The 70,471-nt window shown below is 51.0% G+C and overlaps 2 protein-coding genes across 2 annotated transcripts in view; one reads left to right on the top strand and one right to left on the bottom strand.

Annotated features, from left to right (window-relative positions):
- COPS7A (COP9 signalosome subunit 7A) overlaps window positions 1-5,815 on the bottom strand; it is an 11,690-nt gene extending 5,875 nt beyond the window's left edge. Inside the window, exons 1-3 of the mRNA XM_055002735.1 lie at window positions 5,736-5,815; window positions 4,114-4,309; window positions 916-991 (exon numbers count right to left, since the gene is read on the bottom strand). Coding sequence (XP_054858710.1) covers window positions 916-991; window positions 4,114-4,275 — 238 coding nt within the window. The 5' untranslated portion in view covers window positions 4,276-4,309; window positions 5,736-5,815. The remainder of the gene's footprint in view (window positions 1-915; window positions 992-4,113; window positions 4,310-5,735) is intronic.
- Window positions 5,816-54,196: 48,381 nt separating this feature from the next.
- Window positions 54,197-63,417, top strand: PIANP (PILR alpha associated neural protein). The gene is made up of 5 exons (XM_055003010.1): window positions 54,197-54,213; window positions 56,487-57,058; window positions 57,593-57,674; window positions 59,446-59,676; window positions 63,396-63,417. Exons 1-5 carry the CDS (start codon window positions 54,197-54,199, stop codon window positions 63,415-63,417), a joined length of 924 nt encoding a protein of 307 aa, XP_054858985.1.
- Window positions 63,418-70,471: the final 7,054 nt, after the last annotated feature.

Here is a 70,471-nt window from a genome sequence, read left to right as displayed (position 1 = left end):
AGCCACCCTTACAGCCAGTTCAGAGTCCCCTGAGCCTTCGCTACTAGCTGTGGCCAGTGCCTGTCATCTTTCTCATTCCCCCGCAATAGCTTTAAAAGGGAGTTAGCCAGATTCATGGAGGAGGTCCATGGCTATTAGCCATGGTGACTGAAGGGAGCCTCCACGTTCAGAGGCAGTAAACACCAGAGCAACACCTTGGCCTTTGTGCGCTGCTTGCTGGCCCTCCAGGGCAACCTGTTGGCCACTGTGTAAAATTAGACCGGCCACTGGTCTGATTCCAGCAGATTTCTTCTCTTGTGTTCCATTCCCTACCATTCTTCCAAATGTTTCCCACCTCACTCTTTTCTTTGGGTCTGCCTTAAAGCCCTCTCAATTGCCAAAGGTGTGGCTTCTCTCAAATGCACACAGCCAGCTGGTAACCCCACCCAACCTTTCCTTGGATTCGGGGAGTTCCAGATCCAGCAGCTGCATAGGCCACTCTCTGACAAGCCATAAACACACTGTGATTCTGCTCTGGGGACCCGAAGCAGCTATCATTCGGCATCCGATGCCTACCGCTTCTGAGCCCAGCCAAGAACAGGGAAGCACTCGGCTGTGAGTGACAAGACCTACCAGAGTCCAGAATCAGCAGAAAAGGAGCATCCATGAGATGGTCATGGGGTGAAAGAGATCTTGGGAGATTCCTGAGACAATCTTCAGTAACCAGACCTAAATCCCAGCCTAAGCCTCTCCCACAGCCTGACTCAAGGTGCTTTTCCCTCCAATTCACCACCTTCAGGCAGAAAAGCTTCCACACTGGATGTGTTCAGCCTCAAAAGGTGTCTGTGGATCCATCCCTACCACTCCGCTGGCCCTACTTCAGGTTTTCCCCACACCTGCATGGCTCCCATTTCCCCAGAACAAAAAGAAACATACCCAAATAGTCTGAATATGTCCCATATGCAAAGACAGTGAGCAGGCGGAAGACGGGGGAGAATTCACTATTGGCTAGCTGTGGAGAAAAGAAAAAACACCAGCATTCAGTGTGTGGAGGAGGCCAGAATTCTGATGATACTTACACCCGATTCTCGACAGCTCTGAAGGACAACAGAGACCTGATCCCACAAGCGTAGGTTTTTGTTCTCCATGAGGCAGTCGTTCTGTGCCTGGATTTTTTATTGATGTTATTTATAGTCCGCCTTTCTTGCTGAGACTCAGGGAGGATTTCACAGCGTAGGTGAATACAATCAGCAACTGGGTCATTATACCCCTTCGGACGGCAGGTGGGGATTGACCAGGCACAGGCTGTTCTTTTACACTGCTGGTGAAAATGTTCCCAAAGCCTTACAATTTTGGAACAAAACTGCATCACAAATATAGAAAAGGTCACCAGGCATAAAATCCCATTAGACCCAGCCACAATTCTGTTGGGAAAGTTTGATACTCAATCGATCCCTAAAGTTGGAATAGAATTAATGCCTTCGCTTTCACTTGCAGCTATATTTCAAATAGTTTCACATGGCAAGAAACAAATCCATTCCACCTACCATTTAAAAAAAATGGTCTAAAGAGGTCTGGGAGCTTCTGAAAACTGGATAAAAGTATCAGCACAACCGAGAACTGCTGATAGCACAACGCATTTAACATATTTTCTGTACAGATGAGCAACATTTGTACAATTTACAGAAAATTTTACATTGCAGTTTCATCAACATCCTTGGAAATTTTGCTCCATTCTGGCTTACTAATTACCATTTCTCTGAAGTTAGATACTTTTGTTTGATTTCTGTCTTGAGCCATTTAAGCAGCGCATTATGATGTCCCTCTTGTCTGTCTCTTTTGTTGGCACAGCGTTTTATGTTTTTTTTAATAAACTTTTTGTGTTTTATGTTTCATGTTTTAAGTCTTGCAATTTTAAATTTTACATCTTCAGTTTAAATGCAACTCTGTATTTTTTATATTGCTAGTTAACAGGCTTGATGATGTGGTTCTCTTTTTAATTTATTTCTTGTTAACTGTACTGAAACAGGAAACCCATTAGTACAAAAAAATTAAAAGATCTCTATGTATAGCAGACTGGCTTTCAGGCAGAAGAATTCCACCTCTGCTTGATCCCTGACATGTAAGGAATGCTTTACTACAGAGGAGAAAAGGTACTGAATCCCTTTGGCCCTGCTGGACCTTTCTGCAGCCTTGAGACTCTTGATCATCAAATTATTTAGAGACTAAAGTCTAGAACAGGGCTCCCAGGGACAGGAATCCAGTCTTTGTTGGCTGGGGACTTAAAAACAGTCATTGCTGATGAAGAATCAAGAATTTGGGATCCATTCTGCTGTGTTCCACAGAGCATCCATAGCCTTCTGGGTTGGGTGTCAGCAATACATCAATAACACCCATCTCTATATTTCGTGAAAGCCTCACAAAGACATCCTGAAAGCATCCTGCTTGGTTACTGTTGTAAGGCGGTAACCGAGGGAAGAAGATAAAACCAGATTCAGGCAAGACTGAGGTGATGGTTCAGAGGTAGATGGGAGCAGATTTAGCACTTATTGACTATAAAAAGTTTAGGGGCAATCCTCTATCCAGAGCTGCTGTAAAAGAAACAGACTAGTTAGGACTGCCATAAGGAGCGTTTCAGGCAAACCTTGGGTGGAAGTTATCTTTCCTTCCAGACTCATCCAAATTGGCCATACCAATTTGTGCTAATGTAGCCTTGAATTTAGATTCCTAAAATTGTCCTTAAAGACAACTTGGAAATGTCAGTGGGTACAAAATGCAGCAGCCCATGTATTGACTGGACCGAGGATGCAATCTTGTAATACTAACCCTAGAACAGCTCCTGTGGATCACGTATTTTTTGCTGGTACAACTTAAGGTGAATTGAGTTCCTCCTGGTATAAACCTACGTGCCAGATCCATCTATCCGCCCTGTACTGGGAGTCTTTTCCTAAAGGCACAAGTATCTTAAAGCTCAACTGCTTCCTGATCGCAGGTATTTTTCAGCTGTTGCTCCAATTTTGTGAAATGAGACATCAGAGAAGACTAGGGGATCCTCCTTTCCCCAGATTTCAGAAAGTGCTGGACAGCAACAGGATTTGAAAGCACTTCTGACTAAACCATGTGGTACCTATGGTGAAACAGTGGGCAGATATTAAAGTTATCAAATAAGGACAGTGTGTTACAGCCATCCCAAAATATTTGCAAGAACACTGTGTGTTGGCTCGGGACCATGGTTTTCAAACTTTCTGACTTCAGGAAACACTTCTGACATTTGGAATGCCCACTGGCATTCCTTTGCAGAGCTGCCCATTCTGGAAAGATTACTTGTTTTTTTGATGAGGAATTCTGGTAACTTTTCAAGAAATTCCAGGACTTCCCCAAGCACAGCTGAAAAAGCGCTGCCTTGCAGCCCGCTTTCTGCGATTCAGAGGGAAAACCCCGAGTTCACCTGCTCATCAGTTGTACAAGTCGGGTGATAACAGGAAGAGAGGAAGAAACCGCTCAAGTCACTAGTTTAAACAAAAAGTAGAAAGGTGGTTCTCTGAGTTGCATCGTTGCTATAATTTGTGTGTGGGGGGGGGGGATGTGAGGTGTTTAACAGCCACCACACCAGCTCTGAGATGTTGCCGTGCAGAGCTGGTTCTCCACTAAACAGAGCACAGTCTTACAGAGTTTTTTAGGGCAAAACCAGCAAACCAGACTAGTTCAGCACGGTGGCTCCCTTGTTCTGTCCCAAAAGAGCAGGTATGTAACCAAGCTGGAACTGCCACCAAAAAGGATTTCTCTCACGTATGCAGCAGGTGAGCATCTTTAGTTGATGGGACCATCACAAGGGCTTCCCTCTGTGATCTCAATTCCCAGGCAGGAACATATAGGAGAAGACAGACCGCACCCCAGTCCTAAGCCACATAGGATTTTAAAGGCCAAAGCCCTGTTCTTCCCTTACTCCCATGCAAAATCTATATACAAGACCTGCTGTGTGTCTGGTCACAGACAGCCCTCACCCCAATCTGCCTTTGTTTGTCAGCATTGGAACCTCTTCATGGGTAGGTTTTGCATTTTTGTCAGCGCTTGGCCCCCAAAAGTGGCCCTCCTCTGCTTTAGGGTTTTGTCCCCCTGAGTCTCTAGACTCACCTCTCGAACGTTGGGCATATCCAGGAGCTCACCAAAGACATAGATGCCGGGGGCCTCCAGCACTTGATGGATGAGGCTGGCCAGAGCAGCTCCGCGGGCTGATTTGGCCAGGAGCAAGAACTGCTCTTGGTTCTGCCCAGTCACCTTCACTTCGGCTGCCATGGCGCCTCCAGGGCCAGGATGAAATCCCCGGAACCTAAAGAAAGAAGCAAGCAAGCAAACTGGAACGACGGCTTGCTCGAGGCCAAGCCAGATATGACAGCATCCTCCAGTCTGCCATGAGGAGACCACCGCCATTTTAAAGTGATTTTAAATGGCAGCAGCGTGCCCCTGGCAGACACGAGGATACTGGCACATCTCGCTCGGCCCACATTTTCCCTCAAAGCAAGGAACATGATTTGAAGGTATTTCAGAGGTGAAGATACACTCAAGCATCCAAGCTCTGGCACCTCCAATTAAGACAAAGCATAGCAAAAGATTCATTACAAGAGCCAACCAAACACAAGTCATTTAACCCCCTCAGGTAGTAAGTCACCCCTGCACTATTTTTCAGGTCCTATCCTATCCCACCCCCCGGGCAAATCATGATTATTCTAAATAAAAAGACAACTACAGTTGTAAGCAGATTTACTTATTAGGAAGTGGGACCCCTCAATCCAGGTTTTGCAGCTATGTCTACATATGCATTAGAATGAAGTGGCAAAATGGTCTGCAGATCTTTTGGTTGCAGGTACCATTTTGTTAATGCTTTCCAATATGAATAACTCCCTGCAAATAAAGACCTAGCACATCAAGGAGAAAGGTACTGGCCCAGTCCGCCCTGGGCATGCTAAATTTCAATCTGCAGGGAGTTTATACACTGATCACATTGACCTGCCTTGCGGTCAGTCCTGTATATTTTGATCCTTAAGCACAACATAAAAACACAGAGGAAGTGCCACTGAGCAGATGCAGAGTATTTCCTGCTCACCCACTGAAGTTAGTAGCACCTCTAAGACTAAGAAAATTTGCGGTAGGGCATGAGCTTTCCTGTGTGACAGCTCACTTCTTCAGGCACAGCTAGACTGTATCTGGAGCTGGCTTTGGCGGAAGAAGTGAGCTGTGACTCGGGAAAGCTCATGAGTGTGTGTGGGTGGGTGGGTGGGGGTGTGTGGTGCCCTCAGGTCCCCGCTGACTTAGGGCCACCCCCGGCGGGCTTTTCACGGCGAGAGGCGATCAGAGGCGGGTCGCCCGGGCCCTTCTTCACTGGGGGTCTTCACTGGGGGCTCCTGGGCTCTGGCTCTCTTCCGCAGCTCCAGCAGACCGACGCGGCCGCCCACCGCGACCTCTCCCCACTGAGGCCAGCCAAAGAGCGGCGCCCGTGAATGCGCTTCGGACACGTCGCGCTCCGGGCCGGGCCGGGCGGGCTGTTGGGGCAGCGGCGCCCCGGGTCTCAGCGGCGCGCCTGCGCGTGCCCCTTCACGCCCCCCCCCCCCGCCCGGGGCACCAACCGCGCATTCTCCAGACGCGCGGCCTGGACTGAGGCGAGGCGGAAAGGGCCGCCGGGCCGCCGCTTCCCCTCCCAGCGCCCCGGGGCAGGTGCCGGCCGGGGCATGAGGGCGGGCGGGCGGGCGGGCGCCTACCTGAGGCCTCGTCCCTTCCCTGAGGAGAGCCGCGGCGGCGCCCGCCGTCCCGCCAGGAGAGGGAGCGCTTCCGGGTGGGCGACGTCACAAGCCGCCCCAGGCCCCGCCCTCAGGGGCTCCTCGCCGTCTCATTGGCCGGCTCCGGGCGGGGCGGGGCGGGGCGGGGCGGCCAGATGGTGGCAGCTGCGCCGCCCGCTTCTGCCTGCCTTTGGCGAACCGCCGCGGCCGCTTTCGGGTGTGGCTGGGAGGCTCTCCGTGGGCAAAGACACTGAGCCAGCCAGCCAGCCAGCCAGCCAGCCAGCCAGCCAGATAGACAGATAGACAGATAGACAGATAGACAGAGAGATAGATAGATAGATAGATAGATAGATAGATAGATAGATAGATAGATAGATAGATAGATAGATAGATAGATAGATAGATAGATAGATAGATAGATAGATAGATGCGTCGCCCCCGTCGGAGTGGCTTCCCCAGCCACGAAAACTGCCGCTGGCTTTCGATTTTCGATTTCACCTTCGAGGGGCCGCAAGAGCCCTGTCTGGTTTTGCTGCCGTTCGCCCAACATTTGACGCCGAGAAGCGTCGTCCAGTCGCCGCCGAGTCACAGCGGCCCGTCCAAAGGGGGGTTCAAGGCAAGAGGCGCCCGGAGGCGGTTTGCCGTCGCCTGCTTCTGCTTAACGACCCCGGTGATCGCCTGGCCAAGCCCTGACCGGGGCTGGTTCTGTTCCGTTTCCGAGAGCCAACCAGATCGGACTAGCCTGGACCATCCTGGTCGGGGTCCATGGATATTTATGCAGGAATGAATCCCTTCGTCTGTTTTTAAGTAAATTTTATTTCAACAGGTTATTGAACCATTATGCCAAATCCATCACAAGTTAAGAAAGTCAACTGACATAACTTCTAAAAGCAGTGATGTGGATATGAAAAAATTACATACAGGGGCCACAGGACTTCAGTTCATGCTGGAATAAAAACTGGAATATCCAGCAGTAAAATGCAGTAGAAAAGAGCAAGAGTCCAGTGGCACCTATAAGACTAAAAAAAAATTGTGGTAGGTTATGAGCTTTCGTGAGTCACAGCTCACTTCTTCAGAAGTATCTGAAGAAATGAGCTGCGGTATCTGAAAACGTGAGCTGTGGCTCACAAAAGCTCCTAACCTACCACAAGTTTTGTTAATCTTATAGGAGTTACTGGACTCTTGCTCCTTTCTACTGATACAGACTAACACAGCTACCCATCTTGACCTATCACCAGTAAAATGCAGTCAGTCTTCAAGGTGCCTTTGGGCTATTATCCTAAATTTCCTGAGGAGGGAATTCCCCCATGGTGGTCCTTACTACTCATGTACAAGCGTGGATTTTATCTTTCAGGTCAGTGGAGCAGAACATTTCAATGTGATCTCAAACCACAGAACATACAAAGTTCAGTTAAACTCCATAGAATTTACTTTTAAGGAAGCATGCTAAGAATCCTTCTGCATATTTTCCAAAATCCTGGCACTGTAAGCAAGAGTGCAAGGACATGGACAAAGTAGCTTTTCCCTGAGGAGAATAAAGGTATCGTAAAGGATCGATGAATGAAGAAGTCCCAAGCATATACAAAATACCTTTCACACAAATTGTGTTTACATTGTCCCTTAAAATTGTTGCTTAAAACCCCCAAGAGAGGTTTTTAAAAAATCAACTTAAGGACAGAGTGCTTATGAGCATGGACAGAGTGCTCTCCAGTAACATAGCTTTTCCAACGTGTCTGTCTTTTCACACAGGAAGGTTCTTTTTAAAAGTCGTGAGACAGCCTCTGGAGAAAGATGACACCTGTGTGTGTGTGTGTGTGTGTGTATGGGGGGGGAGTTACTTTCACCCCTGCTAATAGTACTGAAGGGATTGGAGCACATAAATGGTCCAGGAAGAAAGGACTCAACTCCTCTCCCTTCCCCTTGTAATCCCCCTCCCCAAACGAGCCTCTGGAGGCTGATCTGTGATTCAAAAAAGACATTGGGAGGTTTACTGTGCAGTCCTAAAGAGCTACACCTTTCTAAGCTTATTGACTTTGGGGGACTTAGAATGGCCTAACTCTGCTTAGGACAGCACTCCTGGTCATGGATCTTTTGCCATACACATCCTCACTACTCACAGTAAGGGAATTAATTTGCTCCAAAAAATTACTTATGTGCTCAAGGACTTCTTTGAGTACTTGAATTTTAGTTTGAAATTTGGCAAACAGAAGTTGACATCCCGTTGCATTTGGAAGCTCGCCGGGTGACCTTGGGCCAGTCACACACACGCTCAACTTAACTTACCTCACAAGGTTGTTGTGAGGATAAAATGAAGGGGGGAGAGTATTGTCTGCCACTTCTGGTCCCCATTGGGTAGAAAGGTGAGGTAGAAATGAAGTTAAATAAATAAACAAACAATATTTCATAGCAATAATTATTCTAAATTGCCACAACATTTAGCATTCACTAGTATTGCGTGTTCAGCAGTGGTCCACTTATAATAACAGTATTCCATATTTGGTGCCTGCTAAATCAATCAAGAGGTGCAAACAGTTCTAAAGTGCACACATTTGAAACACTGTGGTCAAGCGTCCCATTCATAATGCACAGTTTGAATTCTAACTTTGAAGAGGAACTTAAATATTCACAAATAATCATTTTGGCTCTAAGAAGGAAAATGTCTTTGTTTTTCTGCTTCATGTTTTATTGTTTATCATTAAAATATTTGAATTATGCCTTCCCTAATCTCAAGATAGTTAAGATAAAAATGCAATATAAACATTAAACACAAAACCTCCAAACTCTCCTACTTCATAACAAACTCTGAAATGTAGCAGCTGAGAAATAATCCAGGCGAGGCCCTCATCAGATCAGCCTCCAAAAGCAGCTTAAAACTGGTGCGTCTGTCAGCTTAACAAGCGGTGCCTTCATCGGTTTGTCATATATATGGCACACAAGAGCAATTTGTTTACATTCTTCTAGGTGTTAAATCAAAGTTGCTAGCTAAAATGGTGCTACTGTAGCTCTAGCATGAGCTCACACGGCCTCAGGTGATGGAATCCTCAGGAAGAGCTGAGCAACGAAGAGACAGGCCGCACTTCACCGGGAAGTTCTTTCACACAAGCCACGCTGAGCTTCGCAAGGGTGCAGCATCCTGAGGCAAGGAACTTGGCAAGAATGTGGCACCCTGGACCATGGAGCTCCACCAGACTACAGTGCTGTAGGTTAATGTGTGCGCGTGTGCTGGCCCGAGGTGCCAGACCGAAGAAACTTATCACATGTGGATGAGCTGTGCAAAAGCACTCCGTTCTCAAGGGTCTTTGTGAAGACCCTAATGAATTCCTAATGAATGGTAAATGATTGGTTAGGTAGGTCAGCCTTCTTCACGGCATTCAGAATTTGCTTCCTGAGGCCGTTGTCTTACATGCTGCATGAGAAAGCACCCTTGGAACTGGAGATGGCTGCAGGAATGTGTGTCTGTACACTCAGTGTACATGTACCAAGGGTACGTAATCGACTGTATCGAATGCTGCTGACAGATCCAATAATATCAGCAGTGCCGAGCCACCTCGAGCCAGACGTCTACGAAGATCATCTGTGAGTGCGACCAGCAACGTCACCGTCCCATGTCCCAGACAGAACCCGGACTGGAAGGGGTCTAGGGCTGAGACATCCTTCAGGAAGCCCCGCAGCTGTTCCACCACCACCTGCTCAATCCCTTTTCCCAGAAACGGGAACTTCAAAACCGGGTGGTAATTGACCAGGTCCGTGGGGTCCAGTGATGGTTTCTTCAAGAGAGGCCTCACCACAGCTCCCTTTAATGGCCCAGGAAAACCCCCGGAGCCTACGGATAGGTTAACAATGGCCTCCAGTGAGGACCGCAGCCCCTCAGCACTGGCCTTTACCAGCCACGATGGGCATGGGTCCAAGGGACATGTGGTGGGCCTAACTGATCGCAGGGTCCTGTCAATCTCCTCCCCAAAGACTGGGCTGAAATGATCAAATATTGGCCCCGAAGGCAGCCAAGGGGTCTCCAGCTCATTCATTGGATCAACTGTGGCTGGCAAGTCACAGCAGAGAGACAAGATTTTATCTGCAAAAAAGCTCCCGAAAGCCTCACAGCTAATATCCGAATTCAAAATTTGATGGCCTCCCCCCAGCAAGGAGACCAATGACCGAACCACATTAAACAATTTTGCCGGGCGTGAGTTAGTGTGATCAGCACCGCCTTGCAGATGTCAGGATAAGAGGGACTGCCTTGCAGTGGCTTGTCTCTTTTCTCCACGGTCGGGGACAGAGGGTGGTGCTTGGGGAGAAATTGTCATCCCGCCACCCTTTGGTGTGTGGGGTCTCACAGGGAGCAATACTCTCCCCATTATTGTTTAACATCTATATGCGCCCCCTTGCCCAGTTGGTGCGAAGTTTCGGACTTGGGTGTCATCAATATGCAGATGACACCCAGTTGTATCTGATGATGGACGGCTGGCCCGACTCAGCCCCAGATGTCCTGGAACATGCTTTTGCAGCCGTGACTGGTTGGTTGAAGCAGAGTCGGCTGAAACTGAACCCCACGAAGACAGAGGTCCTGTACTTGAGCCATGAGGGAATAGTTTCGGGACTCCGGCTCCAGGCTGTCAATAGGGCACCGTTAGTGCCAGTTCTGAGGGTTAAGAGCCTGGGGGTGATCTTGGATGCCTCCCTGCAAATGGAGGCACAGGTCACAGTGGTAGTCAGGTCCTCCTTTTTTCCATCTGCGGCAGACCAGGCAACTTGTCCCTTACCTGTCAACCTGTGACTTAACTCCAGTGATCCAAGCAATGGTCATCTCTAGGCTAGATTACTGTAACTCGCTCTACGCGGGGCTGCCCTTGAGCCTGACCTGGAGATTACAGCTGGTACAAAATGCAGCAGCGCATGTTATTACGAGAGTGCCAAATAAGGCGCATATAACACCGTTCTTATGTGAGCTGCTTTGGTTGCCAGTGGAATACCGGATCAGATTCAAGGTTCTGGTATTGACCTATAAGGCTCTGTGCGGACTGGGACCAGCATATCTATGGGACCGTCTCTCCCAATATATTCCCCGGAGGACACTCCGATCAGGGGACAAACAGCTGTTGGTGGTCCCTGGCCCCAAGGAGGCCCGCCTAGCCTCAACTAGAGCCAAGGCCTTTTTGGTCCTGGCTCCCACCTGGTGGAATGCTCTGTCTGCTGAAATCAGGGCCTGGCAGGACCTACTATCCTTCCGCTGGGCCTGCAAGACAGAATTGTTCCGCCAGGTATATGGCTGAGGCTGGGCCTCCACTGGCCTGGAAAAAAGGGTGTATACAATCTTAGCCCTCCCTGTGAAAGCTGTCCACCATCCTGTTTTAAATGTGTATTAATACACTGTTTAATGTTTTAATGTAGATGAATTTTTTATTGTATTTAAATATGTTGTTATCCACCCTGAGCCCGCTCGCAGGGAGGGCAGAATAGAAATTTGAAATAAATAAATAAATAAATGAAATAAATCCACATACAATTGCACTGTGACAATTAACCCTTCACCTCTGAATTTTCCTGTGTGGGATGAGTCTGTCTAGAAAACGAATGATCAGACTAGTGAAATATCTAGTGATCTCTGGATTTGATCCAAGTCAATTCAGGTTGTTGTCTAACAACCTTCTTGGCCAAATCCAGTGCTCATAGAAGATCATCTGTCCAGTGAATTCTCTCCCTTTCTCCCAGAGTGGTAGAGGTCCTGCTGTGTCGCAGAAAAATATGACTGGTCTTTGTGACTAACAAGTAGATCGGGATGTAAGCTTTTGTGGGCCGTTTTGTCAATGAGGCCAAAAGCAATGCAAAGAGACAATGGCATACACATCACATTGCCACTTTAATGAGTACAATAGCCAATCACATGAATACAAGGTCCAATCAGAGAGGGTAGGACCCCACTTCCAAATTGCATCCGCCGAGGATGAATCAGCATGGCAAAAAGAACAGAGTGAAAGAACATTTAAAGATGGACTTTCTGAAGTGGCCCAGGTATTCTCGGTCTCTACTCTGCCCCAGATCCTCAGGATCGAGGTGCTAGTGAATTCCTATTGTGGGCAGGTCCAGTAGCATGGTCAGAGTCTGTTCTAAAGTCCAAATAGCCAGGTCAAGCAGTGCCCAGATCAGTTGTCAGCAAGGTTGGAGGGCTAAGCAAAGGCAGAATCGAGGCACAGTCCAGAGGTTACACAGTGGGGCAGGGTTCAATGGCATGGCTGCCACTGGAGCAGGACGCCAACACGTTGCTTCCACACCTCCTGGTCTTCTGTGGCTGGGTTTTATAGACAAGCTGGGCTTGCAGCCAGCTGCTTGGGAGCTATCCTGTGCTCACTTTCTGTGGTTCTCCCCAAGCAGCTGGCGCCTAGCCCGGAGGTGTGCACTCTGCTGCCTCTCCTGTAGCTCCACCCTTTTGTCTGCAGTGCTCTTTGGGTAAAGCTGGAGGTCGGTGTGTCCTTGGCCGTGCCTCACCCGTGGTGCTGGAGCTGGAGGGCTTTGGTGCTTCTGGCTCAGTTGCTGGCTTTGGGCAATTAGTGGCTGGGCATCACCTGTGGTGTTGGGGCTGGAGGGTGTCGGGGCTGCTGGCTCAGCTGCTGGCCGTAGGTTTTGATCTGCCAGCAGCTGTTCCTCCTGATTACCGGCTTCAGCTGCTTCAGGGCTGGCTTGGCTGGTTACACGAGGCTCCTCTTCCTCCGAGGAGCCCTCATGCTCACTGAGCCCCATGACAATTCCATTTCAGCAGCTTCACACTAAAATCACCCTTTGGACCTTTTGGACAATGTGAACTAAGAGCTAAACTACATGAGACGAACTACAGGAGGATGCTCAAGTGAAAGGAGACACAATGTTAGCTGGGAAGTGTAGTTTGAATTCACCTCTCTCTACAGAGCCTGCCAAGATCGCTCCTCAGAGGGTTTGTTAATAATTGACAGAGCCTTGGGGGAAGAAAAGAGGAAATTAACAAACCCTCTGAGGAGCGATCTTGGCAGGCTCTGTAGAGAGAGGTGAATTCAAACTACGCTTCCCAACTAACATTGAGCATCCTCATGTAATTCGTCTCGTATAGTTTAGCTCTAAGATCTGCAACAGAATGCCCCGTCAGGGATCAATGTTCCTGAGGGGGTGGGGAGCAGAAGAAGTCGGGATGTTCAAACGGCCCTGCAACAGGCTAAGGCAATCGGCCTAGAGGATGCTGGGAGCACCGTAGGTTCCAGTCAGCTTGGACCCGGGCTGCCGTGGCGATGAGAAGGGCTCCGAAGTCCCCACGGCCTGGGCCCAACTCAAGATGGCCCTGCAGCTCCAGCAGCATGTAAGGAGCCACTCAGCTCAGTTTACGGCTAGTTATAGCAGTGGCCCTGCAGGGCTGTCAGGGACGGTCCCAGCAAGTTAAAAGGCCTGAAGATCCTCTGCGTTGGCTTCTGATTTGAACAACCTCTTGGTTATCCTCTCCACGGAAGGGTACTGGATGGCACATAACTTAGGAAATCTCCTCAGGCAAGTCCCCGGACACCAATCGTTTTGAAAAGAAAAGTCATACCTCACCAACTCAGCCGGGGACGCTGGCCCTTTCCAAAAGGCTGCACTCGGCTACTTTTTAATTAAACGTCTCGAGGAAGACGTGCGCCTGGCTTGGCCGCTTGAATAGCAGCAGGGAAGTGGGTTTGAGCAGAGTGTGGTGGTGAGCTGGAACCGGGGGGGTTGCTGTGTGTTGCCCCCCCCCCGCCCCAGTGTGTTCTTAAGGCATTTTTATACTGGGGACATTCACCAGCCAGTATCTCACAGGAAGATACCGAGTGCATGAATTACTCAGTTTGCAGCTCCTGAGCTGTGAGAGTTCCAGGTGACCTTTGGCAAATCCCCGTTCCTTCGCTTACTTGAATTCACTCAGAGGCACTGTGCCGAGGAAATGGGATGCTTTGATGGGATTTATTTATTTATCCCCTGCCTTTCATTGCAAAGAAGGGCGCTTTGATTCTCAAAAACCTACACCCTAGAAATCTGTTGCTCTCTCAGGCCACTGGACTCAAATCCTGCTGTTCTGCTGCAGACCAACCTGGCCACCTACCCGAAACGACCCATGAGGTGGGTTAGACTGAGCGAGAGAGTGTGGCTGCCCCAAGGGTGCCTGGCAGAGGTGGGGGGGGGGGGTTCAAACCTCGTCTCCCAGAATCCTCGTCTGGCACTCTCACCCCATCTAGCACACAACCCCATCTCAGACGGCATGGAGGATACACATGTGGTTGTGCCCGTGTGTAAAGACAGGTGGGGACCTTTGGGTGTCTGAGGCAGGTGTTCTCAATAGTACCCTGCCCTGCACGTCCTCTGGTGCCCCGAGCAACAAGTTCCGGCCACCTCCTGCATGGTCCCCACAGCAATGAATGGGGAGCAGGCTCGAACACAGAGCTCTTGGCTCTTGTGGCCGTCGGTCTTCCACATTTAATTGTGCTCAGAAATGTGCTGCCAGGGGGCAACCCCTAACTGCGCGCTGAGAGAGGGCAATGCTCCTTCAGAGGCCCCTGCTGCAACAGCATTGGGGCCCCTTCCTTTAGATCTCTTTGGAATGACTCCCGTGCAGGCCCACTTTCCACCCTTTTCCCCACGGATGTGCAAAGTCACCGTTTTAATCCAGTGACTCTGACATCCCATTTGCATCTGCAGGCCCTTGGATGGGGGAGAGCACTCGAGGCGAAAGCCCCTCGTCTCTCCCCCCAGCCCCCTGCTGGAGCCTCGCTTGCTGCTTTCCTCTCAGGTTTTATCTCTCCATTGATCCGCGGCTCTCACATTCTCCGACACGCTTGCTGCTTTTCATTAGTCAGATAAAGCCAGGCAGCCTTCACCTCCCTTTCCAGTGGCTGCTGCCTTTCTCCCCAGCTGCCTGCCTGGCTCCTGGCTGCCTGCTCCTCACCTGTAGCCCCTTGACTGGCCCTTCTGAGTCCCCCTCCTTTGGAGAGCTTGCCTCCCCCTGCCATAACTGCTAAGGAGGAGGATTGTTTATTCCAGATGAATGAATACTGCGCCCCCCCCATCACGGCCAAGAGAAATCACCAGTCCATTCTTTAAAGAGGTTTGGATGAAGTGAGGTGGGGTGGAGTGAGGGTGGAACAGCGCCCATTTTAAGTGTGCCATTTTGCAGTGGGCAGGCCAGTCTTCAAATCCCGATATCGGAGGTGTGTGTGTCAATGAACCAACAGTGGCATAATGCAGTCATGAGTGAGCTTCGCAGCGGCAAAGTAGGAAGAAAACCATCTTTGTAAAATGCAAATGTAGCAAGTGCAACAGGCACATCCCACAGCACCCCTGGCAACACCGACACCACCCATCAGTCAGGAGGATGCTTGCTGCCCGTAGCCCCTTTGCACCCAAGCAGGGAAAACACCCATCAACATGTGCAGAGATACTGTTGTGGCAGCCCTCCCATGCACCATGCCCCCCAAGCACAGCCAGGAATAGACACATGGGTCCTGCCTTGCATGAGGGCCTCCTCGTGTCTAGAATCTAGAGGTCTCTGGGACCCCAAGTTCTGCTGGGCAGCTGCTGATCTCAGACCTATGGCATGCATAGCACCAAATGCAGTGGGTTTGTTTTAGTGTCTGTGGGAAGGGAACAAGCATTTTGCAAGGGAGATGAAGCAATAGGGCAAGTTCAAACGGGGCACTGCTGGCAGTGGGGTGAATGGAGAGCAAGATCCGGGTCCAACAGCACCTTAGAGACCAACTAGGTTTCCAAGGGATGAGATTTCAAGAGTCAAAGCGGAAGAGAGAGACACCTCTGAAAGCAGGGGGGGGAGGGTGCAGACGCGTGGCTTCCCTGAGGAAAAGCCCATCTTGTGGGTTTCTTGAAGGGGGAGATACAGGAGCAGACTGGGGAGGGGAAACGGCCCTGCAGCAAGCCGAGCTGAGAGGCCATTTTCTCCAGGAGAATCGGGAGATCAGGCACGACCTGGAGGCTGGCAACCGTAGGTCTGAGCCAAGTGCCTCCTCTCTCTCCCCTTCCCCCCCCCCCGCCCCAAGATGCTGACAAAGTTCCTGGGGCTTGGCTCTGCTTTGTCCTGGCCACCAGCAGCCCACTCGTGTGATGGCCCACTGGAAATTTCCCTGTAAGTTAAACGGCTGATGTGTCCCTGGGGAGGCAGCAAGCATTGGCCTCCCTCTCAAAAAAGCAGCTCTGTAACCCCCAGACGGCCGGCCATGGAAGTCACCTAGCAGAACCACAGAATTGGGACCTGCAACGAGGGAGACCCCAGCCAGGAGGACAGACGAGGTACTGATGAAGGAAGGAGACTGGGAAAGCTGCCCTCCCAAGAACCACGTCTTTGACTTGCAGCGAGGTAAGCCTGCTGTGGAGAAAGGGTCGGGGAGATGCAGGACTGTCACCTCTCTCTCGGCGACAGTCCTTCCCTCACTTCTTTCTTACCTCCCTCTAGTCTGCCAGTCGACAGACTGTGGCATCCATCCCTGAGAAATGAGTTTCTGCTGGAAGAAACACAGGGGCAGAGAGGGCACATGTGCTGGTCAGGAAGATAGGTTTGTCAGGGCTTGCTGTGGCTGCCACTGGGCGTGGCACTGGGCAGTCTGCTCCTGACGTCACAGGGGGGCCAGGGACTCTGCAGGACCCTGCTCTGTGGAAGGAGGGGCGGTATACCTCACCCAGACTCCCTCTCAGTCCACTCGCTGGCCTGCTCAACCTGGCCTGCTTACCCTCTGCATCCTCCTTCATCTCCTCCTTCCAGAACTCTCCTCCAAGCCACCACCCTTGCATCCTACTGCTCTCACTCCACATCATCACTCCTCACTCACACCCACCACCTCAGAGCTCTTCCTAGCCACCTTATATAGGGCTTCCTTTCCCCGCCCTGCCCTCCTTCTAGGCTTGTTCCCTCTCCTGACTTGGCCCAGCTGTGCCTTCCCTCAGGTGTTTCCCTCCTACCACTAATCCCTTCTTGGCTTCCTTGCCTTGCTGGCAGGGTGGGGTTGAATGCGAGCCATCCCCAGCTGAGGTCTCCTTGGCCTTGCTCACGAGGAGCTGCCCCAGCCGGCTTCTGTGCTGCTGAGCCTGCCTGGCCTTGCTCGCGAGGAGCTGCCCTGGCCAGCTTTTGTGCTGCTGAGCCTGTCTGGCCTTGCTCGCGAGGAGCTGCCCTGGCCAGCTTCTGTGCTGCCTGTTCATTGATGCTGGGAGGGGCTACCCATCTCCTCCCCCAGAATGCCTGTGGCAGCTCCACCTGGAGGGGCTTGGCTCCTAGCACCTCCTGAGCCAGGCTGCTGTCCTCTAGCCAGGGTGTGGCTCTGGGCTGTGGTGGCTGCTTCTCCTCCTTGGAAGGTAAGGGCTCTGTCTGGGCTGTTGCTGTGTCCCTGTTCCCCTTGCCTTGGCCCTTTTCCTCTAGCCTGCTTAGCCCCCTTTCTCCCCCATGGTGGGTGGGACTAGCTGGCTTCTCCCTGCTCCCTCCAGCCTTCTGAGGATTTGGCCTTTTGCCCCTTCCCCCTGGAGTAGGCAGGGTCTGGCTCTGTTTGCCAGACAGAGCAGCTGAACTGCTGTCTCCCGGCTGCCCCCTGCCGCGGTCTGCCAGCAAGTCCGGGGGCTGGGCTGCTGACCCCGGACAAGGTTCACAACTGTGGCAGATCGGATTTGTATGTCTAGGACCCGATGTGTGAAGATGGGCATTGCGTTTTAAGGGTAGCCGTGGCTTCACCAGCAGTTTGAAACATCTAATAAGTGACGTAATAGGACTAGGAAGTGGAGATATTTGAAATAGAGTTCTTGTCTGAACAAAGTGTAAGTATTAAATATGACAGGTTAAACAGTGCAGAACATGGCATAACAGTAGAAACACAGTCCATTTTCCTGGACAAATCTGCTGTGCTGTAGTAGCCCTATGTCCGCTATAAGAATGCCCTCCTGAACAATTCGGTTTTACGTAGGCTTGCTGGGTGACCTCGGGTCTCTCTCTCTCTCTCTCACACACACACACACGCACACACCCTAACCTACGTCACAGTTAGGCTTGCCAACCTCCAGGAGGAGATCTCCCAGAATTACAAGCGATCTCCAGGCTACAGAGATCAGTTCCTCTGGATAAAATCAGAGGAGTTAGCCATGTTAGTCTGTAGTAGCAAAATCAAAAAGAGTCCAGTAGCACCTTTAAGACTAACCAATTTTATTGTAGCATAAGCTTTCGAGAATCACAGTTCTCTTCAAAAGAAACTCTCCTCCTCTATATCTGACCAGTTTCTTTTGGCCCTCCATGCATCTGACGAAGAGAACTGTGATTCTCGAAAGCTTATGCTACAATAAAATTGGTTAGTCTTAAAGGTGCTACTGGACTCTTTTTGATCTGGATAAAATGTGTGAGCTCCCTGCTGAGCTCCATTGTCTCCCCAATCTCCACCCTCCCCCAAAATCTCCAGGAATTTCCTAACCCGGAGCTGGCAACCCTGATCACAGGATAGTTGTGAGGAGAAAATGGAGGAGAAAGGAATAATGTGAACCACTTTAGGTCTCCTTTCAAGAGAAAGGCAGGGTATAAATGAAGGGTATAAACATATTAAAACAGCATTTTAAAAAAATCACTTTCAAATACCTGTGTACCCCCTGAGTGGCTCAGACTCAAACTGCTTCAAATATATATCTCTGCCAACAGAATATAACACTTCATTCATCTGACGAAGCTTATGCTTCAATTTACCTGTTCACTTTCAAGGTGCCACAAGATTCTTTGGGGTTCTGGCTGCCGTGGATCTGTGCAGCCACCTCCCTAGAACCACAAGGTCCGGCTGACCCCGTGCCTCCATCTCACCCCTTTCTCACCTCTGCCCCATTTCCTTATCATCCTACTGCTGCTCTCAGAGGAAACCTTTAACAACTTGACATCATTTTACCCACTCCACAAACCACTAAGTGTAGAACTCTGCTGCACAAGAGATTCAACTTCTTGAGAACTTTGCTTTCACATTTGAAAAGCGACGCACGTTTTCCTCACATTCTGTCTGTCTGTCACGCTCTGTCTGTCACATTAGCAAGTTACAGTTTTAGATGTCTTCTTAAATAATCAGGTGTACACATAAAAATATGATGCATGAAGAGACCTCTGGACTCCAAGCACTGTTTTTCTCCTGCCTATATTCTTCACCCTCATCCCAGCCAGTATACGGTAGAGTTTTCCTCTAGTGTTGCCAATCTACAGGTGTGGCCTGGAGACCTCCAAGAATTACAACTGATCTCCAGACAACAGACATAAATTCCTCTGGAGAAACTGGCAGCTTGGCAGGGTGGGCTACATGGAATTAGATCCTGCTGAACATCCCTCCCCTCCCCAAACCCTGCCCCAGTCTCCCCCCCCCCCAAATCTCCAGGAATTTCCCAACCCAGAATTGGCAACCCTATCCCCCCTCTCTTCCCTGCTCAATTTTCAGATCTTCCTTTTCCAACTCTTTCTTCTCAGAGGCGTTCTCGGTTTTCGTGTCGTTCAGATGGCTGCTCTTTTAGTGACCCTTTTTCCGGCTGACTGCCCTCCTTGGTTCTCTGTTTCCCCAAATTATAATAAATACATTCTGGATTTGAAAAGGTCGCAAACAGCCCTGCTGGAGCTTCTCGGGAAAAGGCGTGGCTCGCTGGTGGAGGCTTCCTTTACCTTGACGGGCGAGGGCTAAAGCACCGTCTTGTGGCAGCGGTGGTGGCCCCAAGCCCCTCCTCTGGACAGAGTGGGCAGGGGCCTCTTCCCCCCTTCTAAGCTGGCTGCAGGAAGAGGCGACGCTATACGGATTAGCCACGTGTGATTTGTAAAGACGGTTTGTACATGTCCCAAGAGAGAGAGAGAGATGAAAAGCCTGAAGAAAGGGAGAGAAACCTCGATAATCCACAACATCAAATCGTATCTGTGCGTGAAGTTGAAAGACCCATCTACTCAGCCTGCATGCGAATGAGAGCCGGCTGGCTGGGAACGCTGACAGAAATATCACACACGTCTCCATGACCTGGTCTTCAGGCGGGAAGAACGCCTCTTCTTTGGGGCCATCTGTGGTTCTGCCATAGAGAAGGAGAATGTGGCATAGGATGCAGAATCCAAAATCTTGAGAATGTCGGGATCTATTTTAAAAACCAGGTTTAGATGTTATAGCTGCAGAGGAAGATTTGAATGGGTAAAAAAAGAGCAGTGGAACTGTGGAATGCGGGGGGGTGGGGGGAGTTGTGGCTCAGTGTTCACATCGCAGGTATTTGGCATGGCTGTGCAAGGAACCGAGGAGAAGCAGTAATTTCCTTTTCTTTTGCACAACCACATATCATACTTCCAGCATGCCCTGGCTTATCATCAGATGCAATACAACTGGGGAAAACATCTGGGCAACAATTGCAAGCTGATTTCATGGAGAGAGAAGATGGTGGAATGATTCCTAGAGATTTATGCCACTGATTTAATTCCTTCTGTTTATTTATTACAATTATATTATGACATCTGCCCCAGTTCGCTAAGGAGTGCCAAGCTCCAGGGACTGGCATAGACTTGGGTGGGTTTCCTTTGGAGGAAAAGGAGTTCTGGAGTCTTAGGGTGCCTCTGTAATATTTATTTACAACTATAGAGGGCGCAAAGTCACCCCTGCGAGGCAGGTCTGCCGCCGCACATCATACCCCCAAGAAAGAGGGATCCAGACTCCCCAAGTTCATTGGCGGACTCTCCCAGCGAACGGACTTCCCAGCCATATTTGTTTTTCCTTTCAGGCAGCCACAGAAACGTCCTGTTTGCCGCAGCAGCAGCAGCCTAGATGACTTTGGGCAGCATAAAACATGCCCCGAAGACAGCTTTACCTGCCCCCCCCACAAGCACCTGGGATTTAGAGGCATTCTGTATCGGAAGTTGGAGACTCCATTGAGTTGTTCTGGCTAATAGCAGTGGGTAGGTGGAGCCTCCAGAGATTTGTCTAATTTTGTTCTGAAGTTCATTTAACCTGAAGTTTTGGGTGCCTGGCAAAGGGCCATCACTGCTCCCCCCCACCCTCTCCAGTGCAGTCTGCACTGATGCACTCCATAAACCCGGCTACCAGTGACACAAGAGGTGATCCGCATCCCCTTCTGGGCCCTTTCTGATGGTGGACATGTCCAAGCCAAGCCCCTTCAACAACATGCCGGCCCTGGCGAAGTAGAGGGTACCTAGAACAACCACCTACCCTGAACTGTCCTGGTTCTCATGGAGAGAAGGAAAGAAGAAGTGCATGGAAGACCAGAAGTAGGATCCAGCTTGGTGTAGTGGTTAGAGTGTTGGACTAGGATCTGGAAGACCCAGGTTCAAATCCCCACGCTGCCATGGAAATTGCTGGGCGACCTTGGGCCAGTCACACACTTTCAGCCTAATCTACCTCGCAGGGTTGTTGTGAGAATAAAATGAATACTGTGAGTTGCTTTGGGTCCCCAATATGGAGAAAGGCAGGGTACAAATGACGTGAATAAATAAATGGGTGGTCCAATGGTGTGGCTACAGCCTGATCTCAGATCAGATCTCAGAAGCTAAACAGGGTCAGTTCTGGAGTGGGAAACCACCAAGGAAAACTCTGCGGAGGGAGGTGAGAGCAAAGGATCTCCGATTCTCTCTTGCCAGGAAATCCTCTTGCTGGGGTTGCCATAAGTAGGTTGTGACTTGACCGTGCATAGAAAGCAAATAAATGAATAAGCAAAGAGGAGAGGGGTTCTGTGACCCTGTGTAAATTATACAAATTAACCACATATTGGCATAACTTCTTCTGCTTCCGCTAGTCACGTGGAAGGACAAAGAGCACTATGAAGAGCACTGAAATATCGCCCCTGAGTACAGGAATTTATTTATGTCATTTATAGTCCACCTTTCTCACTGAGACTCAAGGCGGATTACATAGTGGGAGATTAGTACAATCAGTAGCAAGGACATTTCCATAAACAATGTCAGAGGGTAAATAAATACAAGTTTACAAAGACACAGCATTAGCAAGGATCCAATACGAGGTTGAAGAATTGCTGAAACAGAACGTAATCAGTTCTAGGACTGACATTAAACAACATGAAGCACAGGTAGTATATAGGAGAATATATTCAAAACAACAGATAATATCCAAGGCAACGTAGTGGTGAAGTCTATGGTCCCTAACTCATTAGCAAAACATCTGAGACCCCCTCCCTACAATACAACAGCTTTTTTGAATAATTCAGTTTTGCATCAACTGCGGAAAGCTAGGAGAGTGGGGGCTCCCCCGAACTCATCAGGCAGGCCGTTCTACAGGGTAGGGGCCACCACAGAGAAAGCCTGAGTATGGGCTGCTGTTGATTTCGCCCATCCGCAGGCTGCAAGAGACCCTGTTCAGATGAGCAAAGCCGCCTTGGAGGAACATAGGGAGGGAGGGGGTCCCGTAGGTATGCCAGGCCAAGGCCATGAAGAGCTTTGTATATAATAACCAATACATTGCACTGAGCACGGTAGCTGATAGGTAGCCAATGGAGTGACTGCAGGATGGGGGTGATGTTCAAGCTCCTGCTCGCCCCTGATAACAGTCAGGCCACAGCATTTTGCACCAATTGGAGCCTCCTAGTTAACTTGGATGGGAGACCTGTGCATATCTTGTTCAGTAACACTTCTACCTTCTGGCATCTGCCAGCCAGGCATACTGCACTAGCATAACCTGTTTTTGCACTCATAGGGGCTAGAAACTTGTGTTTTTGAAGCGAAAATCCTCAGGAAGCCAAATGCTGTGCTGCTTATCAGCTTCATTTTACATTCTTTCTGGCACTTGCATGAAATCACAGAATACCCTGAGCCCTAGTTCTATGCTGCCAATGTCACACAATATTTCTTTTTTTATCAAAGATAGGCAATTAATTTCTACTCACTAGCAGCAAGGTGCAGCTGGTACATGACAGGATTTGTTACACTTTATATCGATGCAGAAGCTGAACGGCTGCCAATTTGTGCCACTTGGGGGCCCCCTTTTCTGTCCCTCTTGCATTGTGTGTAAAAATGTGATAAATAATTGAGAAAGAACAAGGTTGGGGCAAAGGAGTCACTCTGAGAGCTGAGGCTGTTGCTTCTTGAAGTCGCCGACACCCATGGAATTACACGGTTGTATTGTGAGCATCCCAGGCCATGGTGTAGCGAACGACTCTCCCACTGTTGCTTGCATTATTCATAATGTGTAAATTAGTGCCACGGCTTCTGAATAATGTTGCTTTAAAGTCATAAAGGCTGGCAGGCTGCATCAGAAGGTTAACGAGACATGCACTGAAGTTGGTTCATGCCAGAAGGAATGCGGTCAAGCCCATGGCCGCCCTCCGCTGTGATTTGTTTCTCTGACCAAAATCTCCCTGCTGCTTCAAGTACTACTTTTTTTGGAGGCACAACCAAAGGTGGTTTGAGTGGACACTTAAAAAAAAGCAATGTGTGAATGTGAAAGAACATGTTTGGATGTGGGGTATGAAAGAAATACTAGAGTGACATGCATCAAGAAATACTAGAGTAACATGCAGACAATTGGGGTGGGGAAATCCGTTAACCTCTGCTTGATCTGCCCACTGGAAGGGTCCAGCCATGCCCCTAGCAGCATTACAATGTGGCACAAAATGATGGGAGGGACCAACTGGGCTTAGCGGCGCATGGGTGCGCACTTTAACTAACACTGTGGAGTTAGATCCCGAGAGAGAAGAGGGTTCAGGTTTCACCCACCTTCTCCCCTTTCTGTCAAAAAGATAGATCCCCCCCCCAAATTCTGCTCTGGAGTGGGACACCCACATCTTTGATGGCTGCAAATGGAGGGGCCTTTGAGTTGAACTCAGCTTGGCTACCACCTCACTAGGCGGCCTGTGAAGTATTTTCTTGCCCCAAGCAAGCCACACTCGCCCCTTCTGTAGGCTGCACGGCTGCCAGCCGGATGCAAGTCAACCTCCTGTGACAGCACTGCAGAGGCTCGGCTTGGGCTGGGACACTTTTGCTGGGATGCCAGCCCTTTCCCCTGCCCCTGCTGGCTGAAGAAGCTGAGCTCCTGAGGGCATCAGCGCCCTCCTCCTTCTACCACCCTGCAGCTTTCTCAGAGAACCAGCCCTGACTGGAGCAAGCCCCTCGCTTCACTTAGCCTCAGCCCCCTGAAATATGGGGATGGGAACGCTGACCCACCTTATAGGACCATTGCTAGAATGGCCACACAACGACCCAGGTTTAGTGCTTTGAGGACTCCCTCTCAAGCAGTGCTCACAACACACCTGAGCCAGGAAGCTGCCTCCCCTGGAAGCAGGCCCTTGGTCTGCCATGATCCAGATGGTCTACTCGGACTGGCAGCTGCATTCCAGGGTCTCAGGCGGAAGGCTTGCACATCACCTCCTACTTGACCCTTTAAACTGGCAATGCTGGGGATTTGGACTGGCCCCGAGGATTTTGGCACCCTAGGCAAAATTCTTTTTGGCACCCCCCTCCTATATTCAGTAGAAAGCAAAGTTATGTCATGAGGAAACACATTTAAGGAGAGAAGAGAACACAGGAGAAGCTGCTGTAGCCCAGCGGTTAAGTAGTTTGGCTGCAAATCAGCACTCTGCTGGTTCGAATCCCACTCCTGCCATGAGCTCAGTAGGTGGCCAGTAGGTGGTCAGCCACTCCTCTCAGCCCAGCTCCCCAGCTGTATTGTGGGGATAATAATAACACTAACTTGTTCACTGCTCTGTGGGGGGAGGGGGAATAATCTGTCTAAAAGAGCAGTATATAAGCGCAGTTGTTGCTGTTGTTGTTACTCACCTACCTCTAATTTCAAGGGTCGTACTCTAGGCAACTGCCAACTTTGTCTACACGGCTGAGCCAACCTTAGTTGGGAATTGAACCAGGGACTTTCAGCTCACAAAACAGATACTCTGCTGTTGAGCCACTGCCCCTCCCTGTCATTCACATGCAGGATATTATTGTCATCCCTGGGACATTCACAAGACCAATGGCTTCAGCATCCTGGGATGAGCTCCTTCCTGTTCTTTTACTTCTCTGCGGTGGGGGGAACACCAGAGACCAGCTTCCGAGGGGAGGCTTAAGAACATCAGAGGAGCCCTGCTGGGTCAGGCCAGCCGCCCGTTTGGCCCACCAGCCTCTCCCCCGCAGTGGCCCTGGGAGGGCTGTAGGCTGGGCAGAGAAGCCAAAGCCTCTTGGGATTGTCGCTCCTCCCCATGCCCTGGGTTTCTGCCTCTGAACGGGGACGTTCCTTTGTCCACACCACGAACTTGTTTCATCACCTCTGAGAGCCATCCGCACCTGCAGCCATTCCACTGCCATGGGCTTCCTTTGATCTTCTCTGAATCTGTTGCATGTCAGGAAGGAGTTGTTGCCTGTAGCAAAATGCTGGAGAAATTGGGGCAACTTCCTCTCCCGTCCGTCTGTGATCAGAAATGGGGGGAAGCAGCAGGGAGAGAGCGAGAATTCTCCTTGGCAAGGCAGTACCGATGACCAGCTTGCCAACAGTCACATGTCATAAAACGGTCATCAATTATCCTCTGCATTGCCCCCCCCCCCACCTCAAGAGTCGGAGGAGGCTCCTTTTCAGACTGAAGCGATGATCCATTTATCACCACAGCACTACCTCAGCGGCCAAACATTCCGCATCCTTGTGGCTGCTTTGAGAAGGAAAAAAAGACGTTTCTGAAAATATGAGGGGAGCAGATGGGGGGTGTTCGCGTGTGCAATCAGCACCATGTGTTCTCGCTGCCTCACATCATGTGTACCCATTAAAAAAAAATTTTTTTTGGTAAGTGCTGATTTACATATGACAGATCACACAGTTTAGGCCAGGGGTCCCCACCCTGCGTCACACAGGCTCACACGAGTTGTGGGTTCCCCTCAATCCCCGCCTGTGTGGTGGCCAAGTTCGATCAGGTCCATTGTGCACATGAGGAAAATTCTTCAGCCCTTGGCGATTTTTCTCACATCAAACAGTGGGTATGGGGGAGCCATTTTGCCTGTTGGGAAACCGCATGTGGTTCCAGCCACCCACCCAAATCTGCCTCATGGTGCACATACAAGCTCTGCGGTAGGGTTGCCAGGACCCCTTGCCTTCTGGTGGGAGGGGGGATGGCCAGCATTTACCAGTAGTTTCTTCTTGTGCACATGTGCAAAGCACACACATGCTCCCAGCGTGGCGCAATAACATCACTTCTGGGAGTGATTTCATCGCACAAGCCCTGGAAGTGAGAAGCCCCGTGGCACTCCACTGGACACCTCCCTCCAGTCAGACATGATGCCATTGACAACCACTCTTTGGGTGCAGTTATCCAGCCAGTTCCCTATCCAGCTAACCATCCTAGTCCACAGTCCACCAGTTTATCCATCAGAACATCATGAGGAACCTTGTCAAAAACTTTACTGAAATCCAGATAAACTACTTTGGCAGCATTCCTGCCATCCAGTAAGCTTGGCACGTGAGGGGATGGGGTTGGTCTGGCAGGACCTGTTGGGGGCAAATCCATGCTGGCTGTCACGTCCGAGCCCCTTCCAGGCCAATGCTGGCATGGCACGGAACCTCCCGGTTGCAGGACTTCCCCGTATCAACATGTTGTCTGTCAGATGTTTGCAGACGGATGCCTTTGAAGTCTGTTCCAGAATCTTTCCTGGAACAGAGGTCAGGCTGACTGGCCTACAGTTCACTGGACTGTCCTTTTCCCTTTCTTGAAGATCGGGGATGACCTTTGTCCTCCTCCAGTTTTCCAGCACGTCACCTGTTTGCCCTACTAAAATCCAACCTGCGAGTTTGGCTACAAACTCCCTTGATACCCTGCAGAAGAGGGAATTCTAGGAGGACGTGATCACTTCTCCCTAAGGTTCCCACCACTTCTACCCCGGCAACCAACTCTTTCTTGTTGGTTAATATCAAGCCCAGTATGGCTGAGCCCCTCGTCACTTCCTTCACTATTTGTGGAAGGAAGTTGTCGGCCAGGCAGGTCAGGAAGTTGCGTGACCCTGGACACGTAGCAGAGTTGGTCTCCGAGCACACATCAGGGAAGTTGTAGTCTCCCGTAACTACAAGATCATGTTTCTTGGCTACTCTATTAAGCTGCTCACGGAGGGCAGAATCCACCTCATCTCCTTGGTCGGGTGGTCTGTAACAGACCCCAACCACAATACTGCTCGTCCTTCTTCCCTCCCTCATCTTCACCCAGACACTTTCCACTGGGCTGTCCCCCTCCTCCTCCAGTGTTTCCTGACCATCAAGCCCTTTCCTCGCATCCAGAGCCACCCCACCTCCTCTACGACACTTCCTGTTCTTCTTGAATACCTCCTACCCATCCACTACTATATTCCAGTCGTGGGAATCATCCCACCAGGTCTCTGAAATGCTTTTCCATCTGCATTAGTAGATCTAGTTCCTCCATCCTGTTGCCCAAGCTTTGGGCATCAGTATATCGGCACCAGCAGCCCTGCAACATTCCCCCCCTTTGACCTGGCCTTCCCAGGTGGGCCTCTGCTGTTTGCTCTCCTTCTTCCCAAATGTCTCCATTCTGCTGCGATGTCAGTTTAAAGCCCTCCCACGGAATGGCCCCAGATCTCTTCCAAAGAGCTTCTCCCTTTCTTTGACAGGTGGAGTCCCTCGCGGGCAAGCAGGCCGTCTTCGAGACATTTTGAGGGTTTGTCACTTAGAGGAGGGAAGGGACCTGTTCCGGCTGGCAACAGGAGACAGAACTTGCAATCACGGGTTTAAACTACAGGAGGGAAGGAACTGGTTGGACGGTAGGGGAAACTTCTTCATGTTTTGAGCAACTCAGCAGTGGAATCCGCTGCCTGGGGATGTGGTGGGTTCGCCCTCATTGGCAGCCCTGGAGGAATACTTGTCTGGGATACTTTAGGCTGTTCCTGTGCCCCCCCCTCCCCAACTCTATGGTCCCAGTTTGCACAACTTGTGTTTGTCCTAGTCATGTTGTGCACATTTTAAACAAGATGGGGGCAGCTGGTAGAGGGAGAGTCTCTCCCCAGCCCCGCATCAGCTTGAGAATGTTCGGACGTGCAAGCCCCCCTCTACGGGCAACTCCTGCAACCCCCCCCCCGGAATCCTCCCGGGCAGAGGCACGCGGGGGCGCGCCTGACACATCCCCACTGCTGGCCGCGCTCCCGCTCGGAGGCCCCCTCCCCTCTGCCGCGCTGCTCTGCTTCAGGAGAGATGGGGGGGGGGGAGGCTCCGCCGCTAGACGGAGAGCGCGAGGGGCTTGCTCCGGAGGGGGCGCCGACAGGAGGGTGGGGAAGGGGAGCCGGCCTTCTTCCAGGGGGCAGGGCGCGGGGAGGCGGGCGGGGGGAGCGGGGGGAAGAGATGGCCGCGCTGCGCGGAGGAGCGTCGCGGCGGGCCGAACTGCAGAGGGACGGGAGCAGCCGCAGCCGCAGCCGCGGGGGAGGCCGGGGCTGGCCAGGGCGACCCGCGGCTCTGCCGCCGCCGGCCCCCTCCGCGCCCGTGACGGGCGCGCCCCCCTCTGCCTCTGCCTCTGCCGCTGCCGCTGCCTCTCCCTGCGGGCAAGCGCGGCTGGAGACGGAGCCCGGCGGCGCAGCTCGAGCCACAGGTGCTGCCTGGCCGGTCCCTTGGAAACGCCGCGCTCCATAGCAACGCGGGAGGGGGAGGCTGTGCGGGGGGGGGGAGAGGTGTGCGGGGGAGGGGCAAGGCGGGCCCCCCTCCGGGGGCAGCTTCTGGGGTTCGCCCCCGAGGAGGAGGAGGCGCCTGCACTGCAGAGCGGGGGGGGGCACTCTGCACACGCTCAGGGCACCGTCGGAAGAGCCGTCTCAAGCGGCGCTGGCGGAGGCGGAGGCGGAGGGGCGTTGAAAGGACACGCCCGGGAGGGGGACGGGGGGAGCCCCTCTGCCCTTCCCCCGCAAAGGGGGGCTGGGAGACCCGGCCCCGCCCCCAGCGAGGCCCCTCCCCGCTCATCTCTGGGCGGCCCCGCCCGCGCCCCCGGAGGGCATCCCGCCCCCCCCCGCCCCAGCCAGCCTGCCGCGCAGCCCCCCGCTCGAAGGGGCGGCCTCTCCGGCGCGGCGCGGCGGCGGGCGGAGGGTTAAGGGCGGCCGGCGAGCCGGGCGGACGCGAGCGAGCGAGCGCGGAGAGAGAGGCTGGAGCAGCCCGCAGCGGCCACCCCTTCGCCGCGCCAGCCCGGCCGACCATGGAAGGCGACGCCGGCTGCGAGACCGCCGCGAGCGCCGCCGCCGCCGCCTCCTCCCGCCGCGGGGCCCTGCCGAGCCCTCGGGAAGGTGAGTCTGCTCGGGCTCCGCAGGCGGCCGCCCGTCCTGCCGCCCCCGCCTGCTCCGGGTCCGGACGGCGAGCCTGGCGCGCTCCCCCTCGCCCGGCCCTTCGCCGCTCGGCTGCCTCGCTGCGGGCGAAGGCGAAGGCGAAGGCGAAGGCGGGACGGGACGGGGCGTGTCGGCGGCGGGGGGTCCGACGGCGGCGGGCTCGGGCGGCCTGGGCGGGGGGGGGCAGGCCGGCGGCTCGGGGCGGGACTGCAGGGCGGCGGCGAGAGAGCGGCGGGGCGTCCGCCCTTCGGGGCTCTGCTGCGCCGCGGAGCGCCGGGTGCGGGTGCGACTGTCGGGAATTACTCGCTCTTTGCTGGAGAAGCACGGGCGTGCGGCGGCGAGGGACACCGAGGCTCCCTCCGCCCGCCCCGCCCCGGCCCGGGGGCGCCTTCGAGGGTCAGGCTCCCTCCAGCCTCGGGAGAGGACCTGTTGTGCCCCGGGAGCCGCGCGGCGCGGGCAGGGCAGCGGGGCTTCCTGCCGGGCGAGCGGCAGGGCTGGGGCCACTGCCAGGTAGGAGGCCGCGCCAAAGCACCGGGAGCCGCCCGGGAAGGTGCCACATGTCGGCCTGGGGAAGGACGCCGGGGTGTGTGTGTGGGGGGGGGGCGCTGGGGGTGCAGCCGCCTCGGCGCCGGACCTGCCCGAGCAAACTGCGCTGGGCTGCCGCGATCCGCGCCCGGAGCCTCTGCCTGCTTGCCCGAAAGCGCCCCCCCCCCGGGCTCAGTGGGGTGCTCTGCAAAGCGGGATGAGAGGGGGCCCCTGGAGCGCTTCGAGGCCCCCGAGACCCGGTCCCAGCCTTTCCCCTGGACTTGGGGTCTGGGGAGGGGCCCCAGGCATGCGAACCAGGGGGTTATTCCCGCGGGGGCCTTCGTGGACGGGAGCCCCTCACTCCACGCTCCCCGCTCCAGCCGCGCTTCTGCTGGAATAAAATGCTTGGAAGGCAGCTGCCCCCTCGGGAATGGTCTCCCCCAGGAAGAGTGCCCAGGACGGTTACTTGGCTCTGCTGGGCCTGGAAGACCCTGGCTGGCTGGCTGGCGGGGAGATTTCTTCTGAAGCCCAGAAGAAGGGCCTTCTGCCTTCCCAAGCAAGGGCAGGCCGGCTGCTGGCCCCAGCACTGGGAGCGGGCAGCGGAGGACCAGGGCCAGGCTGCTGCTGGGGGCCTGCGGGGAGCACAGCAAAGGCCGGTTCTTGCACACAGCCGGATGTACACACCCAGGAGCGCCTGAACGCCCTGCCCGGGCCGTTCTTGACACACACGGATCTCAGGATCCGTTCGCTAATGTGACAGTTGCCTTTCTGAAGGTCTGACTGAAGGTCCAGCCAGCCAAAATTCTCGAGAATCTCCTACGCCTGACATGACAGTCACCGGCAGTGGAGGCTCTCTCTGGCTTTTCGTGGCTAGACTGATCCTTTGTGGATGTGTTTCTTTTGTTAAAAGAAATTAAAACCCACCTAAGCTTGCAGCTCTTGTTACATGGTGTGGCGATGAATTCCGTAAGTTAATTATGTCTCATGCAAAAGAGATACTTCGTTTTGTCTGACCTGAATTGACCACCAGTCCATTTAAATGGGGACAGGGAGTTCTGGTATTGTATGAGGGAATTCAAAACAAACATTATTTACTCCCGCACTTGTACACCTCTCTTATGCCCTCTTTCCATCTTCTTTCCCCTCTATATTCTCCTCTCTCTCCAGCATAGAAGGATTTGTCCAACACGGCCGTGAATATTCTTACTCCCCCACCTTGGTTAAAGGGGTACCAGCCTGTTCCTCTCACACCCTGGCTAGAGTGGGGTTCAGGATTCTGCTCGCCGCTTCTCCTGTGCAGGGCCCTTGTTCACCCCACCCACATTGCTAAGCTTTGTGTGGCTACTGAGTTAAGATGCACAGGTCTGAACAGCACGCAGGTCCCCCAAACCAAACGAATAGTGAAAACCTATGAAGGATTACTCCAGTTTAAGCCCAAGAGTTAGTCCGGAGCAGCTCTGCTTAGGATTTCACTGCGAGAAGGTTTCTGACTGAGCAAAGAGTAGCTTGGATCTGCACCCCAGATGTTTGTGTACCTGAGCCAGACAGTCTAGGAGGCACCTTCTTTCTTTCCGCTAAAGAAGCACAACGGATTGGAGTCTCAGGCGGGTAGCTGTGCTGGTCTGCAGTAGAAGAGCAAGATTTGTGTCCAGCAGCACCTTAAAGACCAACCAGATGTCCTGTCTCTAAGCATTTCTACTCTGCTGTAATCACGTTGATTACATTTTGTATCGTAACTTTGCATCCTAACTCCCTTCTTTGCGGCACCCCTTCCACTGGGTTATAAGGGCTCAGGAATCTCCATTCCTATATCCTGGAAATATTGTTGGGCTTTAAGGTACTACTGGACTCAGCTCTTGTTAATTGACTGCAGGGATTCTCTTGCCCAAGCCTCACTGGAGTTAGTGGGGGGATGCGCAACGGTATTTCTGCTCCTCATGTGTTACTTTACTGAGGCTTGGACAAGAGAACGTTCTCCTGTGGGTCTGACCTGCTTCCCTTTTTTACTCCCAGCTCCTTCCCCAGCGGCACAGCTGCCTCTGAGCCAGTTCTGCTGGGGTGAAAATACTGATTTTAAATGTCAAAAATACAAATCCCAGCAGACTCCTGGCTCAATTATTCTAGTTAATAATACCTCTGATTATTTGGGAGAGGGAATAAAGGGGGACACCTTTTGTTTCCCAGCTCAATTTGTTTCCTCATACTGGATCTTACTATGCCTTTATCCACTAGGTTAAAGCTGTGTTTACTGTCGGGAAGACACAGAAATACTTGGAACACAGACAAAAACAGACGAGGCTCATAACTAAATATTGGGATGTCAGGGAACAGTCAACAGCAGGATTCATAAAGGAAAGTGACACTGCACTGAGCTCTCCGAATCCTCCAAGGGTGTCAGCCAGTGTGTAGCACAGGGCACCCCAGCTGATTTAGTGCAATTGGATTTTCAAACGCGTTTGACAAAGCCCTTCATCAAAGGCTTTTAAGAAAACATAGTCATGCTGGAAAAAGAGGGATGGTCTTTTTGGGAATCCGTAATGAGTTTTTAAAACATGGGAGCACAAGCAAATTAGGATGTTTTAGAACATTCTGTTGGCACAAACCGTTAGATCCAGCTCTCCCTTTGGCGAGGGTGAGGTGGTTTGCCTCTGGGTATCTTACAGGGCAGCAAAGTGCCAGTTATTTAGATGATTGTTATATTTTTATCATGGGGACCAGGATGGGTGACACTTGGATTTTCTGCTCAGGCCCCAAAATGTTTTGGGCCATGATATCTGTGCTTTCTCGGGACTAGCACCATATTGAGGACTGGCATGGCGATAATGAGGTGTTCGTACTAGAAAGAACTCGGGTTGGATCCAGGCAGCTTTTTCGCTCTGGATCCTCCTCCTCCTCCTAGCATTGCTGTTTTGGGTGCTTAGGGGGGGGGCTCCTTTTTTTACCACCAGTTTGCAGTAATCTGAAAAGGTCTTTTTAAAAAACATTCGATACCAATAGTGATTTTTTAAAAAAGGATGGGGATGATTCTGAAGTTGGAAACGGACATAATTGCAGTGGACATAATTTTAATGTCCAAAGTAGACCTGCTTTCCTTTGGAAGGTCATCATATAACTTGTTCTCTTCAGCAGTAAAACAGCAGATGAAATTCAGTGTTGAGAATTGTAAAAGCTTATTCTTGGGGTGAGGGGAGGGGGTCCTTTATATGTTCCTATAGAATCAGAGCAAACATTTCAACATCACTGTGTGAACTGGCAAGATGTGTGTGTGTGTGTGTGAGCGATGTGTCTGCCTCATCTCAGTCTTTTGAGACAGAATTAAAGGGGGGGCAGTGCAGAGAAAAATGATCAGAGAGATGGAAAAGCTTCTGTAAGATTTGAAACTAGAGCAATTAGGATTTTCCTGTTGAGCTACATAAAAGAAAGAGATGCACATGTGTAGATGAAATGATAAGGCTGAACTCCTAGGCAACACTTGCTCTTGGTTTTACCGATTAATGGGCTTTGTTTATACCTGGCCTTTCTCCCTGCTGGGGACAGCTTACATCATTCTCCTTTCCTCCAGTTTATTCTCAAAACAACCCTCTGAGGTAGATTAGGGTGAAAGAGTGTGTGACTCAATGAAGGTTACTCGTTGTGGAGAGGGGATTCAAACCCGGGTCTCCCAAATCCTAGTCTGGCACTTTAACTACAGCATGACATTGAGATTTACTTTTACGCATATGTGCTTATGATAGTACTGCTAATATTTAAAAAGTTAACAGGAATCAGTTGTTGTTGTTGTTTTTTAAATCATTGCTCATAGCACAAGCAATTCAGCACCTGAGGGGCAGGTCCAGGAGCCAAGTTTGCCCTAATATATTTTTGATGGAGATATAAAACTTCTAAGTGGATTCAAGAAGACATTTCCGGAGAAAAAGAATGTCAGGAGCTGTTAGCTAAGATGGTCAGACTCAGGGAAGATAGTTTTATGTTCAGGCTGTTTCTAAAATCTCCAATGGCTGGAAGCTGTGGGTGGGTGGGAGGACTCAGATGGCCTGCCCTGCATTTCTCTCTCAAGCGCTGACATGTGTCCGCTGTCAGCTTGATGGGCCATTGATACACCAATTATTTTGTGTCTAAATCATCTGGCTACCAGTTCAAATCTCATCTCTGCCACAGACTTGATACGTGTATTCAGGCAAGCTACCGTCTCGGGCTTATTCCTCCTGTTCCATTTGCTTTATAGGAATAATGGCACTGGCCTACCTTGCAGGGTTTCCAGGAACAGGGAAAATACAAAAAGAACTAACAATCCACATAGACCAAAAATGCTTTTTGAATAATTTCACCTGCAGATCCTGGTTATTGGCTGGGGATGCCAGAGATCAAAATGTTTTTCATTGTATACAGAGTGATTTTGGAGTGCTCCTTACAAAACCCTTGGTAGGCAGGCCAAAATTATCAACATCCCCAGATTGTGAATGGGGTTATGGGTAGGGTTGCCACCAGGGCTTTTTTTCAGTGGGAATGCGGTGGAACGGAGTTCCAGAACCTCTTGAAAATGGTCACATGGCTGGTGGCCCCACCCCCTGATCTCCAGACAGAGGGGAGTTGAGATTGCCTTCCATGCCATGGCGCGTAGGGCAATCTCAACTCCCCTCTGTCTGGAGATCAGGGGGTGGGGCCACCAGCCATGTGACCATTTTCTCCGAGGGCAACCCACTGAGCTCCACCACCTCTTTTCCCAGAAAAAAAGCCCTCGTTGCCACTATCCAGGCCGTGGCTGGAGATCTGGAATTACAACTAATCTCCAGACTACAGAGATCAGTTCCCCTGGAGAAAAAGGGTGCTTTGAAGGGTGGGTTCTATGGCATTATACAGTCAGTCAGTACCTTTTATTGGCATTCAACTAAAACAAAAAACAATGCCAAGAAAGACAAACCAAAGGATACAACAAGATCAGCCAGCAGTAGAACTAGCCATACGCTCCCTAATCCACATAGCAAGTGAGAGATACAGTGCAACTGTGTGTGTGATATAGGGGCGCTGGTAATAACAAAAAGATTGACCCTGTTGGTTAAACAATAGGGGACGAATCAAGGAATCCCGCACATGGACATAAAAGTCACAATGAAATAGAACGTGAGTTACTGATTCGGGTTGCCTCCTTCCACAAGGACAGAGTCTGTTAAGATAGGGAATATTTGTAAATCTCCCAAACAAAATTTCAGAGGTTAAAACGATAAAACGTGCGAGCATAAAGGCTTGACGTAATCGAGGGGAAGTCAGCAATGAAAAGTAGGCGGCGGTGGGAGTTCCGTACTTAGGGATAATTCCGAGCTCCGGTGGGGAGCAGGTCTTCTGTGCAAGAGAACAGAGGGTTTGCCTGCAAATATCCAGCAGACTTTGTTTCAGGAATCTATGTGCTTGACTTTCAGTTAGCATGAGAAGGGAGGTAAAAGAAATCCTTATGGACGGCAATTTCCTCAGAATCCAGGAAGCCCAACTGGATATAAAGGCATCCGAGAGCATCAGATAAATATAACACGTAGGTTCAGCCCTGAAGTGAATGCATAGCCAGACTTTAAATGTTGAAATCCATGCTCAGGTCTCAAGATAGCTCTGCCCAGTTTCCAAACACATGGCTGCATAGCAAACACAGTTAGGGATCCCCAAGATGCGCCTCAAAAACATTGCCTGGATTTGCTCCATCTGGTAGCTAAAAGCACTAATCCAGGTAGGGATCCTGTATAGTATTTGGGACACAGTTTTAGCATTAAAAACACGGAGAGCAGCAGGAACGAATTGGTTGCCTTTCACATGGAAAAATCTGGCAGCTTCTGCTGCGCTGTACTTGGCCAGATTTATTACTTGATTCCGTTGTGTTGTCCAACTATAATTACACTGAAAGGAAACACCCAGATATTTAAAGGATTTGACTTGCTCTACACTGTTTCCTTTAACCTGCCAATTTAAATGTTTCCAGGATCTTGAGAAAATCATAATTTTGGATTTCACATAGTTGACAACCAAGAGGTTTGTTTCGCAGTACGAGACAAAAGCATTGAGAAGACGCTTGAGGCCCTTCTGAGTCTGGGATAATATTACCGCGTCATTGGCGTAAAGTAACGGGGGGGACAGTATGGGAGCCAAGTTTAGGGGAGTGGCCATCTATCGTATTCAGCAAAGAAGCTAAATCGCATAGGAATAGGTTAAACAGATAAGGGGCCAGGATACATCCCTGCTTGATGCCACGGTTAGAGGGAATTTTAGAGGTTAATCCTCCAGAAAAACTAAAACAGACTTGGCAGCTAGTAGAAGAGTACATTTTTTGAATAAGAAAGAGTAAACATTTATCTAAACCCGTATTTTCTAGTTTGTTCCAGAGGATATTCCTAGGGATGGAGTCAATAGCCCCCTTTAGGTCAAGAAAGACAGAAAAGAGCTTCTTTCCATGAGAACCACTATTAACCAGGGGGGCAACAGTGATATAATGGTCTAGAGCAGAATTGCCAGGGCAGAAACCGATCTGTTCTGGACCCGGGAGATTTTGGTCAGACATCCAGGCAGTAAGTTTATCCAACACGTGCCTGGCATAGAGCTTGCCTACAATAGAAAGCAGGCTGACTGGGTGATAATTCTCTGACAATTGAGGGTCACCTTTTTCGAAAACTGGAACTACAATTGCATTAATCCAGGTATCAGGCATAGTTCCAGTTTTTATCAATTAAGGTGAAGAGGGTTGCCAAAGGAGGGCCCACCATTCAAAATTGTTTTGGAATAATTCCGGTGGGAGGCTATCCGGACCCGGGGTCTTAGCAGCTTTCAAGTGGCTAATGAGGGGCTGTTTGATGTCATCAAGGCAAACCGAGGACCAAGGCATCGATTCCTGTATTCCAGTTGTGGTAAATGAAGGGTCAAAAAACACATATGAAAAGTAATCTGTTCAAACTTGTGCTGAGATAGAGTAACGGGGAGTAACACCTGTTATTAGCGGCATCGGCAACAGGGGACCAAAACTGTCTACTATCTCTGGCTAGAGAAGCATTGGCTAACAGGTCCCAGTTCCTAATGCAAGTATGTCTTTCCTTATGAGCTATTGCGTTCTTAAGCTGTTTTTTGAGTTGGAAATAACTAAAAGGGATATTAAGCACTTTACTAACCCAATAGAGGCGGTATATGCCAGGCAGCTGAGCGTTCAGTCTTTGGCATTCATCGTCAAACCATACACCTGCCTTGCTTCTAGGTAGGCTGTCATTGGCTACAGAGGGCTGTTGGAGGAAGTGCATAATTAAAACAGTCATCTAACTCTTTTAAGAGCAAGCATACTATTGTGCTGGTTAGTGGCTTCAGAAGGTAAGCAGGTCAGGGCTTCACATCCTAGAACTGTAATCAAAGGGAAAAGGTAGCTAACCTCACTTTCTCCCACCGAAAAATCTAAAATGTGTTGTTTCAGATTAGGAGAAGCAATAATGTAATCGATAACACTACAGCCCCGGGGGGAGCAAAATGTAAATTCACCCAGCTAATCTTGATGCAGGGAACCATTTAAAATAACTTTGTTGGAAGAGATACAGAAATTAGCCAATAAGGCTCATGCAGTGATAACATGAGGGTCTTTGGAATTCCTCGTGGAAAGGAGAAGGTCAGGGAAGGAATCATTAAAGTCAAGGCCCAAGGCCTTGCACAAAGTAAAGTTATCCTTCCCGATCGTAGCATTAAAATCACCTGCAATCAGCATTTCAGCCAAGGGGAACTCCCGTTTGAGGTCCTCGACATACATAGGGCCAAGCTACACATGACGAATGACACTTGAACGGCAAGTGGATTGAGTGGAGGGCAAGTGAACAGGGAGAAACACACTTGCTGTTCAAGTGTCATTCGTCACGTGTAGCTTGGCCCATAGTTAAGCTATTCCATTGGGCTACAAGCTGACTTCTATTAGGGCAAGGAAGGAAGTAAACATTAATCCCAATCAGACTGAACACAGGCAGTTTAAGGACAGTTTGAGCCAGGGAGGAGCAAGGGGGCAAAACTGTAGGTTCAGCATTCTACCCTGCGTAGGCATTTCCCCTCTCCAAACACTGCCCTCTCCAGGTTCCCCCAAATTCTCCAGGAATTTCCCAGCTCAAAGCTGGCAACCATAGCTGGGGGATTTACAAGGGTGGGATTCAAACCAGGGATTGCCTGAGTCGTAGCTGCTGCGCTCTACCATCTCTTGGTCTCTGATCTTGGATATAAACGCATTTTATCTGCTACTGAGATACAGGCTCTGTACACACACCATGAAAGAGGCTTAGTTCCATCTCTTCTGGAGCACAGGTCCTATCTAGGTTTGTTTGTTACTTATTTAAAACATTTCTATGCTGCCTTTCCACCTAAATTGTGGCAAGGCCTTGGATTTTTTAAAAATCCACCTTTCCTGATAGCTCAAAGCAGAATCTAGTTTAAAACTAGGTAAGTTAAAATGGAGTGGGGGGGGGGGGCGACCCCAGAGTTGCCACGCCCTGGTCCACCGACACAAGGCAACAGGATGGGCTGAGCTGCTTCAGGAAACGCCTCCTGAATAAGAGGCATATTTCTCAGTCTTCAAAAAAAAATATGAGGCGTATTCATAGCAGAGCTGTTGGGCTTGCTGGGAAACAGAACCCTCCTTTACATTCATTCCTGGAGTAACTGAGCTGCTTTGGTAGCCAGGCAGGAGGAGGAGAGAGAGAGCAAGGAGGTGGCGTGGCACTCCGGCCAAATGGATCCGGACTGTCCCTTCACCCCTCAGCCGCAGCAGCCGCTGCAGCAGCAAATGTTCCTGTGGGAAGGTTCTCCGAACTAATGATTGCCGCAAGGTTTGGGGTTACTGTTTTACTGTTTTTCTTCCCATAGTGGGGCTGCCATACCATGTAAATTTGGATACGTGGGTTGCCATACTGCCATACTGCCATACTGAAAAGGTCAGGAACCACTGGACTGTTTTCATGAATGGCTCCTCTGGCAACAGGCAGGCACTTGCAAATCATACATTTATACCCCACTCTTTCAAATAAATTGCTCAAGATATCTAATAATAAAGTAATATAGTTATTATTCTATCAAACCTTTAAAATACCCCCCCCAAAATCTGTCGATTGGGCCACGGCCCAAGGAGGCGCCCATCCTAGGAGGTTCCCCCACACACAGGTGGGTGGACCTGCCTGGCCGAGCAGCATGTGGGGTGCATGCCCCCACGGGTGCTCAGCCCACTACGGGAGGGGCATGAGGCAGCTACCCCTCCACAGGGGAGGGGTACTTGCTAGGGAAGAGACTTGCTAGCGGGGGGGACTTGCTAGACCCAGAGCATGCCAATGGAGCGGACAGTGGGCACAACCATCTGGTGGGCAGAAAACGAATTGCATCCTCACAGGCAGGGGGATGGGAGGGGGGACTGTTAGTGAGCCACAAGCTACAGCTGCGAGCTGCCCAAGCAGCCCCTCTATGCATGCCTGGCCGTCGTGTGTTGCAGCCAGCAGATCCCCCAGGCTCTGTGGGGGGTGGGGAAAGCCCTCTGCCAGGAAATGGGTGAGACCCTCCACATCCCACCCCATTTGCCATGCTGCCATGTGAGGGGAGGCTGGGCGGTATGGAGGCAGCATGCGCTGGCAACCTCCATGGGATTGATGGGCCTCTGCTGTGTTTGGGGCTAAGCCAGCTAACGTGGCAGAGGTGCCTGCCTGGTGGGTCCTCGGGGAACCCTGGTGGCCCAGGGCCGTGGACCATCCCTGGGAATGTGCCGTGGGGCTGCTCCAGGAGGGTGTGGGGGGTGAGACGGAGCAACACTCAGCCAGCAAAGAGACGGGGAAGGAGTCATTGTTTGACACAGACTTTATTAAACTGCCAACAGCGAAGAGGTTGTCTGGCCTCATGTTGCCAACTTCCTCAGCTGGGATGGGAGTCGTGCTTGTTTGCGCAGCAATCAGAGCCACAAGAGCCATTCCTCGTGCTGCCTTCTCCGGAGTGACATGGAGTCATGGGCTGCCTGAGGAACGGCTCCTTGGGCTGAGCTCAGATGGCAGCCGAGAAGGATCACCGGGGGCTGGAACAGCCATGCACCTTGGCCCCCCGGACAGGTCATGGGAAACAGACACACAGTCAGGTTTGCCACATCCCGGGAGGGTGTCCGTGGCAAGGGGCAGCAGTGATGGCAACATCATCACGGGTGCTGCCAGGAACCAGATGACAGATCCCCCTTGGGCGACAAAGTGCTCTTTGTCTGCATCTGGATGTTCTGCTCCTGTAGCTGCTTGGAGCTCTGATCCTGGGGTGGGGGAGACAATCAAGGGGTTGTGTGCCCACTATCACAGCAGAGTTACAAGAGCGAGGACTCAGTCACCCCGACCAGCTGCCGCTCTCTGTTATGCCCAAGGAGGGTAATCTGGCCAAGGGAGTCTGAACGAAGCCCTGGCATGGGCTGCTAGGAGTCCTCGTGCTGAAACAGGCATGTTGAGTATGGCTCCCTGAGCAACTGCCTCTTCGGCGGGCATGGGCCACCCCCTGAGGTGCCTCAGCTGCAGAGGCCAGCATGGGGGGGGGGCTGCCAGTGAGGGGAGAAGGTAGGCTAGTGTTAACGAACAAGCCAGGGCAGCCAGCTCCTCAGTTCCTTCATACCTTTCGGTGTGCCCTCCTCGCCCATCCCTCAGGACACCGGTAACCTGTAAGGCAACTTGGGTGGGGGTGGTTGGCCAAAACTTCTGGACTTCGCTCTCCTCCCATGTGTGTGTACAAGGTATACCCCATTTTTTGCAAAGTTCCCCCAGCTCACTTTTGCCCCACCTCTGTGTGCGCGCCCTCCCACCTCGTGCTCTAAGTCTCCACGGCAGAAGGCTCGTGGGCATAGCCTCTGGCTGTGCTCCTACTTACCTGGGTTCCTGGACACCCTGGCCAGAGGTTATGTAGAGTGGCCAGGGGGCAGCTTGGTCCCTGGAGAGGGGCATGGCCACCATGGGGAGTAGTTTGTTCACGATGGTAGTCAGCATTGGGCCTCTTGGGCAGGGCTGGGCAAGGGCGTACACGAGTTTCCCCCTACAATGGGAGTCATTTTACATGGCGTAACTTTCTGCCGCTGCAAGGGGCATTTCCATGCCCGAAATGGCTTAGGGAGCAGACTAAGTCATGCCCCACTCCTTGACTTGCTCCCTGGCTTGCCAGCACAGGGACACCCCAGTAATGCCTGCCCCCGGCTGCCGTGGCCGGGTGCTGGTGGAGGACCCGGGCAGAGTGGTGCCAGGCTGCTGTGCCATCATAGGCAGGGTTACAACAGCATAAACCCGGGATATGCCCATGTATCTCCTAGTCAGCTTCTAGGGCACTTCCCCCCTGCCCCGGATTGCACTGCCCAAACATTAATAAATTGTGGATATTTATTAAAGTTTTTAGTGTTTCTGGGGATTACCTTTTTTCATTTTAAGGTTCTGAGTGCAGCCACTGGAAAGTATAATCAGTTGGGAAAATAAAATGTTTGTCCTCGACTCCTGGGTGGGGGAGGCAGCGTAGGCCGGTCTCTTTGGGGAGCTGGAGTGCAAACACTAAATAGGCCCTGCGCCCAGTAACTGCTAGCTTAATCTTTGATAAGGGACCCAGATTAAAGATCCTGAAAATGAATTCAGTGAATGGACAGTGTGGTGTAGTGGTTAGAATGTCAGAATAGGGCTGGGGAAACGTGGTCCTGTGCTGTGAAGCCCACTGGGTGGGAACTGTCTCTCAGCTTGGCCTACCTCACAGGTTTGTGTTAAGGAAGGGGGAGAACTCTGAGTTCCTTTGCGGAAGAGCAGAATAAAAAAGCAACAGGCATGGGAGAAGGCAAAGCTTCATGCCCCCATCCCAAACTGATCAGGGCTTTATAAGGCAGCTGCAGCATTTGGGATTAACCTCAAAAACATGCAGGCAGGCGGGCAGCAGAGTTCTTGTGAGCGCTGGCGAGGTGGGTGCATTGCAGGCAAGACCCGGCGCTTCGATTTGCTGCAGGATTTTGAACTGGCTGGATTTTGCAAACGGAGCTGCCCATTCAGTGCACGATGCAAAAGTGGTCTAAGCAGAGATGTCATGGATTGAGCCCAGGACCTTCCACACGCCATGCCGACACTGTCACTGAGCGGTGGCCTTGGCCCAAAACTCTGCTTCCCGAGGCAAAGATTACCTTTTGCTTCCACTCAGTGGCTACGATCGGCACTGGCTCCTATCCTACTGTGCCACTTCAGCTGAGATCCAGGGAGCTTTCCACCGACAGAAACGGCTCTTGGAGGAAAGCGTCACGCTTGGCAGCGTGGAGCCTCTCGTGGGAGGAAGGCTTCTTGGGCCGTGCCAGGATATAAGGCACTGGTTTTACTTGGGAAAAGATCATACAGAGCTGCCATCCAGACTTCCTTGACACTCTCTTGCTAGTTCTGGTTTATTTTATTTATTTACTTCATTTATACGCCACCTTTCTTCCCAACCAGCACCCAAAGTGGTTTACATCTTTCTCCTCCATTTTATCCTTGCAACAACTTTATTAGACTGTCTGTGACTGGCCCCAGGTCACCCAACAAGCCTCCATGGCAGAGTGGGGATTCGAACCTGGGTCTCCCAGATCCCCGTCTGACTACATCACACTGGCTATCTTACAATGAATCATTTGAGGAAGGAGAGGCGTGAGCCACAAACTCACTTCTGTGCTACCTTTTAAAGGCTTGGGACAGCTGGCAGACCTTGTTTGTCCTGAGAACTTGGGATGTGAACCCAGCAGGGCTAGAGCTCCGATGCCCACTCTTCGTGCTCTTGGGAACCATGATCCAAGTTCTGTTGGAAGGCCCTCCCTTCTAAAGACCCCTTGGTGGTGGCGGCAGGGACTGGTACACATGCTGGCATCTTGGCACAGGGTCTGTGCCGTGGGAAGCTGGTATCTCTGTGCAGCTCAATCCCTTCCAACCGAAGGCAGGTTTGGAACTAGCTGTCTATGTTTGAATATTTAATGAGCTTGTTTTGTCCAAAGGCACAAGTGGGGGGTTCAAAAACCAAACTGCCGATGTTCAGTGATCAAGAACAAAGTATACCCGCATATCAACCGATGTACTTTCCCTCTTAGACAGGGCCAATTGGTCCAGGCGAGCGTTGATGTGGTCAATGAACAGAATTTGCTGTGGGAAAGCCTGTCAGGAAGATTTGCGTGGCAGCATCAGGCCAGATAAACCTCAGCTAGCTCCTACCCTGGTTCAAAATTCATCTTGTCCAGAAAATGCCATGTCTTACCAATTACCCAGGAACATGACTAAGTCAGGGTTGCTTGTATGAGGGCTTGTCCTAGAGCTGCTTGAGTATTTTTATCAACAAACAGATGCTGTCTGCTTGGTCGTCTTCTTAAAATGCAATGCTGATGTAGTCTGGGCAGGACAATGTATTGCTCACACCAACCCAGTTTGGAGAGAATTTCAGGGTTTTTTTTAAAATGCAAGTTTCTAGACCTTGTGACTGTGAAGACTGTCAGTTCAAGCCGACTCTGTGTGTAATAGCTTGAGGCAGGGCCTTTTCAGGTGTGGCACCTTCTCTCTGGAATCCCTCATCATGGCAGTTCACTGGGCACTTACAGAGCTGTAGGCACCAGGTAAAACCGTTTTTTACATTCCCGTGTTGATTTAGTTTTCGTTGTTGATTCCCCCTCCCCTTTCCTTAATCTCTGTTGTTTATTTCTCTGGCTCTGATTGAGCCGTTAAAATCAATTGCTTTAAAACTAAAGTTAGTTTGGCAGCAACTGGCTTTAAAATTTTATGCTCTTCTCTGAATAATATACAATCGTTTTACTTGAGTTACCATTTTAAGTAAGTTAAATTAGGTGCTGCTGATTTATTATGTGCTTCTGGTTTTTTTAATCGTTCCTTTTTATACTAGATATTTCATTTTAATTTACGTTTGATATTTGGTTGACATATGTTTGCCGCTTTTTGTGAACTATCTTGAGCATCTAATGGATAGAGAGTAGATTACAAATAAGCTAGATGAATAAATAAGAGGACAGAAAGAGGGTGGAAAATGCCACCCCGAATTTCCGGTAGTTAGGAGGTCGGGTATTAGAGCCCCCCACCCTTGTTTCACCCCCATGATGATGGAACAAGCAGAATAAGTTAAGCAAAGTAAGCAAACTATAAAGAATTGCATAATTTATGCAAAATCCAGAAGGAGTTTTTTCAAGAAACGCCTTCAGTGACTCCTGCCTGGAGGGCTTAGAGGAGCCCGAGGAAGCCGGGCCAGGGAGCCGGGAGGACCAGCGGGACCAGGCGGAGCGGAGGGCGGCAGAGACACCAGCTGGCCATGCTCAAGCAGTCCCAGAGCCTGCAGGAGAGTCCTGGCCACTTGCCTCGGAGATCACCACTAGGCCCCTGTCAGGCGGGACGCAAACCTGGGCCCACAGCCCCTCAAGATCTTCTTCCATGTCTCAGGAACCGTGGCAGTGAAAGGCCCAGGCAGAGAGGGCGCAGAGGAGGCGAAGTGCAAGGCTGGCAGAGCGCCACTAACCTGCAGACTTTGAACAAAGCACTGGGAGTGATGATACCTCCTTGCAGGATCCTGGCCATAGCCCAGCACAGCCTCCTGAATGCCAACACCTGCCAGCAGATCATGGAATCGCAGGCTTGGAAGGGTCCTCTAGGGTCCTCTAGTCCATCCCCCGGCACAATGCAGGAAATGCAGAAATATCTTTCCCCCTGCTACCCACCCACCCACACACACACACACACACGCCCAGGAGATGGCCTGGAGCTGCATTGGGTTCAGATGCAGCCGAACCTGATTAGCCCTCAGCCTGTTTAGGATGAGGCTTGAGAGAACTGCAGTGCTGGATCAACTGGTCCGTTAGGTGTACGCGCCAAGTATCTGCTGCCCCAGGTTTACTGCTCGTGCTCCCAAGTTCATCTGGCCCAGCTGATGGCCCAGCTCCAGAGATGCCCAGGTCAGCTGAGCCTGCCGAGCAGGGGACAAGTCTGGGGGACCCTTAAAGTGGCATTTTTGCACAAAACTCCTGCTGCTCTGGCTGCAGAAAACCAGCCAGGTTGGCTCTCTATCCTTAAAGAAAAAGATGTTAAGTAATAAAAAATGCACCAGATAGTAAAAAAAATGATCAAGGACGTGATCTACAAAACCTGCGGAAAGGATAATGCCAGGTTCCCCAACGTGGTGCCTGCCAGTACTTCCCTTTGCACCTGGTGAGCTTCTCCATTGTAAGGCAGGGCTTGTTATTGGCTTCCAGTTTTATGCGGGAGGATGAGAAGGACTAGTAAGCAACTGGGCTTTCCTTCGTCAATGTGTGGTTCCATTCCTCCCCCAGGATTTTCTGCTTCCCAGGAGGTGTAAGGTGGGATGGATTCCATTTGGTTTTACCTCCTGAGGCAGCCATTTTGGCACTGCTTCCCGTAGAAGCCATTTTGGGGTGGTGCTCACACCTCCTCTCAAAATCCCAAAGATTCCTGCAGCCTAAAAAAGGTTGGGGAGGGGGACCCTTGCAAGTAACTGAGCATAGTTAGCTCAGAACAATTGGTTTTCAAATTTCTTTAGGGAGCTTTTATTCTCGTGGGAGAAACTGACAAGTACCATCTCCTAGGGATCCCAGACCCCCTGAGGGGGCAGGGGATCCCCCGCCCCCGCCCCCGCTGCCCCCCACCCCCACTTACCTAACCAGCAGGGGGGGTGCGCACCTTCCCTGCGGGCTCCCCCGTGGCGCAGTGCGCTCTCATGCGCAGCAGCCACCAGGATCGGGCCCGCTTTGGCCCGGATCGGGGCCACTGTGGAGCATGGGAGTGCTCCTGCGCTCCGCAGCGCCTCAAAATGGGCCCGATCTGTGGCAGAATGGGCCCGTTTTCAGGTGCTGTGGAGCACAGAAGCGCTCCTGTGCTCTGCAGCATCTCAAAAACGGGCCTGTTTCAGCGTGGATCGGGCCCGTTTTGAGCCCCTGCGGAGCCTGGACGTGCTCCCAGGGGCTGCGTAATGACATCACTTCTGAAGTGACATCATCACGCCTGGGGGGCCCTGCGCTTTGCGCGCACGCACCCCCTCTCCCCCAGGGTAAGCGCCAGGCCCCTATCCCCTGCCTGGAGGTTGAGGGGGCCTGGCAACCCTACCACCCCCCCCCCCCCACAATTCTGCAGCTTAACTTGCAGAATTGTGTGTGGGAGTTGTTTAATCACAATTGTAACAGTAGCTGAACTCAGAATGTGTAAGGAGAATAGAAATCAATTTTTCCCTGAAGTCAACTGAAGGCAAAGAGTTTAAAGTATAGTGGGAAAGTGTAGATAACACACCAGTGGAGTTGCCTAACCCTCAAAAACTGTAAATAAACCACAATAGAAAGCACATGAACCTTGGATTAGGAAGGCAGGAGCACCTGGGACAGAGGCAGGGTTGACTAGCGCATGGCCTGGGGGCCCTTAGCAATGGACCTTCTTCAGAGTTGCTGGTAAAAGGGTCAGGAGGGCGGAACAGGCAGCAGGCTCAGCTATATCCTGAGTTCCAGCAGGCTGAAGCAAAGGGAGGCGGCTTGCCAGGTCCCCTAAGCCCCGGGCAGGAGGCTTGGGGCCTGGCATCTGCCTTGCCTTCTCCTTGCACGTACTCCCAGCCTGCACGATGATGTCATTTCTGGAAAGTGATGTCATCGCGTAGGCCGCCCTGGGAGCGCTCCTGCACTCTGCAGCGGCTCGATTTGGGCCCGATCCAGGTCAATTCGGACCTGATCTGGGCAGTTGTGGTGGTGAGAGCGCACCACGCCGCCCAGGATCGTGCCCAGAGGCGCATTCCCCTCTGCCAGCCAGATAAGTGGGGGTGGGGATGGATGGATGGTGGGAGCGGGGGATCCCCCGCCCCCAGCGGGCGACTGGCAACCCTAGGCACCACCAGCCACGAGTAAACGTCAAGAGCTTTTGTCAGTAAGATAACCAGATTAAAGGAAGCACACAGAACAGACAAACATGTTTTAGAAATGCTAATTATCATCATCAGATTTTGATGTAGGCTTATAGTGCCTTTTTTCCCAAAGGAAGAAACTGTGTAAAATATACAGCTGAGGAAAGTCCGCCCTTCGCTAAATGGCCGTCCCACATGCCCAGCCCCCGTTGGCACTGGGCTTGGGGCAGCGCCTTGTCCAAAGTGAACAGCTTCACAGCGGGCAGTGGCGAGAGGCCAGGAAGCCCCCTCCGTCCCTGCTTTGGCTCTCTCTCCAAGATGGGGGTTCCTGCTATGTGTGGGAGGGGGGAAAACTGCGTTAGCAGATGCAGGAAAGGTTTTTCTTTCTCACCAAAGCTTGTTTAAATATTTAGCAAGGCACAGCCTATAAATATCCTCGTGAAACATTAGCTGTGAAGTGTGAGCCCCTTTCTTTCTGAAGTGTTCTGCTCAGCCCATCACCCTGAGGGTGGATTGGAGGAGAGGTTCTCTCATCCCACACAAAAAAGGTTGACTGTTTTCATGGGCAGAGTAGAAAGAATGGAATGTCATAAAAGGCAAGCCGATGTTGGTTTATAAGGTCCTAGTGGAAGTTTACTCAAGTCTAGTTCCCCCAAATAGCAGACGAGACGTGCATGGGTTAGATGGCCAAGTGACCCAACATTCATCCCCCACGAAGATGAGATATCAGCAAGACGGGTTTTCTCCTAGATTCCTCTGTGATACACTAGTTTTCTGTACATGGAGGGTATTTGATATATGTAGGAACATTCAGTCACATGTTCTGGCTCTTTCAATCAGAAGGGAATAGTTGAACAAAGGGCCTTGAGGACTGGGTTATGCAACTTGGGCCAGAAGAAGAGTTGAACCTTTAGCAACAAAAGAACAGCAGTTCACGGTGGGAGATTCCACTTTGGGAAGACTGATGCGGTAGCTACAGAGAGGAGGGTGCTGCAGTTACTGATGAACAAAACATATAAGGGGTCTCAATCAGTTCAAACCCATCTGTTTCCCCGGTTGCAGTTTTCATTTGAGGTGCCGTCGTTTGTTCATGTGGACATTACGGTGAATTCAACTGTCGCAGTCAACTGTTGTCCTCTTTGCTATCTCGTCTTTTCCAGACCTGGTTTGTGGTGATATTTTGGACATTGAATTGAATTTGTAGTGTGGGAATGGCCAGTGTAAACTGGCAAAGCATTGTTGATTCATTCAACAGAAGGAGAGTCTGGGATGGTGACATGGATTATAATTTCTAGAGTCTAGAGGTTGCCAACACTAAAAACAGTTTTTCCTCCCTCCTTTCTCTTTTTGTATTTTAGACAGGAGCATCGGGAACATTTTTATATTGGTTTCTAAATGTATGGGTGTGTTTTTTAACATAAATATTGTACAATTGACCACTGAGGAAAGCCTGAGGGCCGAAACACGTCTGGTCTGTCTTGTGTCAATCGTTGGACTATAACGTCATCTGCGTATGGAGAATGTTTTAGTTACTTTTAACGGATGCAATTGTATGTAGTTAGGGATCCCCCGATCCCACCCTTCCCCCCCCGTGCCCACTTACTTGGCCAGCGGGGGGGCACGCTTCCTGGGGTGCCCCCTCTCCAGGGGGCGCAGCACACCCCTGGGCAGTGAGTACGCTCCTGCACTGCGAGAGTGGGCAACGGTGGCAGCAGAGAGAGTGGGCGGCGGCAAGAACAAGCTGCTCTCGCAGTGGCCCGCTATCGCTGCCACCGCCGTCACTGTCTGCTTTCACTGCCGCCACCACCGCGTGGCCCCTTTGCGCCAAACGAGAGCTGGCCATGGCGGTGGCAGCAAGAGTGGGCTACGGCTGCAGCGAGAGCAGCCCGCGCCGGCAAGGACAAGGGCCCCCTTTGACCCAGGGCGCCCTTTGACCCCCACATGATGACATCACTCCCAGAAGGGATGTCGTCTCGTGAGCTGGGCGCGTGCGCACGCACGCAAAGAAGGAAGCCGGGGTAGCTGCCAGCTCCTAATCCCCCATCATCAGGAGAGACCAGGGATCTGTGCATCTCCCGCTGAGGGACTCCAGGTCCCTGGCAAACCTATATGCAGCCTGCAATTTAGGCCTTATGTTTTTAACTTGTTTTTAACTATAACCCTGATAATAAATACTTATTTGGCATATTTTTATTTTAGTTTGTAACTTGACCCCTGTATTTTCCCCAGCCTTCTTTGGGTTGAGTCTGTGGGGGCTTCCCCACCACCCCCTTTTCTTTTTTATGTCCTTTCTTTAGTGCAAGTCCGGTGGAAATGAAGAGGACAGCTGTGAGGTGTAGTGGTTAGAGCATTGGACTAGGAATGGAGAGGCTTGGGTTTGAATCTCTGTCTGCCGTGGGCGTTTGCTGGGTCACTCCCTCTCAACCTCACAGGGTTGTGAGAAGGAAAGAACAAAGGAGGAAGGCCCACGTATTCTGCTCCGAGCATCTTGGAGAAGGGTGGGATAAAATACACCGGGCGCGTCCTCCCAAAGAGCACAATCGCAGAGCACAATCACACCCTTGCACTGCTTCTATGCAGTTGAACAGGAGACGTTCCAAGAACTGCATCTGTCTGTCTGCAGCCCTTAATGTCAACCAAAACCTACCAGCTTGGTTTCTCCCAACAGAGAGACGGGGGGCAGGGGGCTGGCGTAGCTGCGCAGCTTTCCAGGCTAGAGAGGGCCCACCACCATCCTCCTGGCTGAGCGGAACTCAAATGGACCTGCTTCAGGAGTAACACCCTCCCCATAAGCCTTTTCCTCTCCCCAGGCGGAAAGACCGGCGTCCTTCCAGCCCCAGTCCTTCCAAGTTCCAAACGATCGAACCAAACGGCTCCCTGGGGTGGGGGTGGGGGTGGGGGTGTTTCAGGCTCCCTGTAACATTAATGGAGCCTGAGGGAAGAGAATCCTGAAGCTTGTCTCAAAACGGATTTTGGTTTTGACCAAAATCTCCTTATAACGCCTTTACTCTTAGTTTTCTTAGCTTTTCTGCTTATGGGGAAGACGCAAAACACATTCCTTCCAGAATCTTCCCTGTCAAACAAAGCTGAAGTTGGCGCCCAGTTCCCAGTTCCTTATTCACAAAGCCAAAGAAAAATATTGTGGGGAAATTGGGAACTGGGGAAAATAAAAGCCCTCTGCACCCCAAAAGAATCTTTGGATCAACCCAACTCACGCAGACCTGAACTCCAGAGACCTTCCCCCGCAACAGGACATGCGCTGGTGCAGTTTTGGGGTGTTTTGGGGTGCAGAGGGCTTTTATTTTCCCCAGTTCCTTATTCACAGCAATGTCTAATAGAAGATTCTAGGAGGCAGGCCAAATAGGAGGCCCTAGCTCCAGAACCAGAGACTGGATCAGCACCAACACATGTCCTCTTGTAGGGGATAGTCTCTGGCGTTCAGAGTTGTGTGTTTTGCAGTGATCCAAAAATGTTTTTTTCTGCTGCAGCTGCCCCCCTTTCTTCTTATTGACTTTTTCTGGGGGCACCCTACTTTGAAGCTGTTAACTCAAGAACTGGGCTTTGTAGGATGACCCAATATAGGTCCACTTAGAGGGCTGAGTCTGCTGAATCTGTAGGTGTATGATATGCGCCCCTACAAACTTCATTTTGGGGTGCAGAGCATTTTCATTTTCCCCACAATATTTGTCTTTGGCTTTGCAAATAAGGAACTAAGAACTGCGAATAAGGAACTGGGAACTGGGAGCCAACTTCAGCTTCGTCCCTGTCAAATGTATTTATGCGTATTCCTTAAAAATTAACCTTGAGGCATCTTTGTTAAGCTCTTGTTTTGTGTACCTGGGGCAAGAGTAGAAGGACAGCATGGCCGGCTCCTTCCCTCTGAGCACCCAGTGGGAGATTGGTCGCTAGTGGCCTTAGCAAACCCTACCAAGTGAGGCCTTTATGAAACCTTCCAGGAAGAAACACCTGTCCATCAAAGCTTTGGAAGGTTTGAGGGGGGGGGGTGCAGTTTGCCATGAAGAGGGGTGCTGATCAATCAAAAAAGTCACTTGGACATAAGCCGTGTGGAGGATAAAAAAAAGTCTAGGAGGCAAGTTGCGTGAGGGAAGCCCAACAGGACCAGGTATGATTTGCCTGGAGAAAAGAAGATTAAGAAGCGTTCCAATATTTGAGAGGATGTCGGGAAGAAGAGGGCGGGGGCAAACGTTCGCTCTGTTCACAGTGGCGGTGGGCTTAAGTAACAGGCAGGCGGGTTTCAGGCTAAATGCCAGGAAAGGCCACCTGAGTTCAGGTAACAGAAACACATCGCCGGGGGGGGGGCTGCAGCATCTCCATGTCGAGTGAAAAGGATTTGGGGCATCATCGACAAGTGCCTGTCTGGGACACTTTCGTTTCACTAATAATAGATAGGAGTTATATGGCGCGTCACATCTTCGTCCAAGCTTCATTTCTGCACACTGCCCTCTGAGAGAGGCAGGCTGGTACAGTGGCTACAGAGCCGGACCAGAATTTGGGAAATCTGGATTCAAGTCTCACCTACTCACTGGGTGACCTTGAGCCAGTCGCTCCCCCCTCAGCCTCATCTACCTCACTGGGCTATTTTTGTGAAGATAAAATGAAGGGAGAACTGCACACACTCCCCGAACCCTCACAGAAGAAGGGCGGGATAACATTGTAATAAAAAAAGGAAACTTAGAGGTTGTAACTGGAGCACAGCTGCCACCCAAAGCAGCAGCCCTGCGTCTTTTCCTCCTCCTCCTACATAAAATGTACAAATGTAAAATTTGTGATAAATCATCATTGTATTGCAAATTATCTTGCTGCCACTCCACTCCCATTGGCTGCTTGTACTGCATTTTGCCTTAAACTTTAGAGGGGAGAGAGAGGAGGTGGAGGCATGAAGCTGCTGTTTATAATGGCAGCCTTGTGTCGTCTGAAAGGTATAGTTTGAGTCTTATCTTGGGAATTTGCAGCCGAGGTGTGGCCTGAACAGGGAAAAGGACATCTGGGCTCACAGGAAAGCTCAGACAGAAGAGACGAAGATCGCATCTGGCTGGCTCCACTGCAAATTGCAGAATTGTGGAGCCTTGTTTTGGAAGTGTGCAGGGAAGTTTTGCTATCTGAAACCAAGCCAGTTTTGCTGCTGGCTTTTTAAACACCCCCCCCCCATGCTTTTAAAACCTCCCCTCTAAAATGTTAATAACACAGCAAGGGCGCTGGAGTGGGGTCTCTCTTGCAGAGACCCTCAATTTGTCTCAGGTCCTATGGAGGGGGTTGAATCTTTAAACCCCTCTGTACGACCTGGGACAAATTGAGGCTTCAGTTTGCATTAAGGGATGGAGGGAGAGTCAGGGTCTTTCTCTTTGAGGGCACCCACGCTCTGGGTTAGATCAGCCCATAATCCACTTTTGTATTTACAGCTGAAAACTGGACTGACAGCTAAAAACAGTTCCTTAAGAAAGCTTAATGCATTATGGAAATACACAGCTGTTTAAATTAATCTGTTGCTCAAATCTCCCTTCTGATCTTTTGGTCATGTATGGAAACGTCCTTGCTACTGATTGTACTAATCTCACACTGTGTAATCTGCCTTGAGACTCTGTGAGAAAGGCGGACTATAAATGACATAAATAAATAAATAGGTTCTTATCAAGTAGTTCCCAGCAAATGCAAATTCTCCTTTTATTCCTCCTGCTGCCCATTGATCTGCTAGAAATCACATTGCTAGAGAATCTGTTACTTTTCTCAGTCTACACTTTTGAGAAAACTTTGCACTTCCCCGTTGCCTGTCTCCCTCCCTCCCCCGCCCTGCTCTTTCTGGGCACAAAGGGTTTGTTCTTGGGGCCAAACGGGGTGTTCTGGCGCAACCAAGAGCACCTTGACAGTCCTTTGCAAAAGGGGGAAGCAGCTTTTACTCTGACCTCCGGCAGCTTTCCCCCCAGCAGTGCTTCAACTCAAGGATCGTGGCCTCCATTTAAATACAGTATAAGTGTCTGATCACCACTGAATCATGTTCTGTGACAGCATGTCTGAAAGATTAAAGTAATAAATGTCTGCAGTAAAATAAGTCTTTAACATGTTGTAAAAATGTACGTCAGATTTACCAGAATATAAAGTGGGGAGTGAGGGGTTTTTTCCCCGTGTCGGAGACAAAAATATGCTCTCTCTGCATTTTTGTCATTTTGTGAATGCAGCCATCTGTTCCAGTTTACTTTTCAAACTGTCAGTTCATTGCACTCCCTCCTCTTTTTTCTCCTTTTCTCTTTCTCAGGTGTACATGCACAGCACGCACACACAACACATGCACACAAAAGCTGGAGGTGGGGGACTCTCCCACCAGAGAAAATTGTCAGATCATGAAAAAGTGTGCTCCTGTTAGCTCTGGTTGCTGATGTCTGTCTGGCAGGTCTGGGGAAAAAGGCAGCGAAAAGTTAACACATTGATTCCCACCCCCACCCCCCCACCCCAAGATTTCCATTTGCTGAAAAAGTCGTGTTAGCCATGCCATTGTCTGGCACCTTAAAACTCCTGTACCCCCAGGGTAAGACGCAGATTATCTCCAGCCCGTGGCAGGGCCAGCTGCAATGAATCATAGGTTCGGAAGAGCTCTCTAGGGTCATCTAGTCAAACCCCCTACACAATGTAGGAAATTCACAACTACCCCCCCTCCCCACACCCTCAATGACCCCTGCTCCATGCCTGGAAGATGGCAAAACACCTCCAGGATCCCCAGCCAAAGTGGCCTGGGGAAAATGGCTACGTGACCCAAGGTGGCGATCAGCCTTACCCTGGGCGTGTAAGAAGGGGCCACGAGAACTAAGCACTGGTGTAACCCTGAGCCAGACCTGGTGCATCACTGAGATGCAAACTCTGCATCCTTGATGGAAGATTTGGGGTTCAGGGAGCAAAGTCAGGGCTCGGCTGTATGACGATGGGAAGCCTTCGTTGACCAAATTCAGGCCTAGTCGCACAATATCAATCCTACCCTATTGGCTGTTTTAAAAAAACCCTCTGCATGTATATTTGTATCAAAAGTGACTTTGTATATGCTAGAGAGGGGGCAGTAGGACATACAGAGGAGCTGATGGGCAGTAAGAGAGAAGGGGCAGCCATGAAGAGGGCAAGGGGTGTGTGTGGAGCTTTAGTTTTAGCCAACTGGAAATACTAAATATTTTATGGGCACATTCCCTCCCCCGCACCTGAATTCTTTAATAGCCTCGCTCTTTTCCTGCCGATTCCTTCCCTTTCGCTATCTCCTGTGTTGATCATTCTAATTTTATTCCTGTTCTTTCTTCCTTCCCCCTTGCCTCCACGCTCAGCGAAAATGGGTCTTCGTATTAAATGGATTCCACGCTCCTTGCTATAAATAAATACAGGGATTAAAATCCCATTTGTTTTAGTGATAAGATATCAGAGGCACCAAATATTCCCCCCTTAAGGGTCCCTGGAGGAGCAGCGTATGCACTCTTTTGAGAGGGGCTGTTATGCACACACTTTTTATGTTTTTCTCATTGCCCAGAGTAAATGGGTATGCAAGTTTGTGGATGCACATGTACCCGGGGCATAGGCCTGTGTGTGAGCAAGTCTGCATGCTTCCTGGGTTTATAGCGTACGCTGTGTTAGGAAGTCAGTAGAAAGGAAAAGAAGTCAGCGAGCTCGGACTGGCGTACGTTAGCTGTGCATTCTGAGGGGAAATGTTTTACAGAGCATGTAATTAACCTCTCTAACTTTTTTGTTCCTGGTTTTAGTGAGGAATATGACACGGATTTGCTGCTGAGCAGAGAAGCGGCTGCCTTTTGATATGGAGACGAGGAGCTGGTAGGTTCATCACACGGCTGCTTTCGGAAGCGTGTCAGGAAACAGAGGAAGGCAACAGGGTTGGCTGTGCCTTCTCAGTTGCCTTCTAGGCCCCAGTCCTGGGAGATGGAAAGAGGACTGGGTGTGCGTCCAGCAACTACGACAAGCGAAGCAAGGGGGTGAGGAAAGAGGCGCAGTAGGCAGGGAGAGTGAGTCATCCAGGGGCAGCGGAGGGTGGCAGGGGCAGCTCATCTGGGCCCAAGGGGCTACCACTCACGGTGTCCGGCGACGCCGGCCTTTTGTCCACCCCCCCCCACCAGCCCTGCAGCAGCAGCAGGCACCCCCTTCAGGCCCTGCAGCCCAGCCTCTGGCAGCGCCTCAGTTGCAGGGGCCCCTCCAGGCCTCCAGGCCCCTCTCACCCATAGGCCAGTCGCAGCCGACGCCCAGGCACCACTCTGGGGAACAGCCTGCAGCCACCCAGCAGACTCACCTGTCTCCTGCAGTTGCCCAGGTGGCTCCACTTCATCCAGGCCCACAGGAGATTGTGCCATCAGCACAAGCCAGGCAGGCGCAGGCCCCAAGATGCCAAGGGAGCCACTGGGGAGGGTTCAGAAGCAGCAGGGGTCAGCCAGGCAGAGAGCAGACCAAGTGCCCCACCCCAGGCGGGGATGGAGTGGGTGGGGCCAGGAGACTGCAGAGTCTACCCAGCCCTCCTATCAGATAGGCTGGCAGCAGGGCCAGTCAGGGAGACGGGGTGGCGATTGGGGGCAGAGCCAGGGAGGTGGGGCCAGGGGAGGCCTTTAAATTCAGGTTCCTGTGAAGGCCGAGGAGCGTTTTGCAGGGAGAGACAGCTGGAGCGTGCTGCTACTCCCAGGGCAGGAGAAGGGACCAGGTGGTGCAGCCCCCTTCCCTGCCCATCTGAGGCCGGAGGACACCTGCCTGGAGAGATGGTAGGATGGCAGGCCGTCAGGAGAGGGCGCCAGTGAGGGAGGATCCTCACGCACGGAGAGGCATGGGGCAGGCTGGACAGGTGGGAGGGACCCCCCCCCAGAGTCATGGGTTGATGGAACTGGAGTAGTTTCTTCAAGCTCCCTGAGACTGACACCCCACAGGGGTGTGGCTGGGATTAACTCCTGGAAGAAGGAGGAAGGGGCTCTGCTGTTCCGTCTCCGGGGCTGGCCAACCACGGCTTTGGGGCTTTTCTTGGGCTTGCCAACTTCCGGGTGAGTCCTGGAGAGCTTTATAATTGCCATTGATCTCTAGACTGTAGAGGTGGCTCGCCATTCCCCCAGTGGGGGTGAGGCACCCCTCGCCTCCAGCCTCTTCCCCCCACGGCCTCTTACCTGGCTGGCAGGGGAAGAAACGTGCGGGGATGCCATGCTGGGGGCGAAGCATGCTCCCACATGCTCCGGAGCCCCCCCCCGCACATGCCCATGTCGGGCTGGGAGTGATGTCATTTTTCTAGCTGAGTTTTGATGTCATCTCCTCTGTCCTAGTTCTCCCTCAGGTCCTCCTTTGGTCTCTCGCCGGCCCTTTTCACACTGCTTACCTGCTGTCGGAACGTCGTGAAATATCGTGCAAAAACCGCGGAAGAGAGTGTCTTCTTGCGAGAATTTTGCGCGATGGCACGCAAAACTCTCGCGAGAAGACGCTATCTTCCACGTTTTTTGTGCGATATTTCGCGACGTTCTGGCAGCAGGTAAGCAGTGTGAAAAGGGCCAGTCTCTCTCTCTCTCTCTCTGTCTCCCATTCCTGCTCTGCCCCATTGACGTTCTCTCTGGTTCGCCTCACTTTCTCTGTATCCTGTGTTATCAGAATGGACACCACAGAACATTCCTCTGGAAACTTTAGTGCAAGTCCGGTGGAAATGAAGAGGACAGCTGTGAGGTGTAGTGGTTAGAGCATTGGACTAGGAATGGAGAGGCTTGGGTTTGAATCTCTGTCTGCCGTGGGCGTCTGCTGGGTCACTCCCTCTCAACCTCACAGGGTTGTGAGAAGGAAAGAACAAAGGAGGAAGGCCCACGTATTCTGCTCCGAGCATCTTGGAGAAGGGTGGGATAAAATACACCGGGCGCGTCCTCCCAAAGAGCACAATCGCAGAGCACAATCACACCCTTGCACTGCTTCTATGCAACTGAACGGGAGACGTTCCAAGAATTGCATCAGTCTGTCTGCAGCCCTTAATGTCAACCCAAACCTACCAGCTTAGTCTTCCAGTTTCTCCCAACAACACTCTCCAAACTAGTAATGCCCATCTCTCATTCTCTGTTATGTCTTCTCTTTCTCTCCCACAGTACGGGGATGCCCCCTTTGGTCTGCTGCTTCCATTTGTTGCGGATGTGGCCCTTCCTACTTCTAGCTTCAGCAGTACCACCACACAGTGCTTGGTCTCTTCGCCCCCAGGGTCTGTTGGCAGCACGACCACTCTGCAACCTTCGCAGGCCCTCTGTGCCCAGATCTGTTTGCCTCTGGGGCAAGGCTCCACCCCCAGAGAGAGGATCTCGTGCCCTCTCACTACGCCAGAGGTCCCCAATTCCCAAAGGGGCTGAACGACGTGGCACGATGCGGCTCAGGCGCCAAGCCCAGGGGAGTCGGCCGGCCACACCTTCGGGGTTCGAGGATGTCCAGTCCTCCTCACAATACCCCTGGGCCATAGTCTGGGGTCCCACAATATCGGTTGAGGATGGAGGGGACCCCAACTCAGCCAATCCAGGACTCCTGCCGCCACTGGGTTACACTTTTGTTTCATCCAGTGGAATGGTGACGGCACAACCGAATTCTCACTCGCTGCGGCACAACAAAGGGTTTAACTTGCACCAAACGCCAGCCACGCTCCCACCCTTCCTCTTTGGGCCCCGGGGAGAAGGTAACGCCTTTCTGTTTTTCTCTGTTCCTTTGGAAGAGAGGGTTGCCGATGCTCGTTTTCCCAGTGGAGCTCGTGGGTACCTTTTAACAGCTTGAGTAACAAACCCTAACCTGGCAGGAGAAGCTTTTTCTGGGAACTGCCCCTGGATGTGCTGCCTGCTGGATTTCACATGCAGGATTCCTGCCTGGGCAAACCGCAGCAGGAGCATCCGGCCTTACTCTGTTTCATCCTGAGATGGTCAGCAGCTTCCGGGGCCAGTCGTGGAACTAAAGCCACACAGTGAGCAGGGCACCATTGCTCTGATCCCAGGGGGCGGCTCACTTGCAGGCACGGGGGGCCTGGCACTGGGAGGGAGGTCCTTTGCTGGGTCTGCATTGCTGCCCACCGGGTCTCTGCCAAGCCCTCCCGGGGCTGCCCCAGGCGTTGGCTTGGACCCACCTGGCAGCGGGAGGTGAGGGGGCACCTAGCTTGGGATGACGCAGCAACGCAAACCCACTTGGAGGCCGTTCTCATCGACTCTTCTGTGCCTTCCAGGGGTGGACCCTCAGCTGTATGTCACCATTACGATCTCTGTCATTATCGCCCTAGTTGCCATGGCGATAATACTCAAATTCTGGTGAGTAGATTTTAGGGATGTGCCAAGGATCATTGCATGTTGTCTTTGATATCAGGAGCATGTAGTCGGGTGGAGGGATAGCGCTGGGAGCCTGTCATAAGGGAAGATCCCAAATGTGAATGCCCTCCTAGTCTCGGGATAGCCAACTTCTGTGCTCCAGGAGCCGTAAATGTGAGTTTTGTTGCACAAAGACACCTCCTCACAAGTGGCCAGGCTCCCTAAATAAAGTTGCCATCAGGGGCTTCCGAGATTATGTACCACCATGTGCTCAAGTGTAGCCCATGGTCACATGGCTGAAAATGGTCACATGGCTGGTGGCCCCGCCCCCTGATCTCCAGACAGAGGGGAGTTGAGATTGCCCTCCACACTGCCAAGCAGCGCGGAGGGCAATCTCAACTCCCCTCTGCCTGGAGATCAGGGGGCGGGGCCACCAGCCATGTGACCGTTTTCTCCGAGGGCAACCCACTGAGTTCCACCACCTCTTTTCCCAGAGAAAAAGCCCTGAGTGTAGCCATTCTTATAACTATATGAAGTATGAAGCTGCCTTCTTCTGAGTTAGCCCCTTGGCCTATCAAGATCAGGACTGCCTGCTCAGATTGGTGGTGGCCCTCCACGGTCTCTGGCAGAGGTCTTCCATATCACCTGCTACCTGATCCTTTTAACTGGCTCGAAACTGCCACCTTCTGTGTGTCAAGCAGATGCTCTGCCAGTGTGCCACACCCTCTTCCCATGGGCCGCGTGGAACGCAGGGCCACAACTACTCAGCTTTAAGACTAAATCAATAGGAGCCTGGGACAACCCCACAACTATATTCTCCTCAGTGTTGTAATAAGGGAAGTTGCTACACATGGAGGGGTGATCTTTGATATTAAAGCTGAAAATAAGTGTAGGGTAAGAGAAGCCCCATGCAGGGTCAGTTCCATGGTCCACCTGGCCTAGCCTGCTGCTTCCAGCAGTGGCCAGTCGGGTACCACAGGGAAGTCCACAGGCAGAGGTCCCAGTGGCAAAAGCCCTCATTTCCTGCCAGCTTCCCAGAACCGTTTGGATGTTATAGCTAGTGAGAGATCTGTCCTCTCTAAAACTGTCCAAGCCCCTTTAAACCCCATCTGTGCAAGTTTCATGACTACCCAGTGTGTGAAGCAGAACTTCTGTTTTGAATCTACCCCCCCCCCCCCGTCAGTTTCACATAAGTAAGGTTGCTGGTTCTGGGTTGGGAAATTCCTGGAGATTTGGGAGGTGGAGCCTGGAATTTGGGGTGGGGAGGGGCCTCAGTGGGGTATGATGCAATTGAGTCCACCCTCCAAAGCAGCTGTTTTTTCCAGGGGAACTGATCTATGTAGTCTGGGAGAACTCGGGGACCCACCTGGAGGGTGGCAACCCAGTGTGACCTTGAGTTCCAGGATTATGGGGATAGTAGAACATTTTCTTTCTGCCCATGTTCTCTACCCATGCATAATTTTGGAGCCCTCTGTTACGTCCTCCCTCAGCCATCCCCCCCCCCCATATTTGCCTCGTAAAGTTCCATGGTTTCACCTCAGCATGGAGTCCAGGCTCTCTCTTGACTCTGTGCATGAAAATCACATCTTTCCAGCGGCTAAAACTGTAGTTTGTGTGCCAGGAAGACAGCGGACAAGTCACCTGGAGGAAAGATGTCTGGATTCCCCCCCCCCCCCAGAGCTAAACAGTGAATGCACGGCAGATGGTGCTCCACGTGGAAAGGCCTCGCCTGCCCCGAGAGCGACTCCTTTCCCCCTTTCTATTCTCCCTGCAGCTGGGACCGGAACCAGAAGCGGCGGCGCCACTCAAGCCAGCAAAGTGGGCCACAGCAGCAGCAGGGGAGTCAACAGCCGCTGACCGATCTGTCGCCTGCCGCGTTCAGCATCCTCGGGCCCTGTGGGGACTCGCAGACCCCCCCGCCAGAGATGACTGAGGCAGGGCAAGTCCTGGAGGGCCTGGACAAGCTCGAGGGGATGGGGAAGACCAGTGCCTTCCAGCTTAACAGGTAAGCATTCGAAATATGTAGGTGGAAACAGGACCAGCTCGGTTGTGGTCAGGCAAGGATAAGGAGATGAACAACAGCCCAGAGGAAGCCGGGGGCGGGGAGGCTCAACCGTGTAACCGGCTTGCAACTGGAGCTCCTTAGCAATTTAAATCCACTGGCGCGGCATCCCTGGTTTTCTAAGCTCAACTGCTCTGCATTTATTGCGTGCAACCCCAGGAGCCGTTGGCAGGGATGCTGCTGCCCTTGCAGGAAAATCACCTTTCCCCAGCACGAAATAACTTCTCTCTTTTGTAGGTAGGAAGATGCAATTTTTCACCCATTCAATTTTATTTTTATTTAACTTATTATTAGACTTTTAGTCTGCTCTCCCTGCAAGTGGGCTCAGAGTGGAGTACAACATAATAGTATAACATAAGAATAAAAACCATGGTAGCAGTTACAATTATATTAAACGTCCGTACAGCACACACAGTGCACCCCCATTCTCTAAATATCAGGCCCCGTGGGGCAGGGTGGCCAGCCGCCTGATGGCAGCCTAAATCGGGAGGGAACATGTCCCCCCCCCCCACACACACACACACATACACTGGTGAGAGGCCAGTTGGAGAACCTGCTTGACTCGATCCCCAGAGGCCTGGCGGAACAACACTTGGTCGTGCTGGGTTCGGGTCTCTAAAGACAGGGGGGTGCCAGGGCTGAAAAGGCCCTGGCCCTGGTGGAGGCAAGGCGGCTCTCCTTGGGGCCAGGGATCAGCAGCAGCAGTTTTCCTGCCGACCGGAGCATTCTCCAGGGAACAGAGGGTGGGAGGCAGTCCTGCAGGTATGCTGGTCCCAGCCCACTAAGGGCCTTAAAGGCTGACAACACCTCGAACCTGATCCAGAATCCCACTGGAAACCGATTCAGCTGGCGTAGAGAGGGGTAATGTGCATCCAGAACGGCGTCCCAGTGCTGCTGCATTTTGAGCCCGCTGCGGCTTTCAGATCAGGCCCAGGGGCAGGCCAGCGTAGAGCGAGTGAAAGTAATCCAGCCTGGAGGGACTGTTGCGTGGATCACAGGATGGCATTACTGTGATGGGACGTGTGTGTATGTGTCACAGGGCCCTGCCTGATTTTAGGTGATGTGACTGTCGATGAGGGCAACAATATTTCAAGGCCTGTGGCTCTGGAAGCTGGCTTCTTGTTTTTGATACTTTAGAAGTAAGCAATCTGACAAGGGCCCCGGAAGCGAAGGAAGAGCTTCCATTAGTGGCTGTGCGCCTTGCTCCAGCCTCATTTTAGCTGGAAGCATGTCTGCATCCACATACGTTAGCACAAGAATCATTAAAAAAAAAATCCAGTGCATACGCATGGGGGGGGCGGGGGGGGGGAATAAGCCTTGATCCAAGGTAGTAATCAAACCGGACTTTGTCAGGATGGAGGTGCCCTGGAGAGAGAGAGAGAAGGCATTCAGCCTTCAAACAACTAATTTAAAAAATCCCTAGACAAAAATGATGTGGCCAATTATCGCCCAGTCTCTAACCTGCCCTTTCTGGGCAAAGTGATTGAGAGAGCAGTAGCTGACCAACTCCAGACCTTCTTGGATAACTCTAGCGCTCTGGACCCTTTCCCGTCTGGATTCAGACCAGGGCATGGGACAGAGACACCTCTAGCAGCGTTAGTGGATGATCCTCGTCTGAATATAGACAAAGGCCACGCCTCCTCTTCATTGCTCCTCCTGGATCTGTCTGCAGCCTTTGACACAGGTCGAATCCACATTCACCCCCATTACCCGCATGTTTATCAGATATCTTCCGTTTGCCTCCAATCCGCGATTTTTTCCTCTTCGTTCACATTCCTGCTTCCAATCCGTCTTTCTCGCGCGTCCCTCCGGTCACACGGCCGCTCGAAAACCGCTTTTTTGGGCGGGACCTTTTTTCCCGCCCATTTTTTTTTTTGAGCGCACTTTTCCGTTATTTCGATCTTGCCTTATAAAGAAACATCATTGAAGATAATGGTGCCTCTCTTTCCCCCACTGACAGCACTGATGGCTCTCTCCCGTTTCTTTTTTGGAAATTTGGAAGCATGTGGGAAGCTTTCGTGGGCATTTCCTATGCAGGACAGTTCAGTGCCTGAATGTTACTGAAGTTTCACTTCCTTGGAGTGTCATTATTTTGATATTTCATAATTTCGATATTACAGTAATATAAAATTAAAAAAATAAAAAACAGTTAAAAAGGAAGTTTCGCGAGTCCGTTCTGAGGGTGGATTCACCCCAAAATGATTTTTCAAACTACCAGATTTGATTCAGAAACAGCATAATCAATAAATCCAATGCTATGAAGTCAAAAACAGTCTTTTGCAGACTATGGAGCACTTGCAAGTTGAATCAGCCAATAGGAACTCTCGGAACGGCCGGAGAGACAGGAAGGGGGGTGGTTTTTTAAAAACTGGGCTGATCCAGTCGGAGGCAGCCCTGTGTGTTATGTACGTGCCAAAAGTAAAGCCAAAGGCAAAATGTCATGAAATGGGGCGTGGGATATTGGTAGGGGGAATCTTTCTTTTTTAAAAGGCGAGGGTTGTGCTCCCACACTTGCGTGGAACAGCAGGGAATCTCTCAACCTCTAAGTCTTCAAATACAAGGATAAAGCTCACAAAGGCTCAGAGGAGGAAGGAGGGATTTTATCCCTCATTGCCAGCTGGTGCCTGTGATTGCAGACGGTGGTCACAGGTTCCAGCGTGATGCTATCTGGGTGAAGATTTGCATTTTCCTAAGTTCAAGATAATATACAGTGCAGCTGATGCTGGGGGAACGTGACGCTCTTGTAACAGAAACATCACTTCTGGAGGAGTCTGGAGGGATGGGTCAGCTGGACGGCTACAGCACTGAACATCAAAGCTGCAGGTGTTAATCTGTTTTAATCAGCAGGTGAATCAACTCAGTCTGCAGTCCTGCCTAGAGATAGTCTGTTCACATCCCATTGGCTTCACGAGGATTTAAACAACCTAGCTATATGCAGGATTGCAGCTCCAGCTGAGTTTCTTATTTGGGAGGAAGCAAGTCTTACTTGGCAGAACGGTGAGTTTAGGGGTGTCGCTTGCACATGCTTTGGGGTGATTGTGGTTCCAGTGTGTTATGGCACTTGGAAAGTAGAAAGTATTGAAACAACCCGTCTTTTATGAATGAATGATCCTTTTTTGCTTCAGTTTGAAGTTCTCAGGGTTTTTCAGTGTGTCTAAAGTTCACCAGTATTGACATGTTGATAATCTGCATGTTTATTTTAATGTAATTAATCATTTCAAGGGAAGTTTATCTGTCCACTACAAATCATTTAATTGGCCGACGTTGCTCTAGGACGTAAAAGGGTGTTTTGTTTGGGAGCCCGTCCTCCTGCAAGGAGCCTTTCTCCAGCCAAAGGAGTCGTCCACCAACTCAAGTTGATCCTCCTCCTCCAATGGAAGAGTCCTTTACATGGAAGAAAGGCTCCTTAGATTGGAGGAAGGCTTCAAATGGGCCAAAAAGTTAAGGTGGGAAAAGAAAGAACGAGTTCAGTGGAGTGGCAGGATCCGGTTGGATCCACTCCACTCTCTTGCCTGGAGGACTTCTGGAGTCTCAAGCGTGGTGCTTCCCAGGCTGTGCGCTTCCTGCCAGAAGTCCTGATGAACGAGCTTCAGTTTCATCTCAGAACGCAGGTCTACTTTTCACCTCTCTCTCCCCGCTCCCTGCTTTCGTTCTTTCCCCAGGATCCCACTGGTGAACCTGTAGCAGCACTGGATGCAGCTGGCCCGGCTCCATTGCAGAGCGACCAAGCGCCAAGTCTCTGGGGATGACCCCAGGAACCACAGCCCTGTCTTTGCCCTGGTTATCCTGTGCACATGGCACTGCCACTCCGTCCTGACACGGCAAAAGTATTGTAGATCCCTTTGTGTCTTGACCTTCCATCGCCATTGCAGACCCAGCCGAACTGAGGTTGTGGTCAGGTACCTGCTGGGTTGAGCTTCACAGCTGCCCCTTGCCCCAGGGGAGAGATCCAGGAACAACCTCATGCAAGCAGAGGGCCAAAAGACAGGGTGAGGGGAGAAGAGAGGGCAGGGTTGTGAGAGTGTGAAGTTCTCCCTAAGCACCTACACACCCACCCACACACTTGGTCCTGGGAGAAAGAGACAGGGTGCTCTGTGTCTCTGTGTTCACCCCGCCCTTTCCTGCATCGTGTGGTTTGAAGTGTCTTCCAAAGTGCATCCCGTTTTCCTGGGTGATGAAGTCCCTTTGACATGATGGGGATGTGCCATGTACAAAAGGGACAAAGGAGAATGAAACACGGGTCCGCTGCTCGCTGTCAACTGGAACATCTCCTTTCTCACCCGTCTTCCACAGTGCCTCTTATTTGTTTTCCACCCTTCCCCTTCAGAGCTGCACACCTCCCTCCCTCCTTGCCTTCCACCTCTCCACCTGTCCTCCCATGGTCATCCTTTTCCCACTTTCAACTTGCATTTCTCTTCCCTGCACCTCCGCAAGTATTACTGCACCACTTCCTATACAAATGTTGTTTCCGGGTAAACCTAGGTTGGTCTCTATTCAAAAGAAAGCTTAATTCAAATAAATTGGATTAAACTTTTAACAATAAAATACATAGAAGAGAAGGCAAAAGAGGGGGGGGGATATCAACCTTTGCTCTCATACGATGAGAGAATGTACATTCTCTCTGGATTTTTCTTAACTATCCAGATGCAGTATTGATGCCTATTTTCACCCATTCTTCTTGTTTGGGATTTTTGGTTATCACTAATTCTGCTGCAACTAAAAAATTGCTTCCATCTCCTGGACCACCACATAATGTTTGAGATTCCAAGTGGTTTCAGTCCAAGGAAAGCTTAATTGCACCTAAATAGCAATTGCTGAGTTTATCCTATTTAGAAACAAAATTTGCAAGATATATTGGAGCACTTGGACCCTGGAGTAACTGACGCGAAGGTCCGTGGGCTTAGAGCCTCTTAGGTTTTCAGGACTGTGGCCATAGAAGTCCCTCTTTTGCTAGGTCACGGCCATTTCCTTTGGGCAAACCCAGAAAACAGCACATGCAAGACTGTGACCTATTCTTTTGGATGTAACTTTAAGAACTTCCCACCCCTCAAGCATGCAATTTCTTTATACGTCCACCAGATACGAAATAGATCTGTACCAAAGTGCTGAGATTTCACTTTTGTTTTAATTTCAGGAAGCTTGGGTAAAATTGTTCCCACTCTTAATGCAATTTGCAGCATCTTTTTTTGACATACAGTGGTCTTAAGGGGAAGTTTTAGCCTTAGCTAAGCCAGTTTGATGAAATTTTGATCAAAAAGCTCCAAATCTTGGGGGGCGGGGCGGGTTTAAGATAAAAGAGGGACCAGGATTCAGTAACGGAACCAGAGACATCTGAAGGAATCTCGCCGCCAGGGATACATGCGTGGTCCCTCACGCTGTAAAGGAGAACACGGCATTGGCTAATGTCAGAGGAACAGAGGTGGGCTGGCGCTGGCACTTAAACCAGAAGCCACTTACCCTGGAGCCACTGCCACAGCCTGGCTACTGCCAGTGAGCCAAGCAGCCCCTGCCGGTGCTGGCAGCACCGGATGGTTTATTGGATCTGGGCTAATGGGCAACCCTACACCCGTTGTCATTGTCCTTGTCACCATGGCCTGGATTTGAGCTAGTTGGACCCTGTGACACCGGCAGCACTAGAGGTCCAGTTGGGCCAGCTTGCTGCAGGGCTGCTCTAGCATCCCTGTCCTCCCCTGGAGAGGAGAAGCACCGCAAGTGGGATTCGGGACTGGTTTGCTAATTCCGAATGCAGGGATGCCTTGGGGGGCCAGATGCAGCCCAAGCCCCACATCCCATCCCCAAAAGAAGCCCTCCAGATGACTCCCAGATCTCAGGAGGAGGGCGTGAAGGTGGTGCCCAACCCTGCTGTTTGCCCTAGCATCAGGGCTGATTCCAGATGACTAACCTTAAGGCGCTTCATGCTGCCCTCTTCTGGATCGCGATGGGGAAAATACGAAATATCACGTTTCCTCGCGCGAGTTTTGCACGACGACGCGCAAAACTCGCGCGAGGAAACGCAATGTTTCGCATTTTCCCCGTCGCAATCCGGAAGAGGGCGGCATGAAGCGCCTTAAGGTTAGTCATCTGGAATCGGCCCAGGTGTTCAGAAGTATAGACTGCTTCTGCTCATGGAGGTTCCATTTAGCTATCATGGATAACAAATATATTATTGATGGATTTCCCCCCTCTTTTTTAATAATATCATTCTGCAATACATTTTTATGGAAGCAAATTTCACAAGGGTCACATGCAGTCAGAAGTTGGTTCATTGGAACTGAGTTCATTAGTATCAGGAAGACTACGTGACTTTCCCTGATGGTCAAAACTGCCTGCTCCCCCCACCCACAAGCCTCCTACTGCTCTTATTCCATCATGGGCATTAGGAAAGAGAAAGATTAATTCCTCTGATGGGAAAAGTGCACCAAGTATGGAAGTCAGTGGCTTCTGACCTTGTATAATGGGAGCAGAATCACCACTCAAAATGTGCCATCCTCTACACAATTTTCTTACACAACCCGCTTCCTCCCAGCTACATTTTCGGCCAAGTACAGCTTGTCCAGTAGGTATATTGGGGCTCCCAATGCCACAAAGGTACAGGCAACAGGCACATTTCACCCCTAAGGACCTTCCAGGATTTCAGGGGGGCAAGGGTTGAAACGAGAGAGTCCCAGCAGAGCTCCTGTGTTCTGGAGAGGAAAACCCTTCAGGTTAGTTAATGTTTTATTCTTCTAAAGCTGGTTTAGAATGACCACATAGTTTATTGGTGATGACAAGAACAATTCTTGTGTCATTATTTTTTAAAAAGGGGAGAATTTTTTTGCAGCAGGCTACTTGTTGTGTAGGGCAAAAAATAGCTGCGCCAGCTAAAATGCCGCCTTCTGTACAATTAATTAAATGTTGTATTCACCTTATTTGCAGGTTCCTGCTAAGCACTGTGTGTGTGTGTGTGTGGGTGTACATGTACACACACCACCTGCACACAGAAGAAAAGTTGCATTACTCTTCAGGGGGAAACATGACCTCTTTGAAGAGCTCCATGAAAGATGAAATCGTGGCTCTTCAGGCATTCCAGACCCGTGATGAGCCACTCAAGTGCAAGTCTGTGGCAGGAAGAGGAGGGGCTAAAGTTATCGTGAGCACTCTGAGATGAAGGCTGCTAGAGTGTGGGCACCAGGAACTCAAGCTGAGCACCAGGACACAGCAAGGAACAAGCCAAAGCGTGGGGAGGAATTGGCCTTAGCTTGTTGTCTGAGCACGCTTTTTAGCATGCTTATGAAGAGAAGCAGGGCCAAGGGTGCAGCCAGCCCTTCCAAAGGCAGCCAAAAATGTTGGGGCTCTCTGGTAGGGTCGCCAGGCTCCAGGTGGTGGCTGGTGATCTCCCGGAATTACAACTGATCTCCAGGTGAGAAAGGTCAGTTCCCCTGGAGAAAATGGCTGCTTTGGAGGGTGGACTCTATGGCATTATACCATTCTGAGACCCCTCCCCAAACCCCACCCTCTCCAGGCTCCACCCCCCCCCAAATCTCCAGGAATTTCCCAACCTGGACCTGGCAACCCTACTCTCTGGACCCCCCCCCCCCCACAGGTTCCCCACCCATAAGCTGATCACCACTGGCTTAAGCCATCTAAATATATTTGCCCTGATAGAATATTTTTTAAAAATTCTAAATAAATAATACTGTTACATATCCCCATCCATGCGCTTAGTGTTTTAGGGATAATAAGACACACATCCCTGCCCTGAGAAGTGTACCATCTAAAATTTGCCATAAAGGACACAAAAGGTTACTCCCCACTGGAAGGTGAAGACATGCCTCTGCGATGGCATCCGACTAGACTAGTTCCCGTGTCACCTGCTACTTCCATCACGCCCCTCCCCCTCCCCTGTTGTGCCAGTGCAGACGCAACAGGGATTTCGCCGGGATCCCATAGAGCCCAGGAAAAGCCGCCTTTCCTCTCCATTTCCGTTCCCTACGGAACCGTACTGTAACGCTGCAGCGTGGCTTATCAGGGAAAGGGAGGAAACCCTTTAAAGGGCTAAGAGGGGGGTGGTGTGTGGCAGCAGCGCGCTGCTCGGTGCCATTTTGAAAGCAAAGCCCATAGTGGCAGTGGAGGGAGCGTCCAAACAAACGCTCCTCTACAGCCACTCTGTAGATTTCCCTTTGAGCCGGGTTAAAAGAGGGGTTTTTTCCCCCTTTCTTCAACTTAAAAGGGAAACCCCTGAGATTGCCAGTAGCATTTCCAGTTGCCCTCTGGGGATGGGACCATTCCTTCACCTGTTTCAGTGGTTTCAGGAGAAAAATAAAGTGACAACCTGGAAGTGATGTCCTGCTGCTCTGGGAATTGCTGGAAACTCCCGTAAAACCGTATTTGCTGGCAATTCCTAAAGTGATGTGATGTCACTTCCTGGAAGTGACAGTCATGCCAGTGGTACCCGCCATGTTCCCCCAGACTCCCATAAATTGCCAGCCACTCGCTGGCAAGCCTAGATGCCACGTGTGGACATTCTCTCTAATTCGGGGGCTTCCTACTTTCCATGCTTCCCCATGGAAGCAGCAAAGGAGAGCAGTGGGAAGCCCGAGATAAATGAGGATTTTGTGCATTCGTTCCCATGGGGATTCAAAACGGGAGCTCCCAGATCCTATTCAGACACTTTATCCCTTAGACCACACTTTTCCAGCGCCAGTGGCGTTGATTGCCTCCCTAAACCAACAAGAAATCTCTTCTACCTTCATGTGATTATCGAATTGTGCATTTATTTTTTCTTCTTGATTTTTAAGATCCCGAACCTACGAATATTACATGCATCTATTTATACACCAGAAGTATAGACTGCTTGTGCTCATGGAGGTTCCATTTAGCTATCATGTCTAACAAATATAATATTGATGGATCCCCCCCCTTTTTTTTAATATCATTCTGCAATACATTTTTATGGTAGCAAATTTCACATGCTCTAACTTACAAAGTCAGGTAAGAGAGGGGGATGTAAGAAATACCATGTTAAGCTGCACAGCAAATGGAAATGAACCAAAAATGTAGAGAGGGAAGGACTGGAAAGAATGAACGCAGAGAGTACTTGTGTGTTTCTGTTGGCCTAGCTAGATGTTTAGCTTCTTTGTCTGAATTGTGCATATTGAGATGATGGGAATTCTTTTGCACATGTTGCTGTCACAGATTTTTCAAATCGGAGGGATTTTTTGCACACACTTGAAACTGGGTGATGCTAGGAGCTTCCCACAGTGTTTTAGCTCAGATGACACCTGACTTCCCATTAGGCAGCACAGGGCCCAGTCTGCCAGGGAATATTCCTGTGCAACCCCCATTACCAACAATGGACATTGCATAACAGCATAGTAGCTCCCTTACGTATCCCTTCCATCAGCTACCTTACATGTTTGTATTTAACAGATTGTTTTAAAACAGTACCAAGCTGAAAATGGGATGATGCAGCTGTTATTTGGCGCAGTGTCCTCTGTTCCACAGATCTCTGGTCACATGGGTCCTGCAGGTTTTCCAAGCGCTACAGCTCTAGGCTCAGAGATGATGATGGATACCTGCCCCCACCCCAGCTGGCAATAATGCTCCATGACATACCACCTTCAGCTTTCTGCAAAACTGATCGTTGCCTCCAGCCTTTCTGAACTTAAATCCACCAAGTTATGCAGTATTTGGGCCAAGGGGTTGTTTTTTTAAGAAATGCATTGATAGCATTTAACATCCACTTTAAATAAGTGAACAAGATTTCCAAAGGGGGTGGGTATACAACGAATGCAGCAGGGGCGCACCAAAGTGTTCGTTCTGCAACATCCTTTGGCAACCTCCACCCAGCGTGGGGCAGATGTCAGCCTTGCAGTTGGCATGACCTTTAATTCAAGGAACCTCTAGAATATGAGCTTCCTGGATTTGTTTCACCGAATGATTGTGATTTAGCACTAAAGGGCTACCAAAGGTAGAGGGGAAGCTTCACACGGACATGCCCTTCTAAGGTCCAGGCAAACCAGTTTCCTGCAGCTCTCCCTGAACCTTGGATATTGTCCATTGTAGGTGTATGCTGTGGAATCAAAACCTCAAAATGGGCTTGTGTTCAGAATCCAGCTACCTGAGAATCATTTAAAACAAAAGAACCATGTTTCTAGCCCTTTATGACTGTGAAGTTATGCTTGAATGTATCAATTTTGTGACTTTGTATAGACTATGTAGACTTCACAATTGTTCCTACGTTGCATGGTTTTGCAGTTTTTCACTGTTTTAACTTCATTTATTCAGTCTTTGTAGTTGCAGGGGAAAGCAAGGAGTTAGGACATGGACCCCCTTCCCGCTCCACACACCTGCACTCTGATTTTTGGACATTTTATTCATCCACCACTCTGACTCCTGAGATTTCAGTAACCAAGGCCCTCATCCTCCTGGGCAAGCATATTGCCAAAGCCACAAGGGCTAAGAACTTCTTAGGCGGCTGTGCTCCACCCAACACCAGACCCTGCTGTGCCTCAGGCGTACATTGCAGGGTGTGGCTCATCCTCACCCAAGAAGGCCACGTGTTGGAATGTGCGCGCGCATGCTGCTGCGTAAGGTCACCTGCACATTTAAGACCCCAAATGGCAGAGGACAACTCGGGGTTCTCACAGGCAGCGTAGGCCGGGCAGCCCCGTATTCTTCCCATTTGAGAGGTTCTTCATTCATCCCAACGGAGATGAAATCCTAAACCCCAGCTTGTCCAGAGGGTTTCTGTTTTTTC

This window comes from Eublepharis macularius, chromosome 18 (genome assembly GCF_028583425.1).
Source record: "Eublepharis macularius isolate TG4126 chromosome 18, MPM_Emac_v1.0, whole genome shotgun sequence".
Classification (NCBI taxonomy): domain Eukaryota; kingdom Metazoa; phylum Chordata; class Lepidosauria; order Squamata; family Eublepharidae; genus Eublepharis; species Eublepharis macularius.
This window is presented reverse-complemented; position numbering and strand designations above follow the sequence as displayed.

Bases quoted from the DNA above. Each gene is read 5' to 3' on its own strand.
- PIANP (XM_055003010.1), top strand. The intron at 57,059-57,592 runs GTAACGCCTTTC...TGTGCCTTCCAG, and splicing joins CTTTGGGCCCCGGGGAGAAG to GGGTGGACCCTCAGCTGTAT. The intron at 57,675-59,445 runs GTGAGTAGATTT...TTCTCCCTGCAG, and splicing joins GCGATAATACTCAAATTCTG to CTGGGACCGGAACCAGAAGC.